The following is a 72,089-nucleotide window of genomic DNA, read 5'->3' on the forward strand; positions in this document are numbered from 1 at the left end:
TGTCAGCAGACATGTGTCAACTGACACCCGCCTGGCATCCGATCCGTTCAAGATCCACTGAAAACAGACGGATGGCGATTTGTTCACCATCTGTCCAGCGGGTCACATCGGATGGGATTGGATGAAAATAGACAGGCTGTTCATTTTCATCTGATCTCCCCATAGAGGAGAGTGGGACTCTGACAGGTCCGTCTCTGCTCACCTGTCATCGGCCTGCTTAGCGGGGATCAGCAGAGCGATCCCCGCTAAAAAAGCAGAGTCCATTAAAACGGATCCACCCCATGTGAAAGGGGCCTAACATTTGTATAGGCATTTTTAATTTGGGTGCATTTAATGTTTTCAAAATATTCAATGTCAACAGGGTATAGATAGATACAAACATGACATTGTGAAACACTTACATTTTTCAAGGATAATGACGCATGAGATTTTACATAAAATTTCCTATAGTAATAATAACTTAATCCTTAGTCTGTACTTGACTAGCTAATGCAGTTGCTTTTTACAGTTTATATTGCATTGCACAATATAAATATTTAGGAAATATTATAATTTGCCTAGATTTGTGGGAGAGAAGTCAAGGGAGACATCTGGAATGGAGAACATATTTTCAGAAAAGATGGAGGAAAACTTTGACTGAAGATTGTCCTTTTTCAGAGGTGAAGTAAGGTCTATGTCTATGTTAGCAGGAGGCACGTCAACATTGATATCCTCACCTGGCTCCTCTGTTTGCCCAGAGAAAGGTTTTTTTGACTTTGGAGGATTCACTTGTACAGATGGTAAATTTATATCCAAGGTGGAATCATTTTGATAACTTTGCATCTTTGGTGCTGATATTTTAAGGTCATTTCTCATTTGTGGAATGCTAGTATCTATAGTAGGGCCCTCTGTTTGACCTGGAAATGGTTTTTTCCACTTTGGCTCATTAACATTTGTATATGGGCCATCTACATCTATATCCATACCATCTAGTCCATCATGTGTCAGCTTTGGACCAGAAATATTGACATTTGGGGATTTTATTTTCGGTGCTTTGATATTGACAGAAGTTGGTTCCATAGTAAAGTCAGGTGCGCTTATTTGAGGTGTGGAAATCTTCAAACCTGGGGCTTTTATTTTACTGTCGGGTATTTCAAATCCAGGACCAGATACATTATCAGAAGGTAATGAGATATTTCCTTCCGTGTTTTCTATTGTTAATTTTGGAGCTTTTGCTTGAACACTTGGTACATTGATTGCACTTTCCAGCTCTGGAACCCGAACTTTAAAATCTGCCTCTGGAGTTTTAAATTTTGGAGGTTTTACACTAATACCTGGCAAACTTGCATTCAATTCTGGGCTTTGCACTTCCATGCTAGCTTTTGGTAATGATGCATCAGGTGCTTTAAATTTAACATCAAAATCCTCTGAACGAGATTTTCCAAAGGTTGGCATTTTAAATTTTGGCATAGTCATTTTTTTATCTGGAGTCTTAAGACTGACATTTGGTGCACTAACATTCATATTGGGTAATGTGGCACTGCCTTGTACTTTTGGAATAGAAGGGGCATCCATATTTGCAGAATCAAAGCCTAAATCAACATCTGGTATGTTACCCTTAGGGTGAAATATACGCAAAGATGGAAATTTGAATTTGGATTCCTTGACTCCTACACTCGGGGCTCCTATCTTTACATCTTTGTTTGCTAGAGAACTTTGGGGTATTGTCATGTTTGGGCTTTTTACATTTCCACCTGCATTTATATCTGGTTCATTAATACTGACACCTGGAAGATTGAAAGAAGGCATTTTAAATTTAGGTGGATTTATTTTTTGCTCAGTTCCTTTCATGTTTATCTGTGGAGCATTTAAATCAACTTTTGGGGGATTCATTGATCCATCTACTTCTAAATCTGGAGTCTTGACATTTGGACCTGTCACTTGAAAAGATGGCATTTTTAACTTTGATGCCTTAAACTCTACATCTGGACCTTTAACATCAGCACTAGGTACATTTACATCCACTTCTGGAGTTTTGAAGGATCCATTAACATCTATATTTGGAGCCTCAACCTTTGAACCAGGCATTTGGAAGGAAGGCATTTGAAATGCTGGTAATTTAAATTTAGGGGTATTTACATTTATGCTTGGGTCTTTAATATCAATTTGAGGAGCATTAATATCCACTTGAGGACCCTTTACAGATGCATCAACATCAGGAATTTGGACTTTTGGAACAGATGTTTGAAAAGAAGGTAGCTGAAATGTAGGCATTTTAAATTTGGGTGTATATATCTTTGCATCTGGGGCTGGAATATCAAATGAAGGACCATCAAAATTCATTTGTGGGGAATTTAAAGAACCACCCACTTCTAACGCATTGCTTTCAACATTCATTTTTGGTGTTTTTATCTGAGCTTCTGGAACATTAACATTAACTTTGGGTGCATTTATATCAAGGTGTGCAGTTTTTAGAGACCCATCAACATCTATGTCTGGAGTTGCAATCTTTGGACTAGACATTTGTAAAGATGGAATCTGGAATGAAGGCATTTTTAATTTGGGTGCATTTATCTTTGCATCTGGAGTTGGAATATCAAATTTAGGACCATCAACATTCACTTTTGGTGCATTTAAAGAACCACCAAGTTCAAACGCATTGCTTTCAACATTAACTTTTGGTGTTTTTATCTGAGCTTCTGGAACATTAACATTAACTTTGGGTGCCTTTAAATCAAGGTGTGCAGATTTTAGAGACCCATCAACATCTATGTCTGGAGTTGCAACCTTTGGACTAGACATTTGTAAAGATGGAAACTGGAATGAGGGCATTTTAAATTTTGGAACATTTACATTTGCATCTGGACCTTTAACATCAATTTTGGGTGCCTTTATATCTACTTCTGGAGCTTTTACAGATGCATCAATATCTGGAGTTTGGACCTTGGGACCTGACATTTGGAAAGATGGCATCTGAAGTGATGGCTTTACTTTGGGGGCATTTAGATTTGTGTCTGGACCTTTAACATTCATTTCAGGTGCATTAATGTCTACTTCTGGACTTTTTAAAGATGCATCAATATCTAAGTTAGGGGTTTTTACATTTGAGCCTTTCATCTGAAATGAAGGGAAATTAAATGATGGTTTTTTAAACTTTGGGCCACTTAGATCTGTTTCAGGACCTTTTATGTTTATCTGAGGTGCATTGACATCTAATTTTGGAGTAGATAAAGAAGCATCAGCATTTACATCGGGGGCATTTATGTTTGGCCCTGACATCTGGAAAGAAGGCATTTTCATTTTTGATGTATTAATGTTGAAAGAAGGCATTTTAAATTTGGGACCCTTCACATCGGCTTCTGGAAGCTCAATGTTGGCCTCTGGACTTGAAATATCCCCCTTTAGTTTTGGACCTGACATATTCATGCTAGGTGTATTTACATCCAATTTGGGCCCCTTTAAATCTAGTGTTCCAGTTTTAACATGTGGAGCTTTTAGATTCAGCTCAGCATCTGGAAATCCTTTTTTGCTCCCAAACAAGTTAAATGAAGGCATTTTAAACTTTGGCTTTATATCTGCTTTTGGAACTTCAAGGTTCACATCTTGAGATTTGAGTGTTGGCATTTTTAATCCACCTTTAGGCAGATCCACATTAACCTCTGGGCTGTTTAGTTTTGGAATATTTATATCAGCTTTTGGAAGGTCAACGTTGACTTCTGGACCATTCAGTTTTGGTGCCTTTAAATCTAATTTAGGTAGATCAAGATTAACATCTTGTCCTTTGAATTTGGGAGCTTTTATATTAGCCTTTGGAAAGTCAACGTTAACCTCTGGGCCTTTTAATTTTGGAGTATTCAAATCTAATTTTGGTAAATCTGCTGTAGGTAGGTCAACTTTTACTTCAGGACTCTTTACCTTTCCCTTGGTTATGCCTACTTTGGGGAGGTCTATATTTATTTCTGGAGTTTTCAGTTGTGGAATGTTAAAATCTGCTTTTGGAAGGTCAGTATTCATATTTGGACCCTTGAGCTTTGGCATTTGAAGATCAGTTTTAGGAAGATCAATATTCACATTTGGACCTTTAATCTTTGGAGTTTTGAAGTCAGCTTGCGGTAGGTCAACAGTCACATCTGGACCCATAGGTTTTGGCATTTGTGTGTTACTCTTGGGAAAACCAACATTTACATTTGGAATTTTAATGTCAGCAATGTTTACATCTGCACCTTTTGGAACATGGATATCAGTTTTAGGAAGATCGATATTCCCATCCACACCTCTCAATTTTGGAATTTGCATTTTAGGATTTGGTAAGTTAACATTCATACCAGAAAATTCTGTACTTTTTACTCCAATTTTAGGTAAATCTGCATTTATTTCTGGTCCTTTAAGTTTTGGGCTCTTTACACCTAGATTTGGAGGATCCACATTGACATCTGGACCTCTTAGCATTTTGATGCTTGCTTTAGGAAGGTCAATATTCATTTCTGGACCTTTCAGTTCTGGAACTTGTATATCAGCTATTGGAAGGCCAACGTTTACTTCTGTACTTTTCATCTTTGGCAAACTTATATCTGCATCAGGTAACTTAGCACCTTTCACACCGATTTTTGGAAGATCCACATTCATTTGTGGTCCCTTTAATTTGGGCCCCTCTAGGTCAGATTTAATTGAGCCTATATTAGCTTTTGGTAAATCAACATTTACTTCCGGCCCTTTCAGTTTTGGACCTGTAATGTCTCCTTTTGCACCTTTAAACTTTGGAGCTTGTATGTTTATTTTTGGGAGAGCCATGTTTACATCAGGAACTTGAACATTTGGCATATTAGCTTCATATTCTGGAGCCTCTTGAACTGATTTTTTAGAATTAAAAAGGTTAACTGAAGGTACTTTAAACTTTGGCCCTTTAACATTTGGTTCAGCTACCTCTACCTCAGGGGTTTTCACTTTGCCTGATACAGTTGGTACTGTTAGTTCCACACCTGGAGCCTTTATTTTTCCATCTATTTCTGCTTTAGGAAACTTCACGCTGGGGATGTTTACATCAACATCATGATTCTGTTTTTGTGAAAAGTTAAATGAAGGCGTTTTTAAACCTATATCTAAATTTGGTGCATTTATTTGTTCACCTGAAATATTAACAGATGGCATCTGAATTTGTGATCTATCTCCTTTACTTGGGGAACCTTTCATACTGATGTGTGGTGCACTTATTTCTCCTTGTATTTGAGGAGTGGACAGTTCTGAAGATGGAATCTCAAAAAAATTATCTGATGAATTATATGTATTCAATTTGTAGCCTGGTGTTGTGGATTTTAACTGTCCACCACGTGTGCCTGTGTTGGACAAATCTTGCATAGAAACTGAACCTTTAAGGTATCGACGTATCTTAGTGTTGAAAAGATCATCATATGCTGAAGGTTTAATTGCCTATAAAAAAACATAAAATACAGGTTATTTGTTCAGTTAGGCATAACAATATTGTACTGAAAAAAAGGGGATGATCTTACCACATTTTCTGTTCTCAAAGTGTATGGGCTAAATTGAGGGAGTGAGAAATCACTTTTTGTATGCAGTTGTAGACCAGCTTTGTAAGGTTCTGCAGCTTTCAGGATATTAAGCACTTCTGTCTTGTGTAGATTATCAAAAAATATGGTCGCTCCAAGAAGCTCATCACCTGGAAAAAGTTACAAACATTTAAACATTTGCAGAAAACTACACAAATTTTTCTGAGATATCAAAGAGGTCCACTCTCTAAAATTCAATATAGCAAACTGTAAGCAAGTTTATGTACAGTAGTATGCAGGGCTTTTTTTTTCTCAGAGAATAGGTGCAGGTACTCCCCCCTTTCCGAGTCACCCCTTTTCTCCGCCCCTATCCACCTCTGAGCACCGTGCTTTGGTTCCACCCTTTACCTATACAATACAGAAAAGTATCATTTTTTATGCGCAAAGTAGTCTTTATCCTATTTGCTAATAAAAAGCCGTAAAATAGGTCCCCTTGCAGCCAGCAATAATAGATCCCTCACAGCAACAATAGATCCCACAGCAACCATAAATCTCCCCAGCAACAATAAATCCTCCACAAAAAAAATACCCCCAGCAACAAAAGATCCAATGCAGTAACAATAGATCTCGAAGTATCCAGCATCAATAGATTCTCCAGCAGCCAGCAACAATAAAGTAGATCTTTTTCATCAACAATTGACCCCCCAGAAACAATAGAGCCCTCTTCAGCAGCAATAGAGCTCCCCAGCAACAATAGATCCCCCTATCGACAATACAGTCCCTAACAGTCAACATCAATAGATCCCCTAGCACATCCCAACACCCTTGGCATATACATTCAGTGCTGGAGGTGCCAGAACTGCGTTCCCGTTGAAAAAAAGCCCTGGTAGTATGATTGTCTTACTAGAACAGACCCATATTAGTTTAGAAAATTTTTGTAGGATGTAGTCTAATAAAGTGTTTGTAGCTCCACAGCATCCTAAATAATAATTATTATTACTATACAGGAGTTACAATACGATTCAAAACAAGAAGAATCAGAGGGCCCTCATCATTAAAGCTTGCAACCTAAAAAGGAGGGGCGATTGATACAAAAGGCAATAACTGTGGGGGATGAGCTGATGGAGAAAAAAATTCAGTTGTTAGGTATAGGCAGGATAGGCATGTCTAAAGAGATAGGTTTTCAAAAGGATCGCCTAAAGAGTAGAAGGATAGAGTAGGAGATAGTCAGACAGATAAGGATAAGGAGTTCCAGAGAATGGAAGAGACTCTGGAGACGTCCTGGAGGTGAGCATGGGAGAAGGTGATTAAGAAGTTAGAGAACAGGAGGTCCTGGGAGGAGTCAAGAGAATGGTATGGTTGATAATTTGAAACAAGGATAGGGATGTAGCTCAAAAGCAAGAAGTTGTGGATAGAATTTTGCATTTTATTTTCTGGGTGAACAGAAGCCAGTGGAGGGATTGTAAGAGGGGTACCAGGCACCAAACTGTTGGTAAGGTAGATGAGTCTGACAGCAACGTTTATCATGGACTGAAGGAGGATAGCCTATGTAGAGGTAAGCCAAAGAGGAGATAGTTGCAATAGTTGAGGTAAAAGAACCAGGGGGTGAATGGTGTCATTGGTTAAGAAGGGGTATATTTTAGAGATGTTACAGAGGTTGAGGTGAAAAAATTTAGACAATGATTGGATGTGGGTCTGAAAGGAGAGATTAGAATTACACCTAATACTCTGGCATGTGGAGACTGGCTGATAGTTGTGCCATCAATCTCAACAGAAAAGTCAGGGGAAAGGTAATATTATGAGCTCAGTTTTGGGTAGCTTGAGTTTGAGGAAGCGGTGTGAAATCCATACGGATGTGCCTGTTTAGTAAATTAGTGAAGCATGAGGAGACTGATTATTTTTTTTTATTTTTAAATCAATCGTTTATTTAAAGCTTTTAATTAAGGTAAAAAATGAAAGAGAGAAAAATAGGTCATAGATCAGCCCTCTAATTTTCCACTCGCCTGCTCGCATTTTGCGAGTGGAAAATTATGTTGGGCGAGCTCTGGGGAAGAGAGGAGAGGAAAGCCGGATAATGTCAGAGCGGCGGATCATCCCGCTGTAACAGCTTCAATTGTAATTGCCGGGCGCTCGCCGACACACACAGTCCCGCCTCCTAGCCTGGCTTCTTTGATAGACAGAACACCTGGCCAACCAGGACGTGTGACGTCTATAAAAGGAGCCGGGCTAGGAGGCAGGACTGTGTGTGTCAGCGAGCGCCCGGCAATTACAATTGAAGCTGTTACAGCGGGATGATCCGCCGCTCTGACATTATCCGGCCAGCAGTGGCATACCTATGGGGGGTGTCAAGCCGGTGTAGCGTGAAAATCAATCTCCCAGAGCTACACCGGTACTCGCGCCGACCATCTCATGTGAAGGCAGCTGCTCCCTCGGTCTGTGCTGCGCTGCTCACGGGTGCTGGAAGCAGGTGAGTGTCCAAGGATTTAGCAGCCTCCCTGTGTGACTGGATAGGAGGAGCGGTGGGGCGGCGGCATATAGAGGAATTGATCTTTCCAGCTGGATGCCTGATTCTCCTCTCTGCAGGCATTGAGCAGCTGCAGAAGGAATATGCAAAGATCAATTCCTCTATATGCAGCCACCCCACCGCTCCTCCTATCCAACTTCTTTTTTTCTTTTGCTGGCCCCCCAGTGCTGTACAGCCCCCCTCTCTTCAGCCCTCCCAGTGCTCTTCAGCCCCCCCTCCAGCCCCCCCAATGCTCTTCAGCCCCCCCAGTGCTCTTCAGCCCCCCCCAGTGCTCTTCAGCCCACCCCTCTAGCCCCTTAGTGCTCTTCAGCCACCCCTCCAGCCCCTTAGTGCTCTCAGCCCCCCCTCCAGCCCCTTAGTGCTCTCAGCCCCCCGTCCAGCCCCTTAGTGCTCTTCAGCCCCCCAGTGCTCTTCAGCCCACCCCTCCAGCCCCCCCAGTGCTCTTCAGCCCACACCTCCAGCCCCCCCAGTGCTCTTCAGCCCACCCCTCCAGCCCCTTAGTGCTCTCAGCCCTCCCTCCAGCCCCTTAGTGCTCTTCAGCCCCCCCTCCAGCCCCCCCAGTGCTCTTCAGCCCCCTCCAGCCCCTCCTTTAGCCCCCCCTAGTGCTCTTCAGCCCCCCGGCCTCCAGACCCTTGATGGGCACTGATTAGGCTGCACTGATGGGCACTGAAAACGTTGTTATTAATATTTATTTTTGTAACTTCTGCATTAATTCAAAAACATTTAACAGTGTAATTTTGAGATAATTTATGAGGGTGTGTTTAGGGGCGGAATTAGGGGCGGGGTAGGGGTTGGGTGGGGCAACTGGTGGCGAGTAACCCTTAAGGCCTGGCTAGTAGCTAAGGACTTTAAATTTTGAGCCCTGTCATAGACATAAATCAGACAAAACGCAACCACATTTCAGGTCTGCCGGTGTGATTATGAACAGCAGTATTGCCCAAGCCTAATATAAAATGATCCAAACTCAAATTTATTAAAAAAAAAACCAAATATTCAAAATGTACCAATACAGAAAAGACATCCGTCGCTTAGTAGTGGGTATGTACAGAAATTTACTTCATGTTGTTTACACAATATGTACTGGGGCTGGTTTTCACTGATTATCCTAGAGAGATTTGGTTGGGATGGATTCCTAAAAGATATGTTTACCTTTTGACCAGAAATAATAAATGCACATTTTTTTGCAAGTAAAAAATGTGCATTTATATTTTTTTCATTTTGGGAGCCTGTAAAGAATTGCACCAGCAGATCCGTCAGTGTATCGACCTGCTCGTGCCTCGTACAAGGAAGCTGATTTTCTGACAGGAAGACTCAATGAACTACCACGGCAGTCACAGTGGTAGTGGTAGTTTACTGAAAACTACCAACCGACAGCCATAAAGGCTGCTGGACCTTTTAGTTTTCCATTCACAGATTCAGAGTTATTACAGCTAGCGGGGGGGGGCTCGCTAGCTGTCACAGAGGGGGAGTGAGGGGGTGCGGGGGCTGGTCTGTTCATTACATGTTGCACCCTGAATATGGGTGTAACAGGTGCATGTTATGAAAGGTGAATGTATCCTTTAAACCCATGGACCAACCCATGGACTACTGCCATTCCAAAAAAAAAACTTTATTAGAAATAAGGGACAACCTGGACTAAGCAAGGCTAAATTAAGTTAAGGCCAGTTCACGTCATAGAAACGCAGACCATATGCGTTCCGGATGCTTTTCTGCATGCACATTTTTGACCCATCCAGCTGCAAGATATATATATATATATATATATATATATAATATATATTGAACTCAAAATCCTGTGAAATAAATAATGTCCACAATATATCAGTCTATATGGGGTGTAAGGATTACACCATATATGTGGGAAAAAATGGATAGGTCAGGCAAGGACTTTAAAGGCACCAAAAAGTTTAAAATATAATAAATTTATTAATGAAATGATTAAAAACCATCACATGATATGATATGTGAGCCCCAAAAATGGAGGCATCAAAGTGGTAGTACAGAGCATACAGAGTAAACAGTAGTATAATTATTATATAAATTATTTCAAGATACATCACATCAAACGGATCTTATGAGGGGTGACAGGAGATGAAGCTGCCGTCCGTCATGATCATTTGATGTTGTGTTCAGATGGTACAGAATCATATATTGTTGATGCTCGACGTGTTTCGACATTTTTCCACGTCGTACACCTTCTCCGGATGGGGAACCACCACTCTATGGTCTGTTCATTTATACTGCAGTCTGTTCATTTATACTGCGGCTTCTATTCCCTTTATGGCCTGGCTGTTTGAGACATATATGCTGTCTCAAGATGGCTTTGGATATGCAGTTTAGCAATCCAAAATGTTGGATAAAACCTCTACACCTGCTACTTGTTCTGCTCCCGCACATACCTACCACACCTTCTTCGTTACTCTTATGCTGCTGGCATTTAACCCGTTTTACTGAGATACAATATCATACAGAGTATTCTATTATAAGCTCCCGATGAAGCTATTGTAGCGAAACATGTCGAGCATCAACAATATATGATTCTGTACCATCTGAACACAACATCAAATGATCATGACGGACGGCAGCTTCATCTCCTGTCACCCCACTTAAGATCCGTTTGATGTGATGTATCTTGAAATAATTTATATAATAATTATACTACTGTTTACTCTGTATGCTCTGTACTAACACTTTGATGCCTCCATTTTTGGGGCTCACATATCATATCATGTGATGGTTTTTAATAATTTCATTAAAACATTTATTATATTTTAAACATTTTGGTGCCTTTAAAGTCCTTGCCTGACCTATCCATTTTTTCCTGTTCATTTGGCATGTGGCACCCAGTTATTTTCTCTTTTGGCGCTCAGAATACTGCTATCTGACTGCGCAATGTAGCTTGAATATATGTGGGAAAGTCCAAGATTCCAAGATAAGTATTCCAAGCAGAGTAGTAAAACGATGTTAGGGATGTTTTGTAAGGGTCACCACAGTGCTCAGGGAAGTGGCGTTGTTTGCTTTGATGTGAAGCTTTCAATTGTTTTAATCATCATTATATTACTGGTTATATACAATGTCCTCTGTATACCTTTTTTAAGTCCCAGATCGTTGACAATAGGGTCATTTTGTTTAATCCCAGCAATGACAACATTCCCATTATCATCATCCAACATTAACACATCAGAGATGCTTCCAGGTCGGCCAGGGAGGATCACCTTAGTATTGCTTTCCATTTGATAACTCTGAAAAACAAACAAACTTCAGTGATACCGGTAGCATTTTAAGTACATTCGTTTACAAAAAATACTGTGACTAGACAAAAACATTATACATATTACCACAAACAGTTTTCTTTAGCATTGTATTTATTTGTCTGGGTGTTATAATAAATGATAAGACATTTTGAGTGCTCTCCCCCCCCTTGACATCCATACCAGACTCTTATCAAGGGCAAGGGTCTGCTATGTATTTTTAGGGGTTAGGGGAAAAGCCTCCATTTTTTTTTTTTTTTTTTACAATGCATAAAATTTATAACAGACCCTCGTCAAGGATAAGAGTTTTGATGTGAATTTTGGGAATGTACTACAACAAAAATTAAATTTTAAAAAAAAGAGAAAAAATGCTGATTGATGAATTTACATTTCCCTGCACAGGCTTCTTTTCTATAAAAACAGAAAATGGCATAGGGACCCCCCAAAATGTCCCTCAAAATAGGAATGGAAGGAATTGGGCTTATTTATTGTTGTACATCAAATATTTTTTATTACCATAAAATTCAGAACTTGTTAGTTGTTCAGTACATATCCCACGAACCAAACACAGGTACGTTCGGCTCATCCCTAGTTTGACAGCTTTATGGAAGAGTGGATTGTACATTTGGTTGAATGTTTGTCATTTCTAAATAGCAGGTGAGCTGTCAAGTCCTTTGGAAATATTTACCAAATACAACAAGCTAAATGTATATAGCACTTGCAATTTACAACTTTAAATGTTGCTGGCTCCTGCTTTCTCAGGGCTGATTCAATGAATTTACAGTGGACAGTGCAGTCTGGAGTCAGTCTGTTAGCTTGGAGAAAGTAGTGAGAAGAGAAAGGAGGAGCAGCCTAGCCTTGCCAGAATAGGCTATGGGGCTTTGTGTTTCTATTATAGCACACAGTGTGGGGCAGTGATGTCGAACCTTGGCACCCCAAGAGTTTTGGAACTACATTTCCCATGATGCTCATGCACTCTGCAGTGTTGAGTTGAGCATCATGGGAAATGTAGTTCCAAAACATCTGGGGTGCCAAGGTTCACCATCACTGCCCTAGGCTATCGGGCCAAGCTCACACAACAGCAACAATCAGAGAACAAAATCTCCTAAAAATATTATATACACCTAATATTTGAGTAACAGACAAGGCAATAGAATAATACATATACTGGATACGTGAATACATGTATTCTTGTCTGATCCATATACATGTATTCACGTGAATACATGTATTCTAGTCAGATCCATACACATGTATTCACCTACCCAGTATATGTATTATTCTATTGCCTTGTCTGTTACTCAAATATTAGGTGTATATAATATCTTTAGGATATTTGTTCTCTGATTGCTGCTGTTGTGTGAGCTGGGCCCGATAGCCTAGGCCAGTGATTCTGAACCTTGGCACCCCAAAAGTTTTGGAACTACATTTCCCATGATGCTCAACTCAACACTGTAGAGTGCATGAGCATCATGGGAAATGTAGTTTCCAAACATCTGGGGTGCCAAGGTTCACCATCACTGGTGTAGGGAACCACATCTCTAATCCCTGCATGCAAGAGTGGCTCCATAGGATGCTGCCAGAGAAATGAACCAAACTAAAACAGGAAGCCTGGGGCAACAATCATGGCACCACCTTCAACTGAATAATAGACAAGGAATCTGCATACTCAGAAAGTCATTAAATGACCTGCTAATAGTACTTAAAATGGAGAGTTTAATATGACGTTAAGGTTATCGTGATCGGCAGCTAGATTAAGGATTAGGGAATTTTTGTATAGTTTACTAGTTGTTATACGCTTTATCAGCCTGTGTTTTAAAGCTGCATTAAGCCCCAAAACAAAAATGTAATTTATTGCAGCTTCCCAATCCTTAAATGTGGTGGCTGCATTCGTTTTCCTTTTTAGGGCTATTTTCCTTTATTTTCAGCTAATGATCTGACCGGTAAAACACTTTCTGGAGCAACAAAGTCACCCTTGGACAACAGCATTGTCTAGAGAGGGTGGTGTTAGATGAACTAGTAGATTTAGGTGAACTTTACATAAGTGACTAACAAATAAAACCTAATTCCAGCTTACACTTTTTTAGGCAGGTAAACTATCAGTTTTTTTTTCCCTTTGGGATAATGCTTTTACAAGAGAAGTAAGGGAATAAAATAAAAAGAAACATTCATACTCACCTAGATAGCTGCAGCATCGATGAGATTGCTGCAGCTGTCCACCACTGACTCTACATTGAGAAAAGAATGATCAAAGACCACTGATCACTCAGTTCTCAGGTCTGCTCTGAGTGGTGACTGTCAGTCCCTGCTCTGTGCTTTGCCACTCCAGAGCTCGCTGGAGTGCTGGGCTGGAAAGAGGACGAGAGCGGCTAGCTCAGGCTCTGAACAGTGTGCTGAGAGGCCAAGCTAGCTGCTGGTCAGGCATCTGGGGGATCCCAACATTATTGTCTGTATCCCTGCAGAGCCTGGACTGGCTCTCTAACATCAGCTAACAGTTGGTTTTTGCCCATTGTTGGCTGAATCTGAGTTACAGGAGTGCAGAACTAAGTGTTAAATGGAATAGCAGAATTAGACACACTAACAAATTGAAGCCAAACTCCAGCTAACAATGTTTAAGCAGTTACAGCTACAGTTTTTTTCCTCTGAGATTAAGGTTTTACATTCATTAATAAATACTGACCATTGAAAGCACCCCTGTCAGTGATACATGGTTTGTCTCAACACTCTAAATGTCACATCTGCAGGACAGCTTGTTCTGTTTAAAAAAAACAGACTTACAGGTGAAAATAAAGCCAGCTATGCATGGATCGAAATTTGGGCAATTCAGCAGGGACCAGCTGAATTTCCTTCCATGTATGGGCAGGCTGATTGAACCATCAATTGACTTGGGTACAACCAGCCTTTTGGATTGATCTACATACGAATAACTGCCAGTGGCTTTAGCTGATAACAGTAACCATTGTATTCTGACGGTCGGGAAGGATTTCCGCACCGCTCCGCTGGCAGTATACAACAGTGTAGTGGAAGGTATTCCTCCATCAAAACTGACTGTATTTGATGGGGGAATCAAGCGATTTCCTTTTTTTCCCACCCGTGGTGAAAGAAAAGAAAATCATATAATCTGTGGCTGGCTTTAAGGAAAAAAAGCCTAAAAAGAAAACTAATGCAGCCACCACATCTAAGAATTGGTAAGATGCAATACAATAATGTTTTTTTGGGGGGGTTTATTATATTGCTTTAGTGGTAATGACAGACTGCATCATATATGTTATTTTGAATTTTGCCTTTGATGCCACTTTAACTTCTCGTAAAAATGTGTTGAATTGTGTTACATACTGTATATTCTGCCTAACTTGGGCCATCTACCAGTAAATAGCATTGGCCAAAACAGCTGCTTAAAACAGATGCTTCAGTCTTGGCTTTAGAGGTGCCAGGACTGAAGCATCGAATCATGTTTGCCAAGAGCTGATTGCAGAACCTCACCATGGGGATCTGGCCCTAAGAGGTGCCGTCTCACTCATTGGACTATGTCCAGAGGAAGCTGGAAGGAGGCAGCTGCCCTGGGGAATTTTAAATAGTGACCCTGAATTGATCCCTGCAAATGTATGCTGGAAGCTGCACTAGATACCAGTAGTTGCACTTGCACATTGACACACAGTAACAAGATACCCAAAGAAATGCTGTGGGGCCTTGTACTGTTCACCACTAGCCACCATTGCTACTTGGAGAGATTGTCCTTTAATTACTAAATACTGTACTGCGTGTTTTTGAAGTACCTAATGCTCATGTTCCCTGTTCTCTCTTCTCTGATGAAGTCCGTCAAGCAATAAACCAATAAAAGACATCCCCTAGACTTATTGTAGCCGGTGTGAATGTGTTAAAGTGGAGCTTCAGTCCCCTTAATCATGGCTCCGCCCCTCCACAATTTTTGTGCACAGTTGTGCTGCAGAGCTCTACCAAGGCCTTCCGAATGTGGCAGAGCCCTACAGCACATCTGTCCATGTGCTGACTTTCAAGTGCAAGTACAGAAAAACAGGGGTCCTGGACCTCCTTGACTGTGCCATCCTTGGTTGGAGGTGTTGGAGGAATATTGTCAAGATATGGAAGAGGAAGAAGCTGTCAAGAAGCAAGAAACCTCTGTAGGCAAGTCTTCACGGGATGGATCTTAGGGTCCAGGGCTGTAGCAGAAACAGAAGACCACATTGGTCTTCCTGGCAGATGTGGTGTGCACTAACAAAGTTACTGTTTCCAGAATCCAATTCTCTAAAAGTCACTAAGTTTGAGATGTAGCAGCCACCAAAACATCCCAAAATATTTTAAGAGCACCATCACTTGCAGGAGGCTATGTACAGTATGCTGATAAGGCTCACCCGAAGAAGAATTTCACCTCTGAAGAAATTTGCTTAGCAGTACCCCATGTAGGAGGAAGAAATGGGTTACCCTGGAAAGGGCTGCTGTCTCAGAGGGCTATTGCACCTGTAACTAAGTGGGAGAAGTCTCATGGTTTCTTTTCCAACATGTGTCCTGTTCCTAAGCCAACAGGTGTAGTCCAATCTATTCTGGACCTCAAGGGTCTCAATAAGTTTCTAAAAGTACAAAAATTCAGGATGGAGTCTAGTCAGTCGATGAAAACTATGCTTCATCCTTGGATCAGTGGATATCAAAGATGCCTACCTACACATTATGATTTTTTGGCCCCACCAAAAGTTTCTGTATTTCACAGTAGGGGTTTGCCACTACCAGTTTGTGGCACTGCCTTTGGGTCTCTCCATGGCCCTTAGTATTTACCAAATCAACTCAGGTTCTTGGGTTGATGAGGTCTCAAATTATTCCCAAGGTGGACGATCTGCTTACCAGGAAACAATTGGTTCAGAAGCTGACATTGAATGTCCAGTAGACAGCACAGGTCTTGGAAAGGTTTGGTTGGGTGCTGAAACTTCAGAAGTCGACTTTGGTACTGACACATCAGGAGTATTTAGGCTTAGTCCTCGACATGGCACAAGTGAAAGTACTGCTTCTGCAGGAGAAATGCCTGTCTCCTTGGTCCCCGGTGGAGTCCCTAACATTGTTGGAAGGATCCTAAAAATTGGCATCCAATTGATGATGGATGTCAGCTTGTCATCAGCCTAAGGAGGTGTTCTGGAGAGCCTTTTGGTTCAAGAAACGGGGCCACGTCAGAGGAGTGAAGTTGCCAATCAACACCCTGGAACTTTAGGCAATAAGAATACCTCTCCTACAGGGGTCTGTCTACCTTCAAGGTCTCCCCATGAGGGTGCAGTTAAACAATGCTACAGCTGTGGCATACATGACAGAAAGACAAGAAGAAGGGGACCTGATTTTGTCTTGAAGACTTTATGCTCCAGCCCCCCTAGTGTGCACATTCCCAGCATATAAAATTGTTGGTGGATTTTTTCAGCCCTCAGCAGCTCAGTCTGAGAGAATGGGCCCTTCACCTGAAGGTGTTTGAAAAAATATATCTGCGGTAGGGGACAGAGATGTGGATCTCTTTTCTTTTTCAGATCAAAGATTTAACATCAAAGTGTCCTGACCAAGAATCCTCAGACATTTGCAGTGGATTCCCGGCTGACTTCATGGAATTGTGTTTCCCTGATTTATACTTTCCCTCCGCTACAGATTCTTCCTCACCTGTTGCACAGGATAAAATGGCGTTCATTCCAGTAAATATAATTGCACCAGCTTGGCCAAAAGAACACAATATGCAGGCATTCTAGGTCTCCTGGCAGATGAGTCATAATAGTATAGTACAGGTTTGCTGTTGCGGGGTCTGCTTTGTGGTCACTGGCCATTATAACAACAAAGAAAATGTAAAAAAAAAAAAAGTGACACTGAACTACTCTGATGAAAGCATGTAAAAACAAATATTAAAAGTGTTAAAAAATTAAAATAATGTTTAAAAACTTGAATACATTTTTTTTGTTAACATACAGTCCCATGTCTGTGTTACTGATCACCACCACATCAGTCATTTGATGATGTTGTACTGCACTGGTAAAAGTATGTAAAACAAAAAAAACAATTACTTCATTTAAAAAAAAAAAATTGTGCCAAAAAATGACAACTTCAAAAAACTCACCATGGGGTCATTTTGGGTGAATTTGTACTGTCCTAACATTTTGGGGCCTCGAGAAATTAGGTAGGCCATCAGGACATCAGAATTGATCACTTTTCTTATACTGCATATATACCATAGTTTGTTGACCATTAACTTTCACACAAACCTATTGATATACACCTATTGGGATTTTTTTTTGTACCAAAAAAATTTAGCAGAAAACATTTTGGCCTAAATTTATGACGAAATTTGATTTTAATGGCTATGTTTTATGACAGAAGGTAGAAAATATAATTTATTTTTTTTTTTCAAAATGTTTGATCTCTTTTTGCTTATCTTGCAATCAAAGACCACCAAAAGAAAGCTCTTTTTGTGTGAAAAGAGTGATAAAAATTGAATTTGCGTACAGTATTGCATGACCGCACAATTGCCAGTTAAAGTAGCGTAGCGCTGAATAGCAAAACATTTCCTGGTCATGAATGATGTAAAACCTTCCAGAGCTCAAGTGGTTAAGTACCCCCCCCCAATAGCCAGAATCTGGTGTAGATTTATTACCAGATACTGTTGGCTGTTGAGAGGCATCCGCTGGTGGACACTGGAACTACAGCTATCCGATCAGGGAACCACAGTGCCACCAGCAGGTGAACCAGGTCCTGACATATCCAGTCACATGAAAAGTCAGTTCCTATTTACTGTATTTCATCTGAACATGATATATATGAGTATTTAAAGTCAACTGGAATTTGCTTTCATATAATTGGATGTATGACCTCAGTATTCATGAAGATTCTCAACTCCTTTAGTAAATCAGCCCAAATATTTCTACAATTCTTATACCAAGCTTTTTCGTGTTCAGAAAGTTATATTGCTAATTTTGAACACAGTACAAAAAATTTAGAAATCAGACCCCCGCAAAATAAAATATTTTAATCAGACCTTTATATAAGACCTGACCTAGGTCATACAAGAGCATTGGAAAGATAATTCCTCAAAAACATAACATCTCCTTTTAACAACAGATCATTTCCTACTGTAGTCAAATTTAGGAGACCTATTACCATACAAACTTTGGTTAGTAGCATAAAAGAAAAAGGAATGTAGACATGAGACAACTGAAAAATGAAGTATAAGAAGGAGGTGAACAGATGGAAACAACAAAAAGGGATATACCAAGATTTTAATAGAAATTGCTTAGTATAGTTTAGTATATCAAATGAGGAATATGAATATAACTGAGTTTACATTTACGTGTAAGTAAAGCCAAGACATTTTTTTTCTCGTTTTGGACTGATTACAGAAAGGTCAAAACCCCTATCAATTTATTTTTACGGTCTATGTTCCTTCATTTACAGTCCTAGAGACATAGGGCATTAAAGGAAATCTCCAAAGTAAATTTCTATCTAAAGCCCCGTACACACGAGTCAAAATTCGGCCGGGAAATTTCGTCCGACGACCGATCTGCCGATTTTCGGCTTGTTAGTATGATGCTTCCGACAACCGACTCCGACTTTTCGGCCTAAAAAATTCTGGTGTGCAGGCTATATCATTTTTGTCCTCCGTCAAAACACGTCCGATTTTCATCTCATTAGTACAGATTTCGATGGGGGAAAATCTTATGAGCGAGACTAGGCATGCTCAGAGAGAAAGAACACAAAGAAAGCAATCCAACACATGACATCACTTCTGAAGTAGAATTCTGTTGTGGGGGAAAGTTTGTGTGCAGTCTAGAGCACATTCCAACCAACAGACACCACTCTGGACAAAAGACGGACGAGCGGTCGGCGGAAATTCGTTGTGTGTGTGCGAGGCTTTAGAGAGCTGCCTTAAAACCGTGTGTCCCTAATGGAGCATCCCCCTCACCTCTTCCCTTGATGACAAATCTAAATTTTTTCAGTGACAGTAGCCACCAGGACATAAGAAGGGGAAACTCTCCTCCCAAGCAAGGACACAGTAAAAACGTGACAAAGACTACTTACCTACTCCAAGTCTGATGCTAAATTGACACATTTTGCACCCAACAGAATTGTTGACCTCAAGGTGGAGACATACAGTCTGCATTTTATAATTTTTGCAAACTTGTACTTGTCAAGAGGATTTATCTTGTTGGAATAAACTATGTAGCACAAGGTTTACCTTTTTTTTTTTTCTTCCACGTGTAACCTGTTACACAGGTTGTATACATGTATAGTATAGTGCAGCATGTTCACAGGAGTATACTGTGTATACTGCACAATATAGTGCAGTGTATACATGTTCACAGGAGGTTTTATTTGATTGCCCTTGAGTGTCCAGCTGATAGTCCGTTATTTATTTCTTTTAAGGTTCAGTGCTAAATATTACCTTTTATTATATAACAGGTTGTATATAGTTACGAGGTGTAACAAATGTCAACTGTCAAACGTTTCCAATAATACCACAGAGAGTAATCTGTGAAATATGTTAAGAATACCACTGGACCCATCATAAACCACTAAACACTTGAGAATTTATTTTGTTACATGTTTCTTACTTTCCAAGTAAAAGTTAGTCACTTACCATTTTGTATACAAGATCACACTTCACTTGGGTTTTCTCTCATATCTATTAAAACAAAACAAAAAAGGCAGCAACATTAACAATGAAAAAAATATAATGTACAAAAAAAAGAAAGAGAAAACATTCCAGTATATTACAAATGAAAAATGCAATATAACTAAATTGTTGCGCAGGACATTGTATGTGAAACTGCATGAAATTTTTAACCTAATGTAAGAAGAAGTTTTTTATGAGGTTCAACACGTTTGCTGCAGTAGTTGACATAGGTAATATGGTGTGGTATAACAGAAAAGACTTTGGGCTTATTTAAATGAGGCATATAAGTAGGAAATAGAACATGCTGTATCATCTTTGGCAAACATTCAACTGCTGGGGCTCAAGCAAATAATTCAATATGTTAAGCATTAGGTGGAATCTGGAAGCTGTCAGTGTAATCAGTATTAATGTGGGTGTGTTGCAGAATTAGTCAATAACCTTAACACTTTACCTAAATAAAGCAACAGCTACATGTTAATTGAACATATTAACATAAGTAGATTGAAGGAATTTCTGCAAGTGAATGATGCCCGACTGAGCTGTCTTTAAGAATTGATTTGGAATTTGTGTTTAATTGGAAACATTTTTATCAAGATGCATCATGTAAGAGCATTGCACACTTTAGGTGACCCATTGTTTCTAAATCCTTACAGAAGGTGTTTTTACTTCCAAGTGAGGAGTTGACCTTTAAAGGTCCAATCCGCCCAAAATTAGTATTCAGCTATGAGTATACTTTATGAGTTACCTCCCATAACTCTTTAAAAGCCTAGGGCGTAGAGTTGCTAGTTCTGTCCTATCTGCCATAGAGCTCCATTCCCTCTACTGCATATTCAACAGTATATATAATTAAACCTCAGTGGGTCTGCATCTCTAAAATTATGGCCTTGGCTACACGAAGTTTGCACATGGGAGAATCTCATCAGAAGTGTTTGAAAGATTTATGATGTAGGTAGGTTATGCAATCTGCCAACATGTTTTCCAAATTGACATTTGAGATGGGCCAAACTTAAAAACAAGAACCTCCTTAAAAGAGACCTTATACTTACCTGTCCTAGGGCTCTTCTGTAGAACCTTCATTTTGCTGCAGAGCAAAATCACCTGAAAATCTTTTTATCCGATGCACTTTTACTTGTACAAAAGGTCCACATACCACAGCGCACAGTGTGGGTTCTCCTACTGATCCTGTAGTGACATTGGGGCTGGCAGCAGGAACACCAGTGTGCTGGGAAGGTGCGAGGGCAAGCACCCAGCACACTAATGGCGCTTTTCCACTACATGGAACCGAACGGTTCGGCTCGCTTTTGTGCTTTTCCACTGCTGGTACCGCATGGTACGGTGTAGGAACGGTTCGGTACGGTACGGCGGCGCTTTTCCACTGCATGGAACCGAACGGTACGGCTCTCAAAAACAGTACCACCTCGATTGTGGTTCCAACAGGTACCATACCCGGTACCATATCCCACAATCCTTTGCATGCAGTCACTACTAGCCACTGATTGGTCAGAGAATCCCACCCACCCCGTTGTTATCCCACCCACTGAACTTTAGTACTACTTTAGTGGAAAAGCAAACCATACCGTACCGTACCGAACCGTTCCATCACCGTACCATGCGGTACCAGCAGTGGAAAAGCAAACCGGGCCGAGTAGAGCCGAGCCGGTACTTGCAATGGAAAAGTGCCACAAGTGTATCAAATGTGAGGATTCTTAGGGCAGCTTTATTGTGCAACTTAGCGATTTTACAAGAGCTTTTTTGGTTTTACTTTTAATGTTAGCAATAGCTTTAGTAGGTATAAGTTCTAACTGAAGTACATTAAGTTTGCACAGTGTGTCTTTTTTTTAACCTTTGCTGTATCTCAGTGCTGCTGAACTCACGCAGCCTGTTTGCAGCCTCCTTCTTCCTCAGGTCTCGCATAACAGCAACAACGGCATGGCATTGTTTAGGTTGGATTTCTTGATGGTAATGACAGTGGATCATGTCTATGAAATGTGTGTTGAAACATCCACTTGAAGCTTCTCGTAGAAGCTCATATAACAAGGTGACAAAGCAGGAACACAATTGGAAGACAGGAACAGAGTGTTGTCACCCTATAACAGAAACTGCTTGAACAAAGATTTTCATGGCAGGATACCAGGTAGTATTTTTATTGAAACCTTTAGATTTTAAAGGATTGAAATTGACTTTTAAATGATCTTTTATTACATTATCACATTAAAGCTTAGATTATTTTTTTGTGATTGTGTTTGCATTAACTTTATGTGAAACTAACAGCAAAGGCTTCCAAAACCAGACTCATACACAGATTTTTCAGCTTGTTGGGATATAGCCTTTGCTTTCATGTTATTTTCATCATCAGTTGGGATTGCTTACACTTTGTAACAAGTTTACTTTACACCGTTTTCATATGTTGCTGTGTACCCTAATTGTGACAATGACAGTTTATACTGCAACAAGTACTAATAGAATAGAATCACTGCCTCTTTTTATATGATTAAAGTAGTATTAAATTCTCCCATTCAAACAATGCATTCTAAGCAATCTGGTAAAATAAACATTCCCCATAATTAGCAGGATATGTGGGCAAAAAAGGTTATTTCAGACAGGCAGTATTGCTTACTGACCTCTGAAAAGCTATCTGCGGTGGATTATTTTTCAGTGGTATACCAGCAGTTGGCAGGCATTCAGGAAGTGCTACTGCTGACTCCTAATTCCTTTTTAAAAAAAATTCTAAATGGCTACATTCTAAATTCTACATTGCAGGATCTTACTGCAACTGTTGTTGGTTAGTGGTTGTGGTGCAGCCCAATTGATCTCAATGAACAAATCTTGCAGGAGGTGCCACCTGTCAAACTCTGCAGCCTAAGTTAAAAATGGCACGGCCATGAAACAAAGCATTGTGTCCAAGGCATGTATACAGCTGATAGTATTATGGTGGGTGGCTAGGTGACAGTAAAACTGTGGTTCAGCCATCCATTTTTACTGCCCCCTGGTTGCCAGCATGAAAGAACCCTAACACATTTATTAATCACCACCACTGACTCCAGATCACACAGTGCCGCTTCACTGAACTTCTGGTCTGGGAGGAAACACACTGGGGTTGGTTTACTAAAACTGGAGAGTGCAAAATCTGGTGCAGCTGTGCATGGTAACCAATCAGCTTCTAACTTCAGCTTGTTCAGTTAAGCTTTGACAAAAAAAAAATGGAAGCTGATTGGTTTCTAAGCAGAGCAGCACCAGATTTTTCCACTCTCCAATTTTAGTAAATCAACCCCACTGTGTACCTCACACACACTAGTTTACAAGAGACAGCACAGGCCCCAATTGTTCTAAGTCTATTTGCTTGGAGAAAGGGGGAATGGATTGCTGCCTCAAACTTCCATCTAGGCCAGTTTTGGGGAATCTTGGCACCCCAGATGTTTTGGAACTACATTTCCCATGATGCTCATGCACTCTGCAGTGTAGTTGAGCATTGTGGGAAATATAGTTCCAAAACATCTGGGATGCCAAGGTTCGCCATCACTGATCTAGGCTATCTGTTTCTGTGAATGCACCTAGCATAAGGAGAATCGTCTGCAGTGCCAGCTGAGAGAATGCATGAAAAGGTGGCTCCATGAGACCCTGCAATAGGACACAGTGACCCAAATGTGGAACCATGAACTAGAACAATTTGAGAAATTTAATTCAAAGCAATGATAGACTTAAAAAGAAAAGCACACTGCAAACGTGGTAGGAGGGGAGGTATGCAGCACTATATGCGTTTTACATTTCAGAATGTAATAACAGTTTCAGGCAAATAATATTGCAATAACAAGGTAAAAATGTAACACTCCCACATTCCTACAACTTCACAAAATGGTATACTGTGATTACAAAATTCTAGACACACCTCTTAGCATAAAATGGAAGTGGGTAATTTTTCTGGTCTGTGTTTTGACTTTCCCCATTAATAAGGTATTTTTTAAAACGTAGTTATGGAAGCTACATTGTAGAAAACCCCATCCATCATATACATACAGATATAATTCTAAAGTAAACAACAATTGTAAACTTGTCAAGAGAATTTTTATCATTTGAAACTAATATAACAAACAAAAAAAACCTAAAGTTTAGTTTAAAATATTGTTAGTTTTTGCTAGAGTTGCAGTCACATAACTTTCTTCTAATGAAGTAGGTCCCACACCATGCAGGCTGCTTGTTCCTGTGGAAATATTCTCCCTGGTGTTGCTCAGTCCTCTTCACAGTGCTGAACTTCCAGTGCTACATTGGCTAATAGTTTAGGTCTATCATTGCAGTACATTGAAGAAGGTCCAAGGGGTGCAAGGACAAAAGTCCTTGCATTGTTTTCACAGAATATACTACAATGCACCACTATGAATGGGGCAGAAGCTGATAAATAACAGAATCCTCTCCCACATTAGGAGAATGAGTTGCATTCTGTGAAAACAATACAAGGATGTGGATATGGCAGAAAGTGACAGATGTCTGTCAGAGGCTTTTTGAACGTACTGCAATGTTAGACGTGACGCTAATAGTCCTGGCAATGCTGAAAGTTCAGCACTGCGAAGAAGACTGGACATCACTGGAGAAAATATTTCTACAGGAACCATTAGCCTGCAGGACATGGGACATTCTTCATTACGTGTAAGTAATGTCCCTGCAAAAAAAAAAAAAAACTATCCTGATATTGGCCTCTAACAATCAATAAATACCAAGCAGGATGCCCCAAAAACATGGTGACACCTGAAAAGGTCTTTAAATTCTATTGATTATTTCCAAATTCACTACATATCCTATCACTTTGATGAAATCAAGTGCATTAAAGCATGTGAATGAGCGGTGGAGGATGTACAGTATACAGCTGATCGGTTTGTTGAATGCATTCTCTATCTTCGACCTGGCACAAAGTGTAGTGGAGGTGATCTGACAGGAGCCGGCAGAGCTGATGCTAGATAGATTGTAAAAAATTGAAAACTACATTTTCTACGGAAAGCTCTCCACTACCATCCCTACCAGGAGAAGAACAGTGAACCTGTGCGTTGATTTTAGACCTGCTATTGTTATTTTTATAATGAAGATAGATAACACCGCTCAGGCTAGTCAATGTCCACGATTCAAGGTGGGTGCTCTACCTCGGCTCGCCACCAGGAGAAGCATGAAAGAAGAAAATGGTCGCACACCACCACGGAATCCAATAAAGAAAAGTTCCTTTATTCATATAAGTGGTACAAGGTACAGCAGGGTAGGACAATACACGCGTTTCACACGACTTTTAGTGAACAAGCACATAGCAGTCATGTGAAACGCGTCTACTGTCCTACCCTGCTGTACCTTGTACCACTTATGTGAATAAAGGAACTTTTCTTCATTGGATTCCGTGGTGGTGTGCGACCATTTTCTTCTTTCAATGTAATTTTTATCACATTGAGTTGCTGTTTTTTGAACTGAGAAAGAGATTTTTGTTTTTTTACAGTTCCAGGGACTGTACTGTACAGAATGTTATTTCTGTGAAGTGCTTATCACAGCCTCTGAATCGGCTGAGGTGCTGCACTTCTCCCTATTCCAGGGGTTCAGTTTTTGAAAGAGGGGAGCTGATTAGAGCTACTTATGAAAGTGGCAAATGTTCTGTAGCTGTCTCTCTTCATAATAGAAGTTCTTTGTGAGCATCACAACAGCGGCACAACATTTCTCTACAACAAATACAGCTTTCATGCTCAGATATAAATGTAACCATTCCACATTCTTAAAGGTTTACAAAATGGCTGCAAATGATTACAAACATATGCACACACCTTACTAAAGCAAATTCATGAATCTGTGTTTTAAACACAGATTCAGATATCTAGTCATACAGTGAAAAAATACTGTATGTAATTTTTTATCCTTTTGGAGAGGGTGGAGGATTAGAACCCCGTCTGGTTTTTACTTCGATCCAGGGCTTTCCTGAAGAGGTTTCCCTTTATTTTCTGACCCAATAACAGCTTCACCAGGCAGTAAGTAAGGAAAAATCTGGACAAAAAATATTTTTTTATTTCTGTTTGTATTTCTTTTGCAGAGTTCCCACATTTTGTCTGGTAAAATGTCAGCAGGACAAAAGAGAAGGGAAGTCTCTCTAACAGAGCCTTGGATGGCAGTAAAAGCCAGACAGGGGTTCTAACTCTTCCCCACTCTATCCAAAAAGTTTTTGACTATTAAATAACTACTACAGATTTAACTGTTTCACAAAACATTTACATTTGAGGCATGCAAGAAGGGGTTAACTTATTACATAGCTATGGGTTCCTTCTTTTCAGGATGTGATCTGTTGGTACTGTCTATCTAGCAGAAACCCATATATTGTAGGCTGAGTCCAGGAAGATGGAGAGAGAGAATTGTGTACCTGACTAGGGATAGACCAATATGTTTTTTTCAGGGCCGATACCGATATTATGGTCACAACGTATCGGTATCGGCCGATATGGGCCGATATTTTGTACATTTAAAGTTTTAAAAAATAAAGACAATTTTTGACACAAATCTGGTACTGAACATGTTAATTTTGTTTAATGCTTAATGGCTGGCTTGCTGGCACCCTGTGGTGGGTGGGTGGCTGGCATAGGGGCTGTGGGTGGCTGGCTGGTACAGGGCCTGTGGGCGGGTGGCTGGTACAGGGCCTGTGGCTCGCTGGTACAGGGCTTGTGGGTGGCTGGCTGGCTGGCAACCTGTCTGTGGGTGGCTGGCTGGCACCCTGTCTGTGGGTGGCTGGCTGCCTTGCACCCTGTGGTGGGTGGCTGGCTGGCTGGCACCCTGTGGTGGGTGGGTGGTTGGCACAGGAGCTGTGGGTGGCTGGCTGGTTCGTACAGTGCCTGTGGGTGGCTGGTACAGTGCCTCTGGGTGGGTGGCCAGCTGGTACAGTGCCTGTGGCTGGCAGGTACAGGGCCTGTGGGTAGGTGGTTGGCTAGTACAGGGCCTGTGGGTGGCTGGCTGGCTCGCTGGTACAGGGCCTGAAGCTGGCTGGTACAGGGCCTGTGGATGTGGGTGGCTGGCTGGCACCGGTCTTCTGTGAGTGGGTGTATGGCTGTGATACACCCCCGAGAGACTAGTCCCGACTCCAGACAAGGCTGTCCAAGGTGAGGGAGGCGGCCTAAGAAGGCAGAATGATATTACAAAAATATTGGCAATATCGGCCAGTTCTGGGGCCGATACCGATAGATCGGGGAAAGTGCATATCGGCCTTGCCGATAATCGGTCTATCCCTATACCTGACTAAATGGAGATGTAGCAGAGAGTCAACTTTTTTTGTGCAGGCTTTTCTAGCTTTGTGCCTTGAATTACCAGACCTCCAGTACTGACCTTAGAAGAACAATGACTTAACACTGTGCCAGAAGATAGTGGTTTATTGGATTGGTATCTGACGTTCCTGTATGGCCTTGCCAATGTTTGGAAGTTGTACTCTTTAATTGCAAAATAAGCTTTGCTTCTGGCTGGAGTGGTTTTATTTAAAGAGGTTAATAGGAGGCCATAGGCGGTGTGACGCATAACATGCTATAAGGGTGCTGTTGTACAGGATCCTGAATACAAGGTACATAATGTAAACCTGGTTGGGTAGGGAGTAGTTGTGATTAGGGAAAGAACTTGCCCTCTGGTGATAAAGACCTCTAAAGTACCTCTACAGGCTCCAGAAGTGTAATGACTACATTATACAGCAATACTTTTGCTGATACTGTGTCTGCCACAGTTGCCAGTGTCCTTATGTCTCAACTGAATTTCAAGCTCTACTTCAAATTATTTAGTATATCTAAATAAAACTAGCATTTGTAATTGAGACTTGATACTCATTTTCTGTAACACCCTTTATGTATAAAATTGTAGGTTCTGCTGTTTCTTTTTTTTTTTTTTTTTTTTTTTTGACATGCAGTACCTTCAATAATTGGTTTGACTACCCTTTGGCTTTAAACCAGCAACAGTTCTTACACTTGCACATCTTGTACACTTGCATAAATTCAGTGAATTTTTAGGATTAGACTCAGGGGTATTATCAACCAATTATATCAAGCAGGTACTAAGGATCATCAATTTAATTTGTAGGTTGAAACACAGTCATTAACTGAAACAGACAAAGCTGTGTAGTATGCCTAAAACTGGGTGAGGACAGCTTTGTGTCACTGGTCATAGACCATGGCAAGACTAAGCAGAGCAACAAGACACAAAGAAGATATAATGCATCAGAAAGGTCTCTCCTTTGCAGATATTTCAAAGCAGACTTTAAGATGTGCTGTTCAAGCTCTTTTAAGGAAGCACAAAGAAACAGGCAATGTTGAGGACTGTAGATGCAATGATCGGCCAGGGAAACTCAGTGCCATCAGCACAAAAGTGACAGAAAGCAGTGGGACCCAGGCACACCCATCTACTGTTCAGGGAAGTCTAGCCAGAAGTGGTCTTCATGAAGTGCAGCTAAAAAGCCATACTTCCAATGTGGATTACATGAATGAACGCAGCTAAGTGACTCAACTATGCATGAAAACATAGGAACTGAGCTGCAGAAAAACGGCGGCATGCGCTCTGGATCAATAGGTTAAAATTTGAAATATTTGGCTGTAGCAGGAGGCAGTTTGTTCCCCAAAGAGCTGGAGACCGGTACAATAATGAGTGTCTGCAGGCAACAGTAAAGCATGGTGGAGGTTCCATGTCAATTTGGGGCTGCATTTCTGTTAATGTAGTTGGAGATTTGGATCAATGGTGTGATTCTCCCTAATGCTGAAAAATACAGGCAGATATTTATCCATCATGCCATACCATCAGGGAGGTGTGTGATTTAAATCCCCAAATTTATTCTGCAGCAGGACAAGGACCCCAAACATGCAGCCAATGTCATTAGGAACTATCTTCAGCATAAAGAAGTGCAAGGAGTCCTGGAAGTGATAGTTTGGCTCCCACAGAGCCCTGATCTCAACATCATCGAGTCAGGGATTACAGTGCACCCGGAAAGTATTCACAGTGCTTCACTTTTTCCAAATTTTGTTATGTTACAGCCTTATTTCAAAATATGTTAGATTGATTATTTTCCTCAAAATTCTATAAACAATACCCCATAATGACAACGTGAAAAAAGTTTGTTTGAAATCTTTTCAAATTTATTAAAAATAAAAAATGAAAAAAATCACATATACATAGGTATTCACAACCTTTGCCATGACACTGAAAATTCCGCTCAGATGCATCCTGTTTCCACTGATCATCCTTGAGATGCTTCTACAACTTGATTGGAGTTCCCTTGTGGTAAATTCACTTGATTAGACATGATTTGGAAAGGCACACACCTGTCTAAATATGGTTCCTTGGTTAACAGTGCATGTTAGAGCACAAACCAAGCCATAAAGTCCAAGGAATTGTCTGTAGACCTCAGAGACAGGGTTGTATCCAGGCACAGATCTGGGGAAGTATACAGAAACATTTCTGGAGCATTAAAGGTCCCAATGAGCATAGTGGTCTTAAACATACATAAATAAAAGCAGTTTGGAACCACCAAGACTCTTTCAAACTGAGCGATCGGGGGAGAAGAGCCTTAGTCAGGAAGGTGTCAGGGAGGTGACCAAGAGCCCGATGGTCACTCTGACAGAGCTCAGGCATTTCTCTGTGGAGAGAGAAGAACCTTCCAGAAGAACAACCATCTCTGCAGTACTCCACCAATCAGGCCTGTTTGGTAGAGTGGCCACATGGAAGCCACTCCTTAGCAAAAGGCACATGACAACCCACCTGGAGTTTGCCAAAAGGCACCTGAAGGACTCTTAGATCATGAGAAACAGAATTCTTTGGTCTGATGAAGCAAAGATTGAACTCTTGGCCTGAATTGCAAACATTATGTCTGGAGGAAACCAGGCACTGCTCATTTCCTGTCCAATACCATCCTTACAGTGAAGCATGGTGATGGCAGCATCATGCTATGGGGATGTTTTTCAGCGGCAGGAACTTGGAGTCTAGTCAGGATCAAGGGAAAGATGAATGTAGCAACGTACAGAGAAATCATTGATGAAAACCTGCTCCAGAGCGCTCTGGACCACAGACTGGGGCGAAGGTTCATCTTCCAACAGGCCAAGGTAACAAAGGAGTGGCTACGGGACAACTCTGTGAATGTCCTTAAGTGGCCCAGCCAGAGCCCAGACTTGAACCCGATTGAACCTCTCTGGAGAGATCTTAAAATGGCTGTGAAACCAACGCTTCCCATCCAACTTGATAGGGCTTGAGAGGTCCTGCAAAGAAGAAGGGGAGAAACTGCCCAAAAAATGTGTGCAAGTTTGGACATTATACTCAAAAGAATTGAGGGTGTAATTAGTGCCAAAGCTACTTCAACAAAGTATTGAGCAAAGGCTGTGAATAATTATGTACATGTGATTTATTTTGTTCTTTATTTTTAATACATTTTTAAAGAAAACTTCAAACAAAATTCTTTCACGTTGTCACTATGGGGTATTGTTTGCAGAATTTTGAAGACAATAATGAATTTAATCTATTTTGGAATAAGGCTGTAACATAACAAAATATGTAAAAAGTAAAGCGCTGTGAATACTTTCCATATGCACCATACATAAAGAATTGATGCTGTTCTGAAGTCAAAGGGTGGTAACATAAAAAATATTGATTTGATTTTTGATTTCTCTTCTGTTCGTTTACTTTCCAAGTTGTTAACTGATAAAATTAAATTATGAACACTTATAATTCTGAAAACATTCCTAATTTACAGCATTTTGGTCACATTTGCCTAAAACTTTTGAAAAGTAGTGTATTTTGTACCTTAAATATAATAAAAAAGAAAAACAGTTTGTTGTCAATTTTATTTTTAGGGTTTTTTATTTAGGTTTATAAATAATAACTAAACTGATGTTTTAACTACAGAGTGGTGCAAAAAAAAGTTTAAGGCACTTATAAAGCCGCCTAGGCCTGCACAGTATTTTCCCAAAAGGGAGCCACAGCTACTGCAAACAGTAACCCTATAGACAGCTGTATGCGGGTATATGCCTGTACTTGTGCATACCCATGTGAACACAATCTCTGTTTGGAGCCTTATGTTTAGATGCATACACAAATTGATTCAAGTACCAGCATAATTCAAGCCTTGATGTAGGCATACGCAGCACCTGGCTCCTGGTCATTAAAATGTACCCGCATTTTCATTGTTCAGCTCCAGGCAGTTGCATATTCTCTTATGTACCATATAAGGGGATTTAAAAAAAAGTGGTAGAGGGCTTCAGAAGGAAGGGGGAAGGAGGGGGGTAATGCCTAGTAGACACTAGTAATTTTTTCATTCAACCCAGCAGGGCTGAACGAAAAAGAACTGACAGCTCAGAAGGAGCCACTGTACTAACAATCCAACATTAGTACAGCAATCTCCCCTGCTGTTCTATTGCGTTCTGACAGGGGGACGTCCCCCCGCCAGAACACTTCGGTCAGCGCTCTCGCCCTCTGGCTGAGAGCACTGATTGGCAGATCTTTTTCGATCAAGCCCCTTTGACAGAAGCGGTTCGGCCAGCTTCTGTCGGACCAGCTGCAGTACACACGGGCTGAGATACCACCCGACATGAGGCCTGTGTGTACTAGGGTTTAGGCTTTCAGGTCCTTTGCTTTATCTTCCCCATTACCTTTTTGGTTGCTTGATAATGAGCTGTGAATATTTTATGGATGTGGGGTGTGTATATATCTGCAAATTGATTTATGTTGCCTGCACTATTGTATAGTAATAACATTTTCTTTTTTTTTATTTAACAAAGGGCCAGTTTGAATTTGCATTACTCAATGTATGCACCAGGAACGGTGGAGGCTACAAACGTGGTGCAATTTGCTGAGCCATAATCATCCTGCCATACTTTGCCTTTAAGAAGCAAATGCAATGCCAAATACAGTAAAAAATGTAAGAACAAATTATGCTCAGGGGGGTACCTTCTTGGTATTCTTCATATTCTCAGAGGATTAGTATACTTATACACTGATTGATATGGTTTATTTGTATTCAGCAAGAAGTTGATTCTAAAAGGTCGATACGGTTCATATTTTTGTACAGAACAGTGGGTAGTACTAAAGGAATAATTGTTAATGTTCAAAAGCCTCATCCATATTAGGGTGAAGTAAAAAGACTTTTAACCATATTTGCTATTATAATATGATTTTCTGACATCAGTTAGATATTTAATGCTTAATAATAATGATTAATAATAATGTTTTAATACCAGGGACGTATAGATATCCCTCTGCAGTGATACAACCCTTTCCTCATTCGGCAAACTATTACAGGAACTCAGATTCCACCAAATCCATCTGCTGAGCCTGAATACCTGAACAGCAGTGCATCTGGTTTGGATGCAGTCACTGTTCAGCCAATGATTTAATCAGGAACCAGACAAAGTTTGTACAGTGCATTGCCAACCTAAGTTGCATCAACACTATCTAGGATAGATTTGTCAATTGGCTCCTCTACTCTGTACATTTTTAGAATATGGCCAGGGGAATATGAGACCATTCCCCATTAGTAATACAATTTACAAACAGTTATAGAGAGAATTTTACCTTTTGGAAATTAAATATTTTTTGGGCTAAAAATATTCTGTAAACCTTCCTCTGTTGACTTTGATCTCATTGAATTCATGCGATGTAAAAACTTTACAGCTTTGCCTTTGATAATTTTGGATGCCTTACGGCATTTCTCCAAGGACTTTCAATAAAGCAAATTTTGGCATTTAAGATCAATATGAAGGGAAAACAATTGATGATACAAGTAAACAGAGCTGAAGTAAATCATATTAATAATCCTTCTATTATCTCTTTAAAAAATTAGAATGTGGCATACAATTTACTAAAACATAGTAATGAAGAAAATGGAGCATATGGAGAAAAACTCCTAGCCTGCATATAGAAATGTTACCATATTTAATTAATAAAGGTGACTTTACTATCCCCAACCAGTGGATTTTTTATTTAGCTGTGCAGATACAGGATTTAGTGGGTTGGAGTAAAAATATTAATTTCCTTTATAAGCTGTGTGGGCCACTTGGACCCTTGGGGGTGGGAGAATTTTTTAAGCAAGGTAGGATTTCAAACCTCCAACAGAGAGATACAATTTGGTGAATGGTCATTGATGTATTAAGGATTTTTCAAATTTTAGGTTTGACTTTCACATCCATGTGCAATATTTCTTTATACAAAGAAGTTGTGATTTTGGAGGGATTTACTATTCCAAAGCAGAGGGGGTAGTACACAATTTATGTAACTGAATTATAATGGTTTATTAAAGAAATAGTTCCAAGTAATTAGGTTCCAATGAAAAATAGTCCAATGTTTTATTGTAAGTTACTGATAATGGTTGATTATTCAAAGGGTGCATTTCTTTGGTGTAAAATAGCCTAACCTACAGAACCCCTAATTAGCTTCATGGAGCAGGCCTTCAAGAAGATCCTGGTTTGACTTACTGTGGTAAGTTGCAAATGTATATATTCAGTCGAATATATTCCTCGCGCCTAGGAGTGCCTAATCAGATAGGTAATGTGGCTACTATGTAAAATAAATAAATGTATAGGATGAGCAGCTGCTATAAAGTGCAAAGTGAATATGTAGGAAATCCCAAACTAGATGAGATAGTATAGCGCTTGCTGGTGTATGCAGGGAGCTATAGGAGTGAGCAAGCAATATAATATTTTCTAAAATTCTCAAACTCTAAAACGGGCTGTACCCCTAAAACATAGATATCATAAAGAATAATAAGATTAAATAATTATTGTGCCAATATCAAGTCCAACAATTCACCGTAATAATAAAGTGCTGAATGAAATTCAAAATAGTTCATAAGTGACTCAGTGATGGGTATTCCAAAAAAGTGCCAAAAAAGGGGAAAAAAGTGCTGGTGCTTGGTGCTGGATCCTCCAATGGACCAGGATATCCAATCATGCAGGTATTAAGGGTAAGATGTAAACTCACCAGATAAGGTGGGTCTCAACTGCCTTACGGCAAAGAGACCAGTAACGCTTTGGTGACCCTCCAGGTCAGAATGATGGTAACTGCTGGGCTCCTATCCCTCTCGACCGGAATCCCCCAGGTAGGGTAAGTGGGTTCCTCACGGTTTTTGCCATAAATTCAAGTTGTCCCCTGCGTCACCTCTTTGCCATTTGGTGTCCTCAGTCTTCCGGGTTAAATGATGCCGGGTGTCCCACACTACACCAGGAAACTTCTTCTTCCTCCCTGCAGTCATGTTGGTCACATGACCAAAAACCGTGAGGAACCCGCTTACCCCACCTGGGGGATTCCGGTCGAGAGGGATAGGAGCCCAGCAGTTACCATCATTCTGACCTGGAGGGTCACCAAAGCGTTACTGGTCTCTTTGCCGTAAGGTAGTTGAGACCCACCTTATCTGGTGAGTTTACATCTTACCCTTAATACCTGCATGATTGGATATCCTGGTCCATTGGAGGATCCAGCACCAAGCACCAGCACTTTTTTCCCCTTTTTTGGAATACCCATCACTGAGTCACTTATGAACTATTTTGAATTTCATTCAGCACTTTATTATTACTGTGAATTGTTGGACTTGATATTGGCACAATAATTATTTAATCTTATTATTCTTTATGATATTTATGTTTTAGGGGTACAGCCCATTTTAGAGTTTGAGAATCTTAGAAAATATTATATTGCTTACTCACTCCTATAGCTCCCTGCATACACCAGCAAGCGCTATACTATCTCATCTAGTTTGGGATTTCCTACATATTTACCGTGGTAAGGCTCCATCTGTTTTAAAGGTATCTTAAGCTGGTGCAATATTGGAATAGAGTAGTATAATATAATTATATAATTTGAAAAAAATATTGTAATCTGGTGCACTGCATGTTTCAGAAAGTCAAACTTACCTGAAATCGTGTTTTTTGGGAGACATTTAACCACCTGTCATTGCCATGACAATGCTGGTATTTCAGTTTTGTGTGGTTGCTCTCACTTAACCTATATTTTTCCTATTATATCCTTCAGAGACTTTAGTGTCAATATATTTCCACTTGAAATTTCAATTTCAATCCAGTATCCAGCATATCTGGCAATTACAAAGATAAATGATGGTATTGTGTCCCCACAGGCATTTTTTTATTTATTTTTTTACTATATATGCACTATAGGATTCTATTTGGAATGAATGGCAACACCCCCACCTGCACGTTACTGTATCTGCCCCAAACTTCACAGTAATTGGACTTAATTAATGTTAATTAGACCAAATGTGTTTACAACTCTCATACCTCCAGTCTTGACAATTTCTGCCTTGACAGATTTCATGACACCTCTATGCTGCAGCATTGGTGTAATGCTGCAGAAGTCCCACATTGGCTCCAAGACCGAGAACAGAGCAAATACCTGACCGCTGATCGCTCAGTTCTTGGTCTGCTCAGAGCTCTCTGCTCCTCAACTGCTCACTGGAGTGCCAGACAGCATAGGGAATGACCGCAGCTGGCTTCAGCTCTCTGTTGCATGCTGAGAACTGTAGAGTATCTCAGCTATGAGATTGAAAAACCACAGGAGTGATAAGAAAGCATACATTTACTAATTAAAAAATCAAATAAAAATAATTTTTACATATAAATTTTCTTTCTTTCTTTCCTCTCTCTTTTCCTGCTGAACGATTGCAAAAAGGAGCTTTTACGCCTGTTCAGCTGCGCTTTACCCTAAACATCTATTCATCCTACCGTCAAAATTCATCTATCTATTCATCCCACCCAGGAAAAAAAAAAGGGAGAAAAAAGGAATATAATTTAACCCAGCAGCAACATCGCTGAACGGTCAATCATGGATTTTTGATCTAGGTATCAGATGGCCACCATGTAAATTACTTCCTGGGTTTTATCTGATGTTGACCTTCTACCACTGTGGCCGGTGAGCCAGTATACACACTGGCGTTTGTTGATCACTCTAACAGGGGGTCACATGAGAACTGGTAAGCAGGATTTGAGTGTGAGAGGTGTCACTGGGTTTACATCAGGATTTCCTACCTATCACAACTGTTGTGGGACTATCATCTTCACTGGATTTTTGGGACTTTTACATATGATTATTGAACATTTTTTTCACAGTGCTGCACTATTTTTTGCTTTAAATATAAATTTATATTGTAAATTGTATATGCAAAAAGCCATTATTCTTTTAAAACCATAAACGTTTCCAGATGAATTCATCATTTTAAATTTAAGATACAAATGGTAAATTTGTCCACCTGTCTACTTTTTTGGTTACCTTAGTTGAAGGATTTAAAATAGAAATGCGGGATTGAAAAAAAATAAACCTACACCTTAGTAGCATTGCTCCAATGCTGCAGCTTCCCCCGCTGGCTCTACACTGAGAACTAAGTGATCAAAGACTGCTGATCAGACAGATCTCAAGTCTGCTCTCAGCACAGAGCAGTTACTTACAGTTACTGCTCTGTGCCTTGCACTTCCCGCACTTGCTGGAGTGCCAGGCTGTAGAGGGTGCAGGAGCAGCTGGTTCAGGCTTTCAGCGGCACACTAAGAGGCTATGCCAGTTGCCGCTTGGCATCTGGGCAGATCCCAACATTATTGTTGGGATCGTTACAGAGCCTGGGCCGGCTATGTGACATCAGCCAACAGCAGACTTTCACCCGCTATTGGTTGATTCTGGGACACAAGAGTGCAGAACTAAGTGCATTTGTGTGACCCACAAGGGAAATGTGGCCAAAAGGGCTTTGGCCATACTTCTCCTTTAACATAATACTATATTTTTTTATTTAAACAAATGTTGTTCAATATTTTTTCCATTTTCTCAAGTATATTGAAAAATAAATGGAATTTAGAACCTGAAAGGAAATGATCTCCTCATAATCTAGGGTCTATTACATACAAGTACAAGTATGTTGATAGATCCTAGCTCTGCCTTGGTCTAACTATGGCATAATAATCCTGTCACCTCAAACCTTGATCAATAACAAGTGAATAGATGTAGATTCCTCATTAGCTGTATATTTTTATTACATTTTTCTGTTTAGGTACATTTATTAGTAGTTTTTCAACTGTCAATTTTAAGTTGACTTGCTGGTGAACAATATAGCGTATTTAAGCAAAAAAAAGTATTTTATTGTTTATGTGTACTGCCAAGCAATTTCAATGCAAGCAAAACTTAGTGTAAGAAAAAAAAATGACTAATGCAAAAGAAATAGCACTAAATAAATTAGCTATACCCTGCCATGCTATAAAGAAGTAATATTGACATGTAGATCTGTTTCTATATTTAAATGGAACTCCAGTCAAATATACCATGTCTGCCTGTGAGAAGATATAGAAACTAATCAAAAATCCAAATATCACAGATATCACAGGAAGAAGCAGACAGGGAAATGTACCAATTAGGGCATCTGGCCCAGTGATGATTGTCAAAGTTAAGGTTTTCCTTAATCTTTCCAAGCCATTATCTCACGATGATGTTGAATCTCTTGGAAAGGAAAGAGGACAAATCTTCCCAATGGAGGCCCAGACAGGAATAAAAGCTTGGCAAATGTTTGCTAACCCTTCCCTACTATTTCTCCCCATAAAATATTTTGGTCAGAGTTAAACTTTTTAGGTAATATTGTGCTGTAAATTTCTAATGAGCAGGCAGTTTTGTGTGATTGATCATACTCTAGCAACGAATCACTTCTATATAAACTAATTACCACAAAATTTTGAATGCAGAATGGGGTAGCTGCGGTAATGGTTTTGTGCAGTAATAACATTATGTGATCTTCACACTGTAATGCCTTTCTTTTGTCTGTCACACCTACTTTAAAAGAGCTACGAGGTAAATTGTGCAGCTAAAGGCAGACTAACAGTATTTATTGGTTCTTTGGCCATATGCAGACCAATCGGGGGTTTCCCTTTAAGAGATCTATAACCTGAGCCTAAAGGCCCGTACACACGATAAGATTATCGAACGATCTGTCGTCCGTCTTTTGTGGCATGCTCGTCTGATGTGGAAAGGTTATTTTCATACGAATTTCACCGTACGACAGAATTCTACTTCAGAAGTGATGTCATGTGTTGAATTGCTTTGTATATGTTCTTTCTCTCTGAGCATGCCTAGTCCTAGTCTCTATTTCCTTCAAACTGTTACTTTGTTTTTAAATAGTGAAAACAAAGTGTCCAATATGCAAATATCATCAAATAAGTTAATGTACCAAATCAATTCCACCACACCAAAGGGTCCAAGCCAATGTGTAATGTGTTAATCCATTGCAGCCAGAAAAATACATTTTGTGCATCTGTTCACCAAGACTATTAACCGTACTCACCGGGTAGAAATGTCTAATTTTCTAATTTCTTCCCTGCCTATCTGGACCCATCATTACTGCCCAGTAGGACCGTATTACACCAAATTCCCAGTTTCCTCTTTATAGATCATTTGGTCATTGCTGTGTGGGGACCTCAGTGTGGACATCTCGGGTTCTATGTTTGGGAGCGCTTGGGAATATCTCCTACCCATGGCAAAAGTAAATTCTGCCTTCATATTATCCACAGCTGTTAATTATACTGCTCATCTTGAATGAAATTAAAATGTGTGATCTTCTCCCTATAATACCCCTGAAGAAAGGATTGAACACTTTCTGAAATGCACTGGGGAAGTAGAGAAGATAGTATCATCAATATATTGCATATTGTTCATTTAATTCAGCCATTCATTTTTGATAACCTATTTTTAACCATTTGTATTGTTGCTTTTATACTTTATATGGATGTAATAAAAAACAATGTTTAACATAAATTCAGGGATGGTATTCTAAGTTGTCGTTAAAGTCCAATAGGGTATTTTGGGGGTACTACTTTTCTTCCAACTCTCTTAAGCAAGGCATTCAGGCTAAAGGTCCGTACACACTTGACGAAAATCGGACGAAATATCCTCCAATTTTTCTCTCTCTTGCTCAGCGTTCATTACCGTTTTTACTTGACAGTGCATAAATGTTCACAAAATTTCTCGTCCGATTTTTCTTTTTTTGGCACATTTGTTCCTAGACTTCCGGGTTGTCAGCAACTTCAGATCATGTGCGGTCTTTCGTATCCGATTTTTCACGGACGTACTGCATACACATTAAACGAAAATTGGTCGTCTGGGGACGGACGATAAAAATTTTGGTGTTTGTCCCTCCGTTTTTTTTCGTTGAAAATGTCGGCATCGGCTGCTGAAAGTTGTGTACACACTAGCCGAAAATCGAACGAATTTACCTCGGATGGGAATTTTCGGCAGATTTTCTACTAGTGTGTACCCCACTTTAGTTCTCTGCTCCCCAGGATTCAATCTCCTCTATTCTGATGTTTCATCCTCTCAGGGCAACAAAGCCGCAAAACGTTGCACCAAAAAAAAAGGAAGCATCTCACGTAATGTAGTATATACTTAAAAATGTATTTCTGAAGACACTTAAATTCTGTATATTCACATCTGCCAAACTACTCTTAATGTATTACTACAATGGGCTACTATCCCTGAAGCCCCACAGGTAGTGCAAGATTGGGCAACTCTCTGCCGCTCTATGGATGTCTGCAGCTGCTTAACCTCTGGTTATCTTCTTCTGCTCCTGACTTGCTATGGTAACATTTGCAAGAGGATGGGCAAGGATTACAGACTAGAAGCTTTGACCTCCCACATCATGAAGACCTTGGAGAGACTTGTTTTACATCAGTTAAATTGATAGGCAATTTTCAATGGGTGTAAATATGTAAATGAGGATGCTATCATCTTCCTGATAAATCGCATGTATTCACACCTAGATAATAAGGGGCATGTTTTTTAACTTCTCCAGTTCTTTTGATACGATCAGGCCGACTATCCTGTGCAAGAAGCTAACAGCAATGCAGATTGATGTCTTCCTTGTGTCATGGATTGTTGGCTACCTAACTGGAAGACCACTTAATGTGGTAATGTAGTGAACAAGTGCGCTATCAGATAATATGATGAATATAAGATAAATGCAATCTAAAAAAATACTCATACTCACTTTATCTATTTAAATAAATGGTCAGTATTCTTGGAGTCCCACAGGGGACAGTTCTCTATTTCTTTTCACTGTCTACACCACTGATTTTAGCTACCAGGCAGAAAGCCATGCCATCTTAAGAAGTTTTCTGATGATTCTGGGGTAGTGGGGATGTACATTGATAATAAACTGGACTAGAGTAAGAACACTGAAGTCCTGTATAGAAAAGGCCAGAGCAGCCTCTATATTTGAGGAGGCTGAAGTCTTTAAACACTTGCCGACCGCCGCAAGTACATATACTGCGGCGGCCAGCCCCTCACAGGCAAAGTGACGTATCGGTACGTCACTAGCCTGTGAGGCTCTGGGGAGCGAGCGCGCGCCGCCAGATGTGCGCTCCCGCTCCGTCATGGACACCCCCCCACGCGTGTGCCCGGCGGACCCGATGTCCGCCGGTTACTCGCGATTGTCCGTTACAGCGGGAGAAAGGCAGGCGGCTAATGTAAACAAGCCGCTTGTCATTCTCCCCTGTGTAAGAACAGTGATCATATGGTTCTACTATGTAGGACTGTTGATCACTGTTCCTACACCTCAAGCCACAGCCAATCACAGTTAGAAATGAGCCCCTAGGGACACACTTAACCCCTCCCTCTCCAAAAAAGTTAACCCCTTCACTACCAGTGTCATTTTATAGTAACAGTGCATATGTATAGCACTGATTACTGTAGTAATGTCACTGGTAACCCCAAAAGTGTCAAAAATGTCAGTCAAGGGTCCGATCTGTCTGCCGCAATATTGCAGTACCGCAAAAAAAAAACCGCAGATCGCCGCCATTACGCGTTAAAAAAAAAACAACAAAAATGACAAAAATCTTTCCCTTAGTTAGTAAACGCAATAACTTTTGCACAAACCAATCAAAATACGCTTTTTGCGATTTTTGTTACCAAAAATATGTAGCATAAAACAAATTGGCCTGAAATGTTAAAAAATTTTGATTTTTACATTTTTTTGGGGAATTTCATATAAAAAATGTGAAAAATATTGTTATTTTTGCAAAATTGACGCTCTTTTTTTGTTTATAGCGCATGATCAAAAAAAAAATTGCACAGGTGATCAAATACCACCAAAAGAAAGCTCTGTTTGTGGTAAAAAAGGACGTCAAACTCGTTTAGGTACAGCGTCGCACGACCGCGCAATTGTCCGTTAAATTCACGCAGTGCCGAATCGCAAAATAGGCCCTGGTCAGGAAGGGGGTAAAATCTTCCGGGGCCTAAGTGGTTAAACATCTGCCAGATGATGCTGAATATGCTTTATGAGTCTGTGGTGGCCAGTGCTCTCTTGTGTGCAGTGGCATGCTGGGGAATCAGACTTAGGGTTGCTGACACCAACAGACTCAATAAACTGATTAGCAAGGTCAGTGATGTTTTTAGATTGAATTTGGAGTCTTTAACCTCCCTGGCAGTCTTATTATGTCCAGATTTCTGTGCTTAAAGCGGCACATTATTTTGCATGGAAATCTGTTGTTTTACATTTTAAAACTCACCTTCACCTCTGATTCCCCCGCCGTCCTCCCGCTGTGTGCTCGGCCGATGCCGGCACCTGTCTTCCGGTTCACTTCCCTGCGAGCGTTGTGGCGCAGGTGAGTGGAACCGGCGGCAATTTAAAAAATGTAAACACACTAAATGACATGATACAAAGTTGTGATCCTGACGGACTACACTGTATGATGCCATTTCACCACAGGATTTCGCCTGGTGACTTTTCCAGTGCCCTGCCTGTGCTTTTCCAGTTCTTTGTGCCTGGAAAATTGAGAACAACCATGGCGTCCAAAAAGTGTTCTTTTTGCACAAAAGCGCTTTTAGACGAACTGAAAAACAGCGACAGCAAAACTGAGTTACTTGAAGAACTGAGCGACAGCGATTCGTGGGAAAATTCATCATCAGGTACGGAAAGAGATGACAGCGACAATTCTGATGTCCGGTAAACGGAAAGAAGACCCGCCTGCTTATGTAAACAAAGCAGGTGGATCTTTTCACTGACAGGCAGGGACAGATCAGCAGTTTCAGCTAAGCGCTGAAACTGCGATCTCTGTGCCTGTCACAACCCCCCCCCCCCCCCCCACACACACACAAGTCAGTAAGCATTAGGCATACATTTAATTTAACCTCTTGATCACCCCAGTATTAACCCCTTCCCTGCCAGTGTCATTATTACAGTAACAGTGCATATTTTTAGCACTGATTACTGTAGTAATGTCACTGGTACCCCCAAAAGTGTCAAAAATGTCAGTTAGGGGTCCGATCTGTCCACCGCAATGTCTCAGTCCCGCAACAAAATCGCAGCACGCCGCCATTACTAGTAAAAAAAAAAAAAAAAAAACAATAAAAATTACATAAATCTTTCCTGTAGTTAGTAGACGCAATAACTGTTGTGCAAACCAATCAAAATACGCTTATTGTGATTTTTTTTTTACCAAAAATATGTAGCAGAAAACAAATTGGCCTAAAATGTTAAAAAATTTTGATTTTTAATTTTTTTTTTTGAGAATGTCATATAGCAGAATTTAAAATATATAGTTTTTTTTTTTTTTTCAAAATTGTCGCTCTTTTTTTGTTTATAGCACAAAAAATAAAAATCGTACAGGTGATCAAATACCACCAAAAGAAAGCTCTATTTGGGGGGGAGGGAAAGGACGTTAATTTTGTTTTGGTACAGTGTCGCACGACCGCGCAATTGTCCGCTAAAGCAGTGGTTCCCAACTCCGGTCCTCGGGACCCACCAACAGGCCAGGTTTGCAAGATAACTAAATTACATCACAGGTGATCTAATTTGCTGCTCAGTGATTGCAGTATTCTAGTCTGCATCCCCCAAGGTAATACTTAAAATCTGGCCTGTTAGTGGGTCCCGAGGACCGGAATTGAGAACCACTGCGCTAAAGTAACGTAGTGCCGAATCACTAAATAGGGCCTGATCAGAAAGGGGGAAAATCCTTCCGGGGCTAAAGTGGTTAACTTGCTGCTAGTAATTTTATTGTTTGTCATTGTGTCTTGCTTCCAAGCCTTAGTCCGTAGGGTTCAATATTGAGCTGGCCCACCCTTTGCAACTATAACAGCTTTAACTCTTCTGGGAAGGCTGTCCACAAGGTTTAGGAGTGTGTCTATGGGAATGTTTGACCATTCTTCCCGAAGCACATTTGTGAGGTCAGGCACTGATATGAAGGCCTGGCTTGCAGTCTCCGCTCTAATTCATTCCAAAGGTGTTCTATCAGGTTGAGGTCAGGACTCTGTGCAGGCCAGTCAAGTTCCTCCACCCCAAACTCGCTCATCCATGTCTTTATGGACCTCGCTTTGTGCACTGGTCCAAATCATTTGGAGGAGAATTATGGTGTGGGGTTGTTTTTCTGGGGTTGGGCTTGGCCATTTAGTTCCAGTGAATGGAACTCTTAAGGTGTCAGCATACTAAGACATTTTAGACAATTCTCCCAACTTTATGGGAACAGTTTGGGGATGGCCTTTTCCTGTTCCAACATGACTGCGCACCAGTGCACAAATAAGGTCCATAAAGACATGGATGAGGGAGTTTGGGGTGAAGGAACTTGACTGGCCTGCACAGAGTCCTGACTCCAACCTAATAGAACACCTTTGGGAAGAATTAAGGCTTCTCGTCCACATCAGTACCTGACCTCATAAATGCGCTTCTGAAAGAATGGTCAAACATTCCTCCAAATACTTTTGGTAATATAGTGCATATCTCAATATTATCCCTTTGAGATTAATAAAGTATTCTGAATCTGAATCTAATCAAGTAAAAAATAAAGAGTGAAAATGTACAATCCCTGGTACATGGACCTTTGGCACTTACTGTGTGGCCCACGGAGCCCTTGAAGAGATTATTTTGCAGAAAAATATTTTTTAAGCTTTCAGCAGTTAAATATTTTTGTTTATTTTTGTTTATTTCTTTTACACCAGCATTTTCTGTGGCACCCATCCCTTTTATTTATTTATTTCTTTCTGTTTTTCCCCCTGGATTCCTTTATAATGAACATTGCTGTGGCACAAGCAATGTATACAATCTAAGTGCAGCTAAAATCACAAACATTAAAATCAGCCCAAGGGACATAACTTACAGTCAATAGGATGTGTCCCTGGTGCTGATTCCTCTTCTGTTATTTAAAATCTTCCTCTGCTCTGCTCCCTACCCCAACCCCGCAGCCATAATTTTCCAGTGCAGCAGAGGTTAATACAATTAAGCCATCACAAGCACTAATCAAGAGAGCCCTACTGCGGCCATTCTTTCTGCCCAGCTCCTACATTTATAAAAGCCATACTACAGCTTTTATAGATGAAAAATAATTAAAGAATGAAGAACGGGTGGGTAATTTTAACTAGCAGAAGAGGTGTTAGCACAAGGGACACATTCTACTGACTGTAAGTATTGTTCCGTGTGCTGATTTTTCTGTTTGTGATTTTGTCTGCACTTAGACTTTAGGTAGGCTGTAGGTGGCACAAATGTGGTTTAGGGGCTGTAATAGCTGGGATGTCTAGCCGTCTCATAATGTACAGCTGCAAGAAAAAGTATGTGAACCCTTTGGAATGATATGGATTTCTGCACAAATTGGTCATAAAATGTGATCTGATCATCGTGATGATAGACAATCACCGTCTGCTTAAACTAATAACACACAAAGAATGAAATGTTGCCATTTTTTTATTGAACACACCATGTAAACATTCACAGTGCAGGTGGAAAAAGTACGTGAACCCCTAGACTAATGACATCTCCAAGAGCTAATTGGAGTGAGATGTCAGCCGACTGGAGTCCAATCAATGAGATGAGATTGGAGGTGTTGGTTACAGCTGCCCTATAAAAAACACACACCAGTTCTGGGTTTGCTTTTCACAAGAAACATTGCCTGACGTGAATGATGCCTCACACAAAAGAGCTCTCAGAAGACCTACGATTAAGAATTGTTGACTTGCATAAAGCTGCAAAGGGTTATAAAAGTATTTCCAAAAGACTTGCTGTTCATCAGTCCACGGTAAGAAAAATTGTCTATGAATGGAGAAAGTTCAGCACTGCTGCTACTCTCCCTAGGAGTGGCCGTCCTGTAAAGATGACTGCAAGAGCACAGCGCAGACTGCTCAATGAGGTGAAGAATCCTAGAGTGTCAGCTAAAGACTTACAAAAGTCACTGGCAAATGCTAACATCACTGTTAGCGAATCTACAATACGTAAAACACTAAACAAGAATGGATTTCATGGGAGGATACCACAGAGGAAGCCACTGCTGTCCAAACAAAACATTGCTGCACGTTTACAGTTTGCACAAGAGCACCTGGATGTTCCACAGCAGTACTGGCAAAATATTCTGTGGACAGATGAAACCAAAGTTGAGTTGTTTGGAAGAAACACACAACACTATGTGTGGCGAAAAAGAGGCACAGCACACCAACATCAAAACCTCATCCCAACTGTGAAGTATGGTGGTGGGGGCATCATGGATTGGGGCTGCTTTGCTGCGTCAGGGCCTGGACAGATTGCTATCATCGAAGGAAAAATGAATTCCCAAGTTTTTCAAGACATTTTGCAGGAGAACTTAAGGCCATCTGTCTACTAGCTGAAGCTCAACAGAAGATGGGTGTTGCAAGAGGATAATGACCCAAAGCATAGAAGTAAATCAACAACAGGATGGCTTAAACAGAAGAGAATACACCTTCTGAAGTGGCCCAGTCAGAGTCCTGACCTCAACCTGATTGAGATGCTGTGGCATGACCTCAAGAAAGCGATCACACCAGACATCCCAAGAATATTGCTGAACTGAAACAGTTCTGCAAAGAGGAATGGTCAAGAATTACTCCTGACCGTTGTGCACGTCTGATCTGCAACTACAGGAAACGTTTGGTTGAAGTTATTGCTGCCAAAGGACATTCAACCAGTTATTAAATCCAAGGGTTCACATACTTTTTCCACCTGCACTGTGAATGTTTACATGGTGTGTTCAATAAAAACATGGCAACATTTCATTCTTTGTGTGTTATTAGTTTAAGCAGACTGTGATTGTCTATTGTTGTGACTTAGATGATGATCAGATCACATTTTATGACCAATTTGTGCAGAAATCCATATCATTCCAAAGGGTTCACATACTTTTTCTTACAGATGTAGGTCAAGTCTATGACTGTCTCTTGAAAGTGTTTGCAGTCTTTTCTGTAGCATTACATGTACTGAAACTTACATGCAGCTCTTTCGTTATGTCACAGGGCTTATCTATGGCCCCTTATATCAAGAAAGGTTGACCACCAATGGTGTAAAAGACCTATATAAACCACTAAAGAGTCACTGCAAGTATGTAGACAAAAAATGTTGTGGAGGGACCAATGTCCTGCCTTTACAAAGGGTGCTAAACCTCACATAGAGAAGAAACTAAACAATGGTAAAGTTACATTTCTTTGGACAGTACATTGTGGGTGTTTAGACTCGGTTCACATTAGCACGGCTTGTCAGGCGACTTGTCAGCCTGACAAGTCGCGCTCCCTCGCGGTTCATTGACCGCTACAGGACCCGTTCTAATAGGAGCGACACAAGTCGCTCCGACTTAGAAAAAGGGTCCTGTACTATTTCGGGGCGACCTCGGAGCGACTTGCATAGACTTCCATTATGTGAAGTCCCTGCAAGTCGCTCCGAAGTCGTGGTGCACGGGACTGACAAGTAGTAATGAGTCGTGTCGCCCCAGTGTGAACCGACTCTTACCCTTGCTTATTCTGCTGGCAAGCTCTAAATTAGCAACAGTTTGTGGTGCTGTGGGATTTTTCTGATTGTAAGTTGTAACCATCTTAATATTAAGACTGATCAATATGGCAAATTCTTTTGTGATTTTCAGTTGCTTCAGCGGCATAACTAGTAATCGCTCATGATCGATCATGGGTTCTGGTGATCAAGGCGAACAGTAACAATTCATTCTCCAACAATCACAGTAAATTTAGGAAGTAAATAGAGTTTGGAAGGAGTAATTAATTGCAGGAATCATTGGATCTTTCTTGGAAAGCAACAATGTAAGGGTTTATGTTTAAGCAACAAGAAGGTAATCATATTTCACACCTGCTGTAAGTTTTTGGATGGGTATTTTGTACCGACCATACAGCATTCCTGTCTCCTTCATTCTTGACCCTTAACTCACTTTACCTGTTGATCTCTTGTTGTCATTCCCTAATGCCAGCTATGCAGTCTCACTTTTCACTCCAATTATCTCAGCATAGATCACATACTTGAGATCGAACTAATAGCAGTTAGTCACCAAGTCTTAATTTTGACACATATTTTACGTAGGGCATAGTCATACTGAAATATCAGACATATTTAGACCTGTCACACCTAACATGATACTTTACTTTACATTGCAAAGCATTTTTACAGATTTTGCTGTTAACTTTTAAAATGACCATTTAAAAAAAAAATAAAAATTTCATAAAGCAACCTATCCTACGTCAGTCTGCATTAATCAAAGATTAGTAAAATTTCAACCAATGAGCATACTGGTCACAATTTCTGTATTATATTATAGTAAACTATTTGACCCGCCCAACAGATGGCTTCAAATATATACAAAGACATTTTTTTTTTCTTTGTCAAAAAGAGTAGAAGTTGGTAGATTTTTTTTTTGGTGTCCCACTGTGGTAAATTGCCAAAACAGAAGTTTTCTGCAGTGCCCACAGTGAAAGTTTGGGCTTTCCATTATATTTAATCCTGGTGACATGGGTAAACTGGACAAATAGAGTGGATGAATCTCCTCAGCATAGATACAGACTACAATAAAAATGGATTAAATAAAATGTATGGATTTTTAACACCTTTTCTATCCAAACCTAGAAAAACTAAAACATTTTGGCTGTAGATTTATTTAACTTAACCATTGATCAATGGCGAGCTTAATTTGTTGTTCTTTACATTTTGTTAATCCAGTTTGGGACAAAACCCATGTGAAGTCATCACTGAGGACAGATAGCATAGAAATTGAGAACACAGCAAGTGGGAATCCCAAGTAACTACTACAATGAAATTAGGTAGCCGAAAATAGGTTGGTCTGGATAAGGATTTATCTATGCACTGCTTTTGTTTTTGGAAGATAATAGCAAGACGGATTACCGTCAGGTTTCTGAATGACTCTTTGGGATCATGCTAGCATAATATATATGTTATGTTCTCTATCTTTTTTTATTATTCTTTTTTACATTTACAGTAATTACTATTGAACATGTTTCTTTGAAATAAGGAGCACAGAAATTCCGATTAGTACTTTGGTTTTTCATCCAAGCACAAATATAATGCACAAATATACGTAGTTCCATTTTGACCTAGGAACTCCTTTGCTTACTTATTTCCAATGTAGGTGGGGTATTCCCAAACACATCTCTACTGTGCGCTCTTTACTGTCTCTCTCACTGAGAAAGTCTGAAGAATCAAGGGGTCATTACTAAAAGGGTTCTTTTTTCACATTCATATCTGCCTTGGATTGTGATTGGTGATCAATCAAAGAGAGATATAAGACAGGATTTAGGACATAACACATAATTAGGAAGCATACCTACCCACTAAACATGAGAGCTCTGTGGAATTTGCCTGCTATGTATTTGCCACATAAGTGACATACAGGAGTTGTCCATGCTGCTGAATCTGGAGACAGTGAAAATGACCGTATGATAGTTGCAATCGTGTGATGGCACAGTCCTGAGATAATCAATTCTGATCAAAAGCTATTCAATCAGAGAACTAGCAGATGTGAAAACTGGGAGAATCTACACATGCATCCATTTTTATAAACAAAAGACCCAAACCTACTATGTAGATAGGGTGCATGTTTATGTGCAATTTAAGTTGCAATGCAGAGAATGCAGCAGGTAGAGTAAGACCACCTCTGTCCCCAAGACATTAAAACCAGTTGGTGGTTTCACTTCCCCCTGAAATTCCACTGAAAACTAAAATTACAGTTTTGGGTGAACATGGTTTTTCAATGATAAAATTTAGGCTCTTTTATACCAAATAACCGCAAATAACACATGCCTTTTTTCTTAGTAAGTGGAGTCTGAGAGTACACTTAAGGCGCTTTTCCACTGCATGGAACCGAACGGTTCGGCTCGCTTTTGTGCTTTTCCACTGCTGGTACCGCATGGTATGGTGTAGGAACGGTTCGGTACGGCGGAGCTTTTCCATTGCATGGAACCGAACGGTACGGCTCTCAAAAACAGTACCTACTCGATTGTGGTTCCAAGAGGTACCATACCCGGTACCATATCCCACAATCCTTTGCATTCAGTCACTACTAGCCATTGATTGGTCAGAGAATCCCACCCACCCCGTTGTTATCCCACCCACTTAACTTTAGTACTACTTTAGTGAAAAAGCAAGCCATACCGTACCGTACCGAACCGTTCCAACACCGTACCATGCGGTACCAGCAGTGGAAAAGAAAACCGGGCCAAGTAGAGCCGAGCCGGGACTTGCAATGGAAAAGTGCCAATAGTGCTACAAATATTTACTATGAATGTATTAAATGAAGTAAAAGAACATGCTATATTCAATACATTGTTTTCCTTCATCCGATGTTCTTAAAGCAATATGCCATATCCAGATTACAGTGAAAATATGTAACTGAAAATTACAATGGTGCGCTAATTACTAAACAATCAAACAAACAAAATTGTCCGTGAATAACTAAATTGATTGAAGAGGAGTCTATTCCATCTGGAAAAAGGTGTTCCCAAACAAATACGTGCTGAACGAACTCTTGTGAAGTGATAGGTGAATTAACCTCTTACCAAACAAAAGTCCAATGGAGCATGATATAGTGCAATAACTGTGTATGAAAGTGACACCCAGTGATATGAATGGACCCTTACCACATAGGAGAGAAAACAAAGCATATGCTGTGGAACCAGGAAATCCAAACAAACGGCCACACTAGATGAAAAATCTAGTCCCAGAAGCCGACTATTCAGTGGAAACGCGTCGGAGGGAGCAAGCCGCGCTGCTATTGGTCCCGGATCGCACTGCAGGCGACCGCGACTCTTTTTGGGCATATCGCTGTAAACATACAGGATGCTTGTAAGTGTTTTCTTGTCATTTTATTAATAAATATCGTGGGTAATGCACCATCAGTCCCTTCCCTTTTTCCATTGTGGTCCTCTTGCTGGCATCTCTACCCGTGGAAGCCCATAAAGATCTTGGGAAGCTGCATCCGTCCATCCATCCCTCTGGATTTTTCATCTAGTGTGGCCGTTTGTTTGGATTTCCTGGTTCCACAGCATATGCTTTGTTTTCTCTCCTATATGGTAAGGGTCCATTCATATCACTGGGTGTCACTTTCATACACAGTTATTGCACTATATCATGCTCCATTGGACTTTTGTTTGGTAAGAGGTTAATTCACCTATCACTTCACAAGAGTTCGTTCAGCACGTATTTGTTTGGGAACACCTTTTTTCCAGATGGAATAGACTCCTCTTCAATCAATTTAGTTATTCACGGACAATTTTGTTTGTTTGATTATTTAGTAATTAGCGCACCATTGTAATTTTCAGTTACATATTTTCACATTATCCATTTTTTTTTTTCACAGTGCTGCTTTTACACGTCTGTATTGGTTCGCACACCTTTTTTCATTTTTATTCATATCCAGATTACAGTATAGACTGAAATCAATGATGCAGAACTAAATATAACAACTAATACTAAGGCTAATTCAGGTTTGTGAGGTTTCTGACAAGTTAACCCACTTGCATAAGGATGCCAGTGGGGGGGATATCCTTACAGCACTTCCCAATTCTACTCAACTACTGCAGCCATTAAAAGAGAAAAGCTGATTCTCACAAAATCAGGGAGTCTAACTGCAAGAAAGTGAACCTTATTTGTGGAAGGGACAACGACCCAAACAACTTCTGGGAAGTCTCACCACTAAGTAATCCAAGGAATCAATTCACTTGTGTCAACCTAAATGTAAGATATCATATATGGATGACTTTGATTTTTAATTAAAAATGTCATTCGTGCCCACTTGGATTTGAAAAAACTCAAATATTAAAAGTTTATCAAATGTTAATATTAATTGTAACATATTTGTCATCTATAATTTAAAAAAAAAATCTGAAATATGGATATATCTATATACAGTATATACATGTGTGTGCGTGTGTAGAAATGTGCAGTACAACTATATATATTCTATATGAAGTCTAGTGTTTGATAGAGAAGGAGAAATACATCTTACTGCCTTTTAATAGTACATGAATTTTTAAGAAAAAAAATACATTTAACTTAACACAGAAGAACAGAGTAAGTATGAATACATAAATTTACCTTTGGATGATGCTTTACCAGGATGAAGTTTCCAGCTATCCTGACACTGAAGAAGTGAGCACTTGTCATCAGCTACAATTGGTACTATTCTTTGAAGACACCAAACAAGTATTGCAAGCTGAAATATGTAGGGCGGTCACAATTTTATGACAAAAAGGGATGGGCCTGGAAAGAATGAAGCAGGTCTTTATTAAATTACATTACAGGCTCATGTAAACACAGAGATGAACACAGTGAAACTACAAAAGTTACACTGGAGTCACCAATGACATGGACCTCTCCCTTATGCATAATAGCAGGAATATAGATTAGGCCCAGAAACAAGTGTGCAAAGGTTTCTAAATTTAAGGAAGTTTCGACCAGCAGCTAATACAATCCTTGCAATAGGGTAATATTTTGAGCTATGTTAGTGACAAGGTACACAGTGAATACTCTATGGCCTAATTCTTCCCAAAGGTGTTCTATGAGGTTGAGGTCATCACTCTCTGACTCAATACACAATTTATAAAAGCATACAGTAGCTATCTTTTATGTAGCATTTACACAAGTTTGGCTGCTTATGTGCCAAAAACATTCCAAACTTTGTGTTAGTGTGCCACTAAGCACCACTACATGAGACAATCCATGCTACACAAGTGTTACATTATAAGTACCTCACGTTAGCAGTACAGGCATATTTAGCAAATCTGTGTGAGAAAAAACAGAATAAGAGGCATCTCTACTGTAACTGATTCGTGTGTGAAAAATATTGCATTTTTTGTGATTGATGTCTCTGCAATTTGATTCTTTTTGTTTTCACATCTGTGCTTGTGGCATTGATACTGGTTAACACATCTCTAGCATACCCAAGAAGCATCAGCTTTACTCGATGGAGTAAAGGACACATTACTGTATTAAATATACAGTACTTACCTGTTCCATTGGATAAAAATTGATATCAATGCAGCTTTGACATGAACTAAAATATCAAACATAGAAGAAAGTGACCGCGGTCACTTTCTTCTATGTTTGATTATCTATCCGGATGGCGGATCCGACCTGCACCTGAATTATACCTCACCTGGAGCGGCCCCCCTGTGTTTGGATTCCAGTATGAACTAAAATATGCCTTCTCTGCAAGTTATTTGCAAAGGAATTTGTTATTAAGACAAATGAAGATTGTATTGTATTATGAAGATTGTATACAAAATACAATATCTTTTCCCTGACCTCCGCCCATGGCGCCCAAGTGAGGCTGATGTTTTTCTAGAGAGATCCCAGGGAATGCTGAGTAGTTTAAATCTTGGGAAAACACATTTATGAACTGTTTGCATCAACTCGTGGGATTTCATCTTTTTAACAAGGAATCCACATGGAAAGAATAAACATAATCCCTATATCCAAATGTACTACGTGCGTTGTAATTCATGATCAGTAGTTGAACACAGAAAAGGTGAATATAGGTAGGTTGGGATGGGATTTAAAGTGTCTTCATCTGAAAATCAACAATTTAGCAAAAGGAATGTAATCATATAGACAAAAAATGAATTCGTTTTATTTGAATGGTTTTTCAGAATGACTTTTTCTTTAACTTTATAATACATACATCTTTATTTACTATAAAGTAAATGCCTGCAGCATTTAGGAAATTCTAAGTTCTTTACTTTTAACTTTTTGTACCTAGATGTTGTGGAAACCAGCCTTAGAGGAAAGGGAGCAACATCTCTGTTTGTGGAACCGGAAGAACTGCATTGTAGGTGAATCATAATGACATTTATGACAACAGAAAGACAGTTTTTAGGAACTGCAGGGTGAAAGGCTGCACACAAATTTCATACAGAATCACAGAATTTACGGATTACAGCAGCCTTTATAGAAGACAACAACATATTATTATTATTTTTATACAGGATTTATATAGCACCAACAGTTTATACAGCTCTTTACAATATAAAAGGGGGACAATACAGTTACAGTGAGGAGGTGTAGATAGAGGAGAGAAGGGGTCCAAGAACAAAGTATGGGGGGACCCCCAGAGAAAGGGGCAATGGAGAGGAGGAGACAGAGTTGTAGGTAACACTAAAGGAGCACTGTGATAGGTAGGAGGAGAATAGAGCAAAATCTTGGAGGCCAAGGGAATGGAGTTTATTGAGAAGGAGGGGGTGGTCAACAGTATCAAAGACCGCAGAGAGGTCAAGTAATAGGAGTATGGATTAGTGGCCATTGGTTTTTAGCAGTTAGTAAAACGTTCGAGAGTTTTAGTAAGGCAGTTTATGTGAAGTGCTGCGAGCGAAAGCCTGACTGTAAGGGATCAAGAAGGTTATTTTCACTGCGGTAGGAGCTAAGGCGGTTATAGACTAGGCATTCTAGAAGTTTAGAGGTGAATGGGAGCAGTGAGATGGGTCCTAAATTGTTCAGGTTGGTGGGATCCAGTGGGGGCTTTTCAAGTATGTATGGGAGTGATCTGCGCATGTTTTAGAGGGGAGGGGAAGGTGCCTCTAGAAAAGGAGAGATTGAAGATAAGAGTGAATAGAATAAAAGGGTGACCATAGTAGTTGTGAGGGAACAGGATCCAGGGGAAAAATTGTTAGATGGGCATCTGAGAAAAGTTTTGTAACCTCTTCAGTAGTAGCCAGTCCAAAAGAGGAGAGTGTTGACTGTGCTGTTAGGCAAGGTATATTGAGTGGCGAAGATGTACACACAGTGGACCTGTCCTAATGTATTGCATTGATTTTGTCTTTGAAATGATCTCTTGGACAGTGAGTAAATAAGTGGGTAGAGGGGGTGGGGGACGAAGCAGAGAGTTAAAGGTTGAGAAGAGCCGACGGGGACTGAATGACAACGTCATAATGAAAGAAACAAAGTAGGCTTGTTTTGCAGCATGGAGGCAGGAATTGTATTGTAGGAGGGCATATATAATTTTCAGATGTAATTGCTGCGTTAATTTTCTTCTTTTTTTTTTTTCTGTATGGATGTATAATTCATTGCTTATTTGAGTCTATACTGGTGGCTCCCTCACCCAGGTGTATTTAGATATTCTGTCAGTCAGTGTGGCTTCAATCTTTTCATGTATCATTGCCTGGTTTACTATATTTTTCATCTTTGTAAGAAAAAGTTTGTTACTAGACCCTTTGACATGCAAAAGAGTTTAAACTGGGCATTAGTCCCATCTGGTAGAGTTAAGAGTGTGTGACAAAGCTCCTGAGGCATACTATCATTTCAAAGTTCTGATAGGATATGGAAAACCTTAGTCCAGAAGCGACAAACAATTGGACAGTTCCACTATATATGTATGTGGGTGCCCAGGGAAAGAGAAGGCCACAACCCAGCTTTCCCGAGAGGAGCCTTTGCAGCTGAGTCACTCACCCCTTCCCTTAGAGGAAAGTATCAAACGACTGTCTCAGGGTCTCCGTATTCACTTTGGCTAAAAATGACATTCCTTGAAATGTTGCCCATAGCTGCCAGGAGACTTCCCCATTTAGTGTTTTGTTATTTATATATGGGAAACGACACTGCCACATCTACAAGAGGTTACAAAGTCAGAAATGTGTGCATACAGCAGTACACAACATAGTTCAAGAGACCAAAAAATGTGAACTTATTGCATCTGTACATCAAGATAACACAAATGCAGAAATCTGGAATAAGTTGAATCATTCTATATAGTATACTGCATACCATCTTGATAAGTGCTATACCTGTATTTTCATATCTTTTTTTTAGAAGCTTTTTGAGAATGAAATGAAAGGGGAGAAGGTGAAGAAGAAAAAAAAAAAGGAAGGGGCGACAGGAAGAGAAAGTAGGGAGCAAGGGGGAAAGGGAAGGGGAAGGTACCTGGACATCTGGGGTCAGGAAATGACCCCTGTGAAGCCAGAGGGGACTGGTTTTTATAGAAAAAGTAAGGGGTCCAAATCTTCCAATATTTCTGTTTCTTCATTGACATAGGTCTTCCATTTGCTGAATTTCTGTGATTCTAGCTACCCAGTGAGATTGTGCTCTTCCAAAGCTAGGTTACAAGCCCTCTCAGCCGCAGGGAAATATTTCATCAGTGAGTTTTTATACCTTTTGTTAGATAAAAGGTTTGTCATCGAGCAGATATGCCATCACATTCCTCCCCAGAGACACACCCTTTAGAACTTTAACCATATCTTCAACCATGTCCTAAAAATAGTTCAACTTTGGGCATTCCCAAAAAATATGCAGTAGGGTACCTTCTGAAGCGTGACAGCACCAGGATGGAACATGCAATGTCTGAGGGAATATGCGATGTAACACTGCTGGGGTTCGATACCATCCCATGAGAAGTTTGTAGCCCCCCTCTTGATACCTGCTTGCTATTGAGGTCTTGCGAGTAAAGAGTATAATTCTATATTTTTGAGCTAATGGAAAAGTAATTTGTAGGTATTTTTTCCCACTGTTGGAGGAAAGAGCGAGATCCTGTGGGGCCCTCACCGTTCTCAGCAAAGAATACAAATGAGACAGCAAGATTTTTTTTTTTTTTGGTCCCCCTGCTAGGCAGGTCTGTTCGAACAAGGAAGGGTCTCTGATCCTATGGTTAACCTCCAGAAAAGAACGAAGGTATGCACTTAGCTGGGCGCAACAAAGGAAGTCCAGTGTATGATAAAAGTTGTTTGTAGTTTTCCCAGAATTAGGATTAAGGGGCTGGGGTAAAGCAAGAAGTTAGTGGTTTTAAAAAAAGCTCTAATGGTCCGCAGGGTGGCTCCAACTAGTGGGCGTTGATCGGCCTCTGTCAGGGTGGCAGCGTCAAGAAGCCAAGGGAGTTCAGACAAAGGTATACCAACTGTCGCCTGTTCCAGTTAGACCCATGGTTTTTGTCCTGTTGGGTGTACCAATTACTCTGGATAAGTGAGCTGCTTTATGGTATTTTAGTGAATCTAGGAAGCCTTTACCACCTTTCAGTATAGGCAGGGACAGGTTAGATCTGCGTACCCTTGCTGGCTTGCCCATCCAAATACATTTCAGAAACCTGATGTGCAGTTCCCTTAGAAAATCTGCAGGAAATTTGATCAGCAGGGCCTGCAGTAGATATATTCATTTTGATAATGTTGGTGCAACCAAACCAGCAGAATTCTTCCCTGTCCCATCTCTGGAAATCTAGTTTAAACGTGCAAGTCACTGGGAAAGAATTAATATCAAAGACCTTGTGTAGGTTACTCAGAACATTCGTACCTAGGTAGGGAAAATCTAGTGTGTTTTGTGAAGGGCACACTAGACCATCAGACTCATTACTCCTCTTAACAACTTTCCATTCCTGTACACTTGCACTTCTCTACTTCCATTACTACTATGGAGTTGTTCATAGACGCTGATGCAGCTTGCAAATTTGTCTCAGTCTCCTAGGTAAAGAAGCTTGCCTGGATGACAGAACTTCTTCCACAAATCTCATGAGTGTCACGTACCTGGTAGGTGAGCCTGACGTGTAGAGGAGGGCCTCTCGTACAACTCCGGCTCGTGGGCCTCTGATAGTGAGACAGCGGCCACAGAAGCACGGTGACGTAGGAGTGCCTGTAATCAGTCCAGTAGTAGCGTGGCTGCAGTGAGCGGGCTGGTATGAGACTGCTGGAAGCGAGCTTGCTGGGCTGGAGTTGTAGCAGGCCGGATGAGCAGGGTGCAGGGTCAAACAAGCCGGGTAGGTAATGGTCTGGCAGGAAGGACATAGACGATAGGCAGCAGAGTAATCGGGTCACAAGCCGGGTCGGTACCAGGAGAGCAGCAATGCAGGATCAACAGGCAGAAGCGAAATCCAGAAGACAAGCCAGGGTCAGGGTAGGAAGCAGACAAGCACAGGTTAGAGACAACAAGCCGGATCAAGATCAGAGGTCACAGGAAGTCAGGAACAGTACACAGACCAAACAGCAATGAATCCATGCAGAGAGTCAGTTTAAATAGCCAGCTTGGCGCCATCTAATGGCGGAAAGTTCTAACTACCTTATGGACTTCTCTGACAATGAGTTTCTGAAATTAAACCATTCTAGCTTCTGGGCCCATTTGCTCCCATACCGCCCCCATTAAGATGACTGTGGGGTTACTTCACCAAGAGACTATTTATTTTCTCATACTGCCCCACGCTTACTCCAAGCTCATGCTTGGTCTCCTTGACTTCAGCAGCATTCTGCAGTGTTAGATTGGACTGCTTCCCATTCATTGGCCTGGGGTCGATCTTGCCACTCTAGGTGCCTTGTCAAGATGAATCCAGGAAAATCTCTACTTCTATCTAATTCTGAGGCTTCCTGTCTAGTACCTAATTCTTAAAGAAGAAGAAAATGGTTGCACACCACCACGGAATCCAATGAAGAAAAGTTCCTTTGTTCACATAAGTGGTACAAGGTAGAGCAGGGTAGGATATTAGACGCGTTTCACATGACTGATACGTGCTTGTTCACTACCAGGTAGTTAACAAGCATGCAGCAGTCATGTGAAACACGTCTACTGTCCTATCCTGACAGAGGCCGTTCAACGCCCACTAGTTGGAGCCACCCTGCGGACCATTAGAGCTATTTTTAAAACCACTAACTTCTTGCTTTACCCCAGCCCCTTAATCCTAATTCTGGGATTGATGATCTTTTACCTGGCATCAATTACCCTCAATTTGATGCAATTTCCAGAGTACCTTTAGATTGACACATTTTTCTCAAGCACATTGCCCTATGAAATGTAGTGAAACTACAAACAACGTTTATCATACACTGGACTTCCTTTGTTGCGCCCAGCTAAGTGCATACCTTCGTTCTTTTCTGGAGGTTAACCATAGGATTAGAGACCCTTCCTTGTTCGAACAGACCTGCCTGGTGGTGTGCAACCATTTTCTTCTTTTATGCTTTTCCTGGTGGCGAGCCTTGAAGAGTGGACTTTGACTAGCCTGAGCGGTGTTATCTCTCTCCCTACCGAAGAAGCCAAACGGAGCCCACGCTCCAGGCGTAACGCGTATAGGGAGGCGGAGCCTGCGTGCCTGACGCCGATCGCTCGGGTGCTACTCTCTAACACTGAATGCCATAATAGCAGGCACGGCTGAGTGCCCAACAAATGTGAGTTACCCCTTTATGCTCAATAAAAGCTCATTATTTACATTCAGAGAGTACTAGATCTTTGCTTTATCTTTATTTTATGTCCTGGCGACCCCCGGAGGTGAAGGCTGGAGAGGTTACCTGTGATAGTCTGTTTATCCCCTGATATGCTCATGCTGGCCCGTTTGGGTCTGGTATCAAGGTGAGAGGCCAATCTTACTGGTGGAGGGAGTTCACACACTGGTGGTTCCTGCTTGATTCACAAGGGATTGAGGCTGTCCTGTCATCACCTGGATATACTAATCATTACTTTGGAGCACTTTATATGAACATTTATGTTTCATCAGAGCACATATGATGAACACCATATTTTGTTGATAACACTTGTTGATTCATTAATCACTAATTATTTTTGTGCACTTCTGGCGCAGCACGTTTTTTGATTTTTATGTTTTTGTTGTGAGGTGTGGACACAATTTGTGTATGCAGCCGGATTTATATATTGATTTATTCTAGCACATTTATACACATTTGAATTTCACTTAGTCTTGCGCTGATAGTTTTTTCACTATATTCTTTTTTTCACTATTATCTCTCTTCATAGTACCTACTTCTTACCAGAATATCTTAAATGTCTTCTCTTGACACAAGGCAAACCAGCTTTCACCCACAGGCCATATGATTATCCCATCAACCTGATTTTGTGAAATCACCTGTATCTGCTTGGAATACACTACAGAAAACCTTGAAAAGGAGTTAATCCATAAATCCTCATCCCCTGCTGGGGCAGGGTTTTTCTTTGTTGATAAAAAGGATGGCTCTCTGCGCCCTTGTATGGATTATCACAGTCTTAATGCCATTACGATGAAACAACACTACTCTTTACCAATCCTTATATAATTTTTGGACTGACTGCAGGGAGCCCAGGTTTTTAAAAAGCTAGATTTGTGTGGCCGCCCCATAACCTAATTTGCAATAAATAAAGTGACGGATGGGGAAATAGTGAAACACCAGGGACGGCCACTATGAATATCTGGTGATGCCTTTTGGCCTCCCAACGCCCCAACTTTGTGAACAAGATCTTGTGTGATCTTCTTTACGTCTGCATAATTGCTTGATGACCTACTCATTTTTTCTTCAGATGTCCCCACACACAGGCTACATGTCCATGCAGTTATTCAGTGTGGAAGAAAATTGCCTTTTTGAACTCCCTCAAGCACGCTTTTTGTGCTACATCACTTCAAAGGATGGAGTGTAGTGACCATCGCTAACTGGCCTTTGCCCAGTAGCCTTAAATGAGAAGTTTGGGGTATAGAAAAAAAAAAAAAACAAACCTTCTTACTCACCTCTTTGCTACAGCATAGTAGCTGCAGCTGTCCCATGTCAGCTCTAAGACCTCACAGTAACCCCTCTCCACTCCAAGAAAACAAAAAACTGAGCAATCAGTAGTCATGTAATTACTCAGTTTTTTATTTTCTTGGAGTGGAAAGTGGTGACTGCCAGTCCCCGCACTCCGCTCTGCTCCTCCAACACTCACTGGAGCACTAAACAGGGGGTGGGTGCAGCTGGCTTCGGCTATCAGCTGCGTGCTGAGAGGCGGAGCCAGCTGTTAATGCAGCTGGGTGGATTGGTTGGTATCCTTACAGAGCCTGGAGTGGCTCTGTGACATCAGCTATAGTGGGCAATAGCTGGCTATAAGCGGACACTGGGTCACATGAAGGCAAAATTGCACTCCTGTGACCCACAAGATAAGTACAACCAAAAAAGATTTGGCCATAATGCTCTTTTAAGGATACTCAGTGCTTTCTGGGCGTTACCAGGTATTACTGTCAATTCCTTAGTAATTACCCTGTGCCGCTTGCATTGATTATTTCTTGGACTTAAATGATTGCTGAACCCAAGAATTGGAAGCCTGAATCTGTAGAAGCATTTCACATGCTTAAGCAAGTCTTCTTGTCTCACCCTGCTCTTTGTAGGCCAGGTTATACCAAACCTTTTTTTACTGGGGTGAATGCTTACTCTGTAGGAGTTAGGGCCATTCTCTTCCAGTCTCCTAGTGAAGCTAGGTATTCCCGTGCTTTTGTCTCCCCAAGAAATTCTCCTCTGCAGAGAATAATTACTCCACTGGAGACTGTGAGCTACTAGTTGTCAAGCTGGCCTCGGAAGATTGGCAATACCTCTTAGAATATAGAGAGAGATTGCTGCGCTTATAGGGATGTATACAATTTTTCAATATAGAGCAATTAAGTAAGCAGCCGACACCTGATCCTGAATAAGCAAAACAGATCAAAAGCAACATATAATTATAAAAGTGTAGCGCTAAAATATCTCAGAAACGGTAGATCATATAGTTCATATGTCCATGGTTTGGTATAAACAGTAAAGAAAAAAAAAATATATATATAGTTCATTCCAGAAAGAGATTCCTCAGAGAAAGTGCTTGTTTCCCAACAGCATACACATGCAGATCTCCAATTATTGAAAGCCAAGTGTAAGACAGCCACCACCATGAGGGATAATTCAGCCTCTTACCAGATCACTATGATCCTTATTACAGGGATCATAGATTGCCAAGAAACAAATAGCAGACGCACATCAGGAAAGGTCTCTCAGACAGCTATCCACCGATCGATCCCACATAATCCTCAGCAGTTGTCCGGTTATATGAGGGAAAAACAACTCTCATAGCTTGATACTGTCACACGATTTTATTCATACACAAGTCAATTGGCAACTTACATAAGTCCAAGATCAATACAGCATGTCATATGGAGTCTCTTTAGATGGATATGAAGCGGTACCAAACCAAAAAGATGGCCGCCGTGTCTCTCGTCCGTAGCGGCGTGACATGCTGCAAGCTCCTCCTACGTGTTTCGTCACACATCTGACGTCGTCAGGGGGTGTGGCTTAGCGGCAAGTCCTATCAATTTATAGGCTACGGAGCGGACAGGCGGGGCTCTTAGATTGCGGTCCAAGTCCAGGAAGCAATCAGATCTGCGTGTCAACACCCGGGAACGGATGCCACTCAGCAACTTAGATAATAAACAATATAGTAAATTGCGCACAAACATCCATTCTTCCTTATGATATGAATTCTCTAATATATAGGTTCGACTTGATATTTCTTTTTCTTCTATTGTTGATATTTTTCTTTATAAATGAAAAATTTACTTTAGTGTGTCGCTTATCTGCTATTATGTCTTATCTGTCGGCTTTTTGATTATAATTGTCATAATGCTTGGAAATTGTCAGTTTAATAAAAAAAAATTTGAAAACAAAAAAAAAAAAAAAAAACCCACGGGTATGCATCTTCTGCATAAAAAAATCATGTTTCCCATTTTTTTTTTTAAGTTAAGGTTAAAGTTCCACTTTAAGTTAGACGATAAAGGGTATCACCTAAACTCCAGACCTTATGCATTTATATTAACCTATCATAATAAAAGTAGAGTGCTTTGAAAAAGTATTCACCCCCCTTGACTTATTACCTATTTTGTTACATGTTCCTTAGGTTCAATGTTTTGTTAATCTGTATTGTATGTGATAGATCAGAACACAATAATCTAAGTCGGTGAATTAAAATGAGAAAAATATATACGTAAAACTATTTTTTAGAAATAGAAAACAGAAAATTGGCGTGTGCATATGTATTCACCCCCTTTGTTATGAAGCCCATAAAAAGCTCTGCTGCAACCAATTACCTTCAGAAACCACATAATTAGTGAAATTATGCCCACCTGTGTGCAATCTAAGTGTGACATGATCGGTCATTACATACAGTATACACACCTTTTCTGAAAGGCCCCAGAGGCTGCAACACCTAAGCAAGAGGCACCACTAACCAAACACTGCCATGAAGACCAAGGAACTCTCCAAACAAGTAAGGGACAATGTAAAGTACAAGTCAGGGTTAGGTTATAAAAAAATATCGAAATCTTTGATGATCCCCAGGAGCACCATCAAATCTATCATAACCAAATGGAAAAAACATGGCACAACCGCAAACCTGCCAAGAGACAGCTGCCCACCAAAACTCACGGACCGGGCAAGGAGGGCATAAAGGCATAAATCAGAGAGGCAGCACAGAGACCCAAGGTAACCCTGGAGGAACTGCAGAGTTCCACAGCAGAGGCTGGAGTATCTGTATATAGGAGGACAATAAACCGTACACTCCATAGAGTTGGGCTTTATGGCAGAGTGGCCAGAAGAAAGCCATTACTTTCAGCAAAAAACAAAATGGCACGTTTTGAGTTTGCAAAAAGGCATGTGGGAGACTCCCAAAATGTATAAAGGAAGGTGCTCTGGTCTGATGAGACTAAAATTGAACTTTTCGGCGATCAAAGAAAACGCTATGTCTGGCGCAAACCCAACACATCAAATCACCCAAAGAACACCATCCCCACATCATGCTGTGGGGATGTTTTTCAGCAGCCGGGACTGGGAAACTGATCAGAGTTGAGGGAAAGATGGATGGTGCTAAAAACAGGGAAATTCTTGAGCAAAACCTGTACCACTCTGTGCGTGATTTGAGGCTAGGACGGAGGATTACCTTCCAGCGGGACAATGATCCAAACACACTGCTAAAGCAACCCTTAAGTGGTTTAAGGGGAAACATGTAAATGTGTTGGAATGACCTAGTCAAAGTCCAGACCTCAAGCCAATAGAAAATCTGTTGTCAAACTTAAAGATTGCTGTTCACAAGCGCAAACCATTCAACTTGAAGTAGCTGGAGCAGTTTTGCGAGGAGGAATGGGCAAAAATCCCAATGGTAAGATGAGATGTGGCAAGCTCATAGAGACGTATCCAAAGCGACTTGGAGCTGTGATTGCCGCAAAAGGTGGCTCTATAAAGTATTGACATGAAGGGTGAATAGTTATGCACACTTTTTCTGATATTTTGTCCTATTTGTTGTTTGCCTTACAGTAAAAAAAAAAAAACATCTTTAAAGTTTCGGGCATGTTCTGTAAATTAAATGATGCAACTCCTCAAACAATCCATGTTAATTCCAGGTTGTGAGGCAAAAAGACATAAAAAATGCCAAGGGGTGAATACTTTTGCAAGGCACTGTATACCTAGTACATCTATGCTAATGGGTTTTTTTTTTCTTTCTGCCCACATAATTTACTTGTATAATGCACATGGCTTTTGCATAAATCATAACTATTGTTAAGCTAGCTACAACAGATTTGAACTGCTTTGTATGTAAATAACAGTCTGTTGTAACAAGCAGGTGAAGGGACCTGCAATAGCTAATATAACGCTTAAACAGTACTTGGCTGATTGGCTGACAGACTTTGACTGACAGCAAGGGGAGCCAATCACGCCATGCTGCTGTTTCAGCCAATGAGGGGGGGGGGGGGAGTCCCAGGCAGCTGAGAAACTCCTGCAACATCGCTGGATAAAGATGGGCTCAGTTAAGTGTTAGGGGGGACTATACACAGAAGGTGTTTTTTTTTTATCCTAATGCATAGAATGCAATTAACCCCTTCATGCCTAAGCCTTTTTCTGACACTTGTTGCTTAGAAGTCAAAATCTGTATTGTTTGCTAGAAATTACTTAGAACTTCCAAACATCATTATATATATTTTTTAGTTAAGGCAATAGAGAATGAAATGACGATTGATGCAAAATTTTATGTCACACTGTATACATGCAGCGGTCTTTCAAATGCAATTTTTTTTTGGAAGAAATACACTTTCATGAATTTAAAAAAAAAGTACATTAAAGTTAGCCCACTTTTTTTTGTATATTTGTGAATAATGTTAGGCCAAGTAAATAATTAGCTAACATGTCATGCTTTAAAATTGCGCATACTCGTGGAATGGCAACAAACTACAGTACCTAAAAATCTCCATAGGCTACGCTTTAAAAAATTCTACAGGTTACCACTTTACAGTTACAGAGGAGGTCTTGTGCTAGAATTATTGCTCCCAGACCAACAATCGTGGTGATACCTCACATGTGTGGTTTGTTTGTAAACACGGTTTACATTTTCGGGCGCAACTTATGTATGCGCTCCCTTCTGCGTGTGAGCATGGAGTTATGGGGCGCCTTAAATTTATTTTTTTTTCACTTGTATTGCTGTCACAAGTAATGTAAACAACCCTTGTGATAGTAATAGGCAGTGAAAGGTACTCTTTATGGAGAGACCTTGGGTCTTTAAGACCCCAAATCTCTTCTTTGCACTTGGCAGTTTTGAATACTGTCATTTTAAATTTGGCATCTTTATGTCTTCAGTAAATCGGAAGTCATGACATTGCTTCCAGGTTACTAGAACCCAGACCCAATCAAAGCTGATTACGGCTTGGTTCGGGTCTCCAGCCAGTTGGTGGACAAGCCGGATGGTCACTCGGGCCTCCCGGTGGGACAGGAGAGCCTGGGTGAGCCACAGAAGGTGGCGGGACATCACCTCCCACTGCTTGTAACAACAGCTAAATGGCTGCTTCGATGCATCAGTTGTTATTAGAAGAAAGCAGACCCTCGGCTCTAAAAAATGGTACCAAGGTGATGACTGCAGCTGCAGGCATCATCCTGGTACAACCCCTTCAATACGAAGGAACGCATATTTGCGTTACATCGGCATGAAGGGGTTAGGATATTAAAACCTTCTGCCTTTACAATCTCTTTAATAATGCTTGAATCCTAAAGAGAGATCTATTACCTCTCAGAAAGACATGGATTGCATTGGTGCTTTTGTGGCACAGAGTTCTTCTTCAAATTCTGTGCGTGTAAGCCCTGGCTTGGCAAAGGAGGATGCAATGAGGTCAAGACAATGTTTTATCATATTTTGGCAATGATGATCAATTCTTCTAGATAATATTTATTGTATTAAAAGAGGTATAGACTCCAGAGAGAGACAACATTTTGCCCCTGTAAACCCATGGAAGTTTTCGGTTTTTCTTTTTTTCTCTGTTGGTTTAACTAGATGAACTTGCATCTTTTTTAAACTTGGCCAACTATGTAAGTGCCAATGGATCTGTTTTATGATTATAGTACCTGATTTAATACTATACTGTGACTTACTTTAACTCACTCACCTGTGAAATTGTGTCACAGTCAACACTGGTATGCAGAAATCTAATAAATTGTGTAATAAACATTGTATGTGCATAAATGACTGATTATTCACTAACCAATAAAAAACAGATTTTGAAACATTAAGGAATGCTGAGACCTGAGTTTAAATAGACTGAATACCACAATACATACTATTTAAATCAAGTACATGACAAATTGCAAGTTGCCTGAAATAAAAAAAAAAGTTATGTAAACACAAATTAGCAAATTATACTGTACATTGGGTCCTCACACAGTAAGTGACTTGTATGTAACATAATGACACTGATTTACTAAAGGAGTTGAGATTATCCACTCACAAAAAAGGAGTAAATATTTAATTCAATTACTTCAATTATCCAATCATGTTACCTAGTTACATATTTGGTAAGGTTGTGTATTTGCTAAGAAATACAGCTAACAGTTTTTTTATTTATCTACACTCTCTGTTGATACCACTAACTGTGTAGGTGGATTCTGCTCTGATAGTAAAGAATCCTTTACCCAGTTTAAAACTGAACAGTTTTTTCATCCAGCTTGGCCGTGAGTATTCCTTTGCAAATTTTAATTTAACGGCTTTCTCCCGATTCCCCAGTCATGATTTGTATATTGCGATCATATTCCCTCTTGAACACCTCTTTTTTAGGGAGAATAGCCTTAATTTTTGCAGTCATTCCTCATAACTGAGGTCCTCCAGCCTCCTTATGAGTTTTGTTTTATTTCTCTGGACTCTCCTCAGTTCAAGGACATCGCTCCTGGGGATTGGGAGAAAAACTGTACTGCATTCTCAAGATAAAGTTAAACAATTTTTTGCAAAGTGGTAGAATTATAGTTTTCTCTCAAGTAAATATTGTTTTTAATGCATGATAATAGTCTGATAGTCTTGCTTGCTCCAACATGGCATTGCATGCACACCCTGTGGTACACACACAAAACCACTGCACTCTGTGCTATGGAGCATGATTTTGTAAATAATTTTTGTATTGTGTTTGTGAAGTATTCTTGAAGCTATTGCAATGTTTTGTTAAAGGCTACAGATATATTTGTTTTATTGCCTGGCCAGGGTATGGGAGGAAGTGTGGCCTGAACATTTGAAAAGATTCCTGGTGTCTTCATATGGGGCCTGCGTGTGGGGGGCAATGTGTGTGGTAGGAGGGGCTCCAGAAAGAAAAATGCTATGTGTACATTTCTTTGTTAAGCCTGGGGACTTTGTTCTGTGATCATCAGTGGAGTGCTTCTGAATAAAGTATATTTTGTGGATAGAAGGGCTGTGGCATGTGTGTGCTGTGTATATAGTGAGTAGGCTCATTTAACCCAACCATGCCTCTTTAAGACCTTTTCAGTGATAGCACAATTTGGCTTCAGCTCCTGTTCACCATGATATATTATATGAACTGCCTACCCTCCCCCTCCTTTGATTAATAACACCCCAGCATAGCATAGTACACAGAGAGTTGGTGTCAGGGTTACCTGATCCGAGGCCGAGGTGCTGAGAGGGTTTCCCTTGCGGCTCAGTGTGGCACACCCCTTGGAGATGGTACAGAGGGTGTGGTGCCCCAAGTGGCATGGGTTACCAGCTGCAGGCAGGTAGGTAGAACCAGAAGCAATCCGAAGGTGAATTGGAGCAGGCTGGAACCACAGCAGGGTAAAAGTCTTCAAGGGCTCTGGAGCAGACGGGCTACCTTGTGCCAAGGAATAGTCTCTGGTAGCAGAGACAGGAACTGGCGGAGGTCTGGGACTGGAGCAGACAGCGGGAACGTGGTACAAGCCGAGGTCATGCACAGGAGACAACCAGAATAGCCGAGGTCTTGAAGCAAGCCAGGGTCATACACGGTAGGTAACAGAAGCACGGTCAGTGGAAGAAGCCAAGGGTCAAACCAGGAGCAGGAGATCAAACGGAATCAGGAACAAGCCGAGGTCACAACAGGAAATCCAAACAGGAAGCACAGGAACACAGGAAGCTGAGAGATAATTCAGCAATGAGTCTGATCCTATGGCCACCTTTTATAGGCCAGCAGAGGGCAGTGTCAATTGAGGCAAGAGCGACCATTGCTATTACTGGCAATGTTGCCAGTTCTCCTACGGCCATTTCCCTGACGGGCCAGCAGAGGGCTGTGTCGATTGAGCCAGGAGCGTCCATTGCTATTACTGGAAATGTTGCCAGTTCTCCTATGGCTATTTCCCTGACAGTTGGCTAATAGAACCGCAAAGAGTTAACCTCATCAACCTCATCATTGTTATGTTCCTCTTTCACTGTCCATTCATAGTCTGAAACAGCAGTAAAGTGGGGTCAAATTTTCAATGTGCTGTCTGGCAGGGTTGTCTGAAATAGAAAAATGTATTAAAATAAATCAGCATGATGAAGAGGCAGATATTTCCAAGACTGTGCATGCCCCTTGAGTTACGTCGGCACCAGGTGGAGGAGGACGTACCTCGTCATCGTGCCTTCTGCCTGATCGAACGGAAAAGTCCCGGCTTCTATACAGCTATACTATGAATCCTACACTATCTCTTCCCTTGTGGCTGTTTGTTCTCTATACTTTAATGATCCACTCAGGAACAGTCCTGGGACATATAGTGTTCCTTTTCAGGGACCTGACAATAACAGCCTGGATATTTGTCCTTTGCTTCAACATGCTCTTTGGAGATTCCCTTAGTTTTGTCAGGTGTGGCTACCTTCTCTGCTTTATCCAGGCAGGAGATCTCCATAGTTATGCTAGATTTAACAGACAAAATTGCAAATATTATTTCTGGCAGTGCAGAGGTTGTAAGCCTCTTTAGCCAGCCTTTCCCACAGCTGTAGCAGCCTTGGAGCCTTCTTCTATTGCTCAGTCTAACGGTCTCTCAAATCCCCTACTGAATGAAGTTGTTCCTGAGAAATCATATTCAACTGACATAGCTCCCAGGCTTAAACATACCATTGTGGTTCTTTTTCACACAGTGTGAGCCACCTTTAAAGTTGAATGGCCTGTTGCTTCTACTAGTTACATAGTTAGTGAGGTTGAAAAAGACACCAGTCCATCCAGTTCAACCTATGATGAGTGTGTGTGTTCTACTAGTGTTGTTACCAGTCCAGGGTCCTTGAAAAGCCTCAAGACTATTAAAACTTTCTGGTATACTTCTTATCTGAATCTGTTCTATATGGTGACAAGGAAAACTCCTGATAATTTATAGCCTGACTGTAGCTATTGTGCGTTGACTTCATCTATCCTGCTACCATACATATGGTTGGCCTCTGGATTTTTTGATCCTTGTGGGTGCACAGCTGCAACATAGATTGATTGGTCTGCTACTGCATTCCTGTGTCTCCCCCCTCCTCCCCTTTCCTCCATCCGGGGCCTGTATACTTTTGACCTTTATGTGGGGTGTTACATCCTGATCTGGTCACTACGGGGCACATCTCATTTATTAAATTTACATTTATTTATCTGCAACTTGTTGATTCTACTGCATGATTACTTAAATTCTCCTTTGAAGAAGGACTTTGTATATTCTGAAACATGTTGGATTTGGCTATATCAGGGTGAAAGCGTGCTGGGTCAGTTACTCCAATTCATGACCCACCTGGCCCCCTGATTGAACAAATGGTACACCGGTAATCCTCCATGCATGATTCATTGTTTTTATTGTCTTCAATGTGACATGTTACCTTTTTAGCAATTGTTCAATAAACTATTTTGACTTTACTTACCTACCTTCTTACTTCCTTCCTGCCTATGAAATCCCACCTCCTTGGGGGGGTTCCCTAGTTCTTGTAGCTATTGAGAATGCTCCAATGTTTAAAAATCCCTTTGACGAACATTTGGAATCCCTTTCCAAATGTATGTTTTTGCTAGCAAGCCCTGCTTTGCAATCTCATTCTGGTAAACCTTAGAGAAAATGAATAAAATTATATAGAAGAATCCAGTTAAAGTCATTACTGACACATTAGTTGAAGTGCAATTAGAGTCAGAGCCCTCCACTGTTGTATATAGGATATATCTTGTGCTAAAAAAAAAAAAAAAAAAAAAAAACAACAGACTGCTGTACTTTTCAAATTCCTTAATACCAGAAAAAAAAAAACAGAAAAGAAAAAACATGAAAAAGATTGCGCTCTCTGCTGTCGGTAATGTAAACTCTCACGCAAATGAACCCTAAATAATAAATCCACAAGGTGCAAATCAATTCGGATATAAAAAATTAACAAAAAAATCTCCAATTGTGATATTACCATCAATATATTGAATAAAATCAGTGTCCAAAACCCCAAATCGACACAAAGTGTCCCTGTTGTTTTCAAACATAAGGTGTAATATACCTCTAATAAAAATAATGAAAAAGTATCTACTTGTAATAAAGCATCAATATAGTGAATGAAATCAATGTCCAAAACAAATATTAACTCAAAAAGTGTCCTTATTGTTTTTCAAACAAAGACAGATGAAAGTGCACTGCTCCCAGTGTTCATCGATAATCAAATCATAAAGTGCATCTGTGCTCCACCAGTGCTCAATAAAAACGTAGCCTCCTAGTGGATCCTCATGATCTCTATATTATAGGAGACCCTGAACAGCATGAGATAGAGGGTCTCCTTCATCCACCCAAATCCCGCTACAAGGCTGCACTATGCAGGAGCAGATCGTAGGCTCAGCAATAGACGTCTCAACCTTCACACATCCGCATCAGATCTCACTACAAGCCTTGGGTTAGCTATCCTTTACCCTTGGACTGTGGTGTATGTATAAAAGAAGGGGAGACTCATCGTGCAATATACCCAAACATTTAATTAAAATGAAACAATTGCACTTACAAGAAATTAATTTAAAGCAAGTGGTAGAGAGAGAGGTCCGAGAGCGGATTCTACCGCCAGGTACGGAATGTACTGACGTCACAGCTCCTGTCTCCTTCAGACACGTTTCCCCATAGAAGGCAACATCTGGGAATGGAGAGTGGAACTAAGATGTCTGTCAATGAACTTTAAAGCGGCCGGGACACCGGAAGATAAATGTAAACCATGATGACCTGGGGTCACAGCAAAAAAGCCTTAGACATTAAGAATTCAAATACAAAAAATGGGATAGGCACCAAACTACTGCTAAAAAAAACACCCATTCTGAGTCGTATGTGATAAAAATACAGCCAATTTAAAAAAATGCAATTTACTTAGAAATTTCATCCCAATAAAAAGGTTTCAATTTCCCTAAAAGAAAAAACTATACTAAGAAATTTTCACTATGTACATACACAGAGAAACTTTCAACCATGTATGCAAGGAGGGTAAAAAATCACTAGGTCACATGATTTACCAAAACATACACTGAATCATTACAACCGATGCAATATTGAAACCATTATATGTATATGTAAGGATTTTATAAGTATACACAATGAGATAGATAAATATACGTAGATTTAGGCAAGATAATAAAAATACAAAAAAATTTTCAGTATACCATTAAAGCGTAAAGCCCCATACACACACGCAGATCGTCGTCATACAAATGTTCGTCTTTTCTCCCCGGGATGTCGGTGTCTGTTGAAAAGTGCAAAGACAGCACAAGGACAGCACAAGAATTTTGTCCGCAGACTTCAGCTGACTGCAGAAGTGATGTCATGTAATGGTTAACTTTCCCTGTGTTTTTTATTTTCTGAGCATGCCCAGTCTTGCAAATCTGCGGTCTGTCGGCTGATTTCTGTACTGACAGGCGAACAATCGTCCGTTCTGGTGTCTGCAGACAAAAATTTTCATGTTTGCAAGAAAGACTCTTGTCCGCGGATTGTGTGCAGACATCTGTCGGAGGCACCATACTAACACGCATACAATCGGCAGATCTTTCGTCCGCCGACGTTTGTATGACGACGATCTGCGTGTGTGTACGGGGCTTAACTCTACTTTTGTTGAGAAAAAAACACTCCCCTCTGGTTGATCTCTATACATTGCAGGGATTTTAACAAACTTTGTTGCAGATTCCTACCTTTTGTTATTCTGAAGAAATCATTGTTTATTCCTCTGTGTCTCTGTGCTGAGTGGGTCAAATGGGAGTGGTTTCATAATTATCTGTCAGCTGTGGCAGCTGCGGAGCTCTAATGAGGAAAGCTGCTGGGCCTGCCTCCCTTTAGACATGTTTCTATTGGGAGTATCTCATCAAAAATGACATTTTGTTGCAGGGGATGCCAGAAATCTGACTTATCTTGGGCAGACTTCTGGGAAAATTGGTGAGCCAATCACACAAGCAGGAAATTATATTTCTGTGGTGTGGTCAGTACACATTCTGTGTACAGAACAGCTCCAGGTAGCCATATTGCATTGCATTTTCAAAAAATTACAAAAGCTGCAGATTGAAAAATAAAGGTCATTTTTAATAACATTCAATTACAATATGATTTGTGTCACAATTGTATACGCTATATGGGTTTTTCATTATTTGCTGATTTCTTTTCCCCACGAAAGTGGAGTTACCCTTTAAACTTATATGTGAGTGGAAATTAAATCAACTATTGTTGATAAAGGAATTAATATCCCACTCCACATTGAAACCCAAGGCCGGAAAGTTTGTAAGTCAAAGATCCAGCGAGTCTCTCATTTACAGTATGTCTCCTCAAATAACATCCCTGCAACTTCTACTGTTGCCTAGATGACTTAGTTGATATTTTACTTCTTATTTTCTGAATTTGTTTCCTGTCTGTGAATATGTGGAGAACTCTTTAGCTGAATGTAGGTCTGTGAAGCAGCAATTAATCTTGTTGAGCATGCTTTTTAATGCTTCTTTAGACAACTTCACAAATGACATCATTGGTAGAAAAAAAAGGAGTACTCATTTGCCCCAGCTTAAGAAGTCTAAGCCTTA

General features: G+C 40.5%; 1 protein-coding gene across 1 annotated transcript; it reads right to left on the reverse strand.

Annotated features, from left to right (window-relative positions):
• Positions 1 to 351: 351 nt before the first annotated feature.
• On the reverse strand, positions 352 to 51,315 carry LOC309549095 (uncharacterized protein). Its single transcript, XM_082249113.1, has 5 exons — positions 51,206 to 51,315; positions 19,867 to 19,911; positions 11,096 to 11,249; positions 5,487 to 5,653; positions 352 to 5,406 (listed from the first exon to the last, which is right to left on the reverse strand). Exons 2-5 carry the CDS (start codon positions 19,867 to 19,869, stop codon positions 547 to 549), a joined length of 5,184 nt encoding a protein of 1,727 aa, XP_082105239.1. The 5' UTR covers positions 19,870 to 19,911; positions 51,206 to 51,315; the 3' UTR covers positions 352 to 546.
• Between the last annotated feature and the right edge of the window lie 20,774 nt (positions 51,316 to 72,089).

This window comes from Pelophylax lessonae (assembly GCF_965119305.1).
Source record: "Pelophylax lessonae genome assembly, chromosome: 3".
Classification (NCBI taxonomy): domain Eukaryota; kingdom Metazoa; phylum Chordata; class Amphibia; order Anura; family Ranidae; genus Pelophylax; species Pelophylax lessonae.

Excerpts from the sequence above, each read along its gene's own strand:
- LOC309549095 (XM_082249113.1), bottom strand. Across the intron at positions 5,654-11,095 it reads CGATCTGGGACTTAAAAAAG|GTGATGAGCTTCTTGGAGCG; the intron begins GTATACAGAGGA and ends AACTTTTTCCAG. Across the intron at positions 5,407-5,486 it reads CTTTGAGAACAGAAAATGTG|GCAATTAAACCTTCAGCATA; the intron begins GTAAGATCATCC and ends GTTTTTTTATAG.